At 48.4% G+C, this 71,131-nt stretch overlaps 2 protein-coding genes across 2 annotated transcripts in view; both read right to left on the minus strand.

Moving 5' to 3' along the window:
• Positions 1-20,222: 20,222 nt before the first annotated feature.
• Positions 20,223-37,102, minus strand: LOC123833287 (gasdermin-C-like). The gene is made up of 12 exons (XM_045861411.1): positions 37,001-37,102; positions 35,173-35,390; positions 34,327-34,510; positions 30,626-30,794; positions 26,097-26,208; positions 24,048-24,092; positions 23,692-23,736; positions 23,147-23,173; positions 22,126-22,265; positions 21,676-21,805; positions 21,168-21,241; positions 20,223-20,504 (listed from the first exon to the last, which is right to left on the minus strand). Exons 2-12 carry the CDS (start codon positions 35,384-35,386, stop codon positions 20,265-20,267), a joined length of 1,380 nt encoding a protein of 459 aa, XP_045717367.1. The 5' UTR covers positions 35,387-35,390; positions 37,001-37,102; the 3' UTR covers positions 20,223-20,264.
• Positions 37,103-59,990: 22,888 nt separating this feature from the next.
• Positions 59,991-71,131, minus strand: part of LOC123832877 (gasdermin-C-like) — a 15,438-nt gene continuing 4,297 nt past the window's right edge. Inside the window, exons 5-14 of the mRNA XM_045860711.1 lie at positions 68,651-68,819; positions 65,938-66,049; positions 63,796-63,840; positions 63,439-63,489; positions 63,197-63,226; positions 62,899-62,925; positions 61,958-62,097; positions 61,505-61,637; positions 61,000-61,073; positions 59,991-60,338 (exon numbers count right to left, since the gene is read on the minus strand). Coding sequence (XP_045716667.1) covers positions 60,099-60,338; positions 61,000-61,073; positions 61,505-61,637; positions 61,958-62,097; positions 62,899-62,925; positions 63,197-63,226; positions 63,439-63,489; positions 63,796-63,840; positions 65,938-66,049; positions 68,651-68,819 — 1,021 coding nt within the window. The 3' untranslated portion in view covers positions 59,991-60,098. The remainder of the gene's footprint in view (positions 60,339-60,999; positions 61,074-61,504; positions 61,638-61,957; positions 62,098-62,898; positions 62,926-63,196; positions 63,227-63,438; positions 63,490-63,795; positions 63,841-65,937; positions 66,050-68,650; positions 68,820-71,131) is intronic.

The following is a 71,131-nucleotide window of genomic DNA, read 5'->3' on the forward strand; positions in this document are numbered from 1 at the left end:
GTGGTCAGCTTGCAGGAGACCCCAGAAGAAGATCAAGTCAGTTTTCCTGAGAGAGTCCAGAACAACTGCGTCGAGGAGGCCCTTTAGAATTGACCGTTGACAATGGAGTGCAAGGGCCCAGCATGGAGAGGCTGGGGCGCCCCAGGCAGTGCAACGGAGCTGATGCTCAGAGCCTGGCCAGGACCAGGGAGGAAGAGACTGATGAAGTCTCGTGGGGCCACGGTGAAAGCTCAGGATGCCACCCTGTACCCCTGGGAAGCTGTTAAACCTGGGAGTGAAATGGCATCTTGTTTCCTGGCAGCCGACAGGGGCCATGGGAGGGAGGGACAGGAGAGAAGAGAAACCAGGGACCGAGAGTCCAGGATTGCGAGGGGACCCCAGGCATGATACGGGCCCAGGCGAAGGCAAAAGACCATGCAGATAAGGGAACAGACCCAGGGACGGGCCCACGGGCTTACACAGGAGGCCATGGGGAATACCCACCGGAATGGCTCTGCGGTTCCCAGCTCAGGGGCCAGGGCTCCGCCAGGGCCATCACTCACAGAGATCTGGGACGCAAGGGAGGCACCCCTGGGGAGGAAAATGAGTCTGGTGTGTGGCATGCAGTGTTGGAGTTACCTGTGGGACACCCAGGTCACATCCAGAAGGCATGAGGGCACGTGAACCTGGGTGGACCCGAGACGCCCGGATGGGAGGTACAGTCCGGGGCCATGTGGTTTGAAGGTGATCAACAGACTCTGTGGGCATGGATAAGACCCCCACCAGGATAGAGTCCTTAAAAAAAAAAAGCTAACACACCAGCATTTCAAAGGCACTCAAGAAGGGAAGCCTGGTGAGGGGAGGCGGAGGGGATAGGCAGAAAACTAGAGGAATTAGGAAAGGCTGGGGGGCATCTGGTGAGGGGAAAAGCGAAGAGAAAGCAGCCATCCGGCAGTTACACAAACCTACACATGTGCTAAACTTCACAGAACTGCACAGCAAACTACGTCCGTTTTGCTATATGATAAGTTAAAAAAATAAAACCAATAAAATACAAAAAAAGGAAAAGTCACTTAGACTCCAGCTTCTAACAGAGGAAACCTCTGTTACCATTCAGGCATCAGCAAAAGTAGTTTCCAGCTGTTCATTTGGAAAATAATACAATAATTAATAAATAATAACCCAAGAATGAACGGTTTCCAGTACTCACAACTATAAACCTGCTTTTGCCCCACCCTGTATTCCTTTCTAGTCCTTTTCCCCTCCTAGGCATTTTAAAATAGAATCGCAGATGCAATTAACAAATACAAATGTAATGGTTCCTCAGTTACATCGCATTGTCCTAAAAATCCATGCGTTAAATAAAATGGTGCCGGCAGGAAGGGAAGGAGGAACCCCAGACACTGTTGAATTCAGCAGAAGGAAAAGATAGTACAAGCCTGAGAAGAGGATACGGTTTCATGCAAATTCACTTTAAATCCTAGAAGTATGCATCCTGTTAGAAAGCGCTGCCCCCATTTTTCAAGGAAGGAAAGCACGACGCTTGCCTATTTTTTTCTGGAAAGGGAGGCGGCGGCCAGTCTGCTCCTCCGTAGGGAAGTCCTCTTAGGTGTGGTACTATCGCCATCTGCTGGACGTGGATGGTATCACCCTACAGCGCAAAGGTGGAGCGGGAGCGGGGGCCTAACTCAGGGTTGTCTTCGCCTTGCCCCCTCCCTCGTTGAATATTCTACCACCCCTAAGGCCACAGAGAATTAAGGATCAAACATATCACCAGGGAATATAGGGGTCTGAACCCCACCGAATGCGAGGGAGGGCGGGTGATTTAAGCCTTTTTTGTGGCAAAAAGGCAAGTTGGTATGTGAGGGGCACTGGTTTGGAAAGAAGGACCCCAAGGCCCAGGCCCAGGCCTGCCTCCAGGACAGTGGGGTGAGGGGGGTGCATGCAACAAGATCTCGGGCTCTGCCAGCAAGAGATGAGCCTTGGGGGTTCACATCGCAGCCGTGTTCTTTGTAGTAGCCAAGTTGATGGCTTTGCCTCTCTCTGTCTCTGCTTTTCATGTCTTCGATTCTAGACTTCGTGTAATAAAAGGGATTCATCAGCACCATCAAGCTTTGTGTCTTTCCAGAGGCTCTCACAGAAGACGAGGGCTCCCCTCAGAGCCACCGGGAGAAGTGACTCCCCTCCCGTGATCCCACACGGGCCCCAGGTCTGTGCACAAGCAGGATCAAGCCCTGGAGGGCTGCCACACGGGAGCCTCTGACTGTAGCGCAGAGACGGGATGTGTTATATCTTCTCTCTTCATGGAGATTACCTGCTGAGATCCTGCACCACCCCCCTACCGCCGCCCCGAGATGTGTGAACTCGGGAGATGCACAAACAGAAAAGGAGCTTAGAACCCCAAAGTCCTGGGCTCGGTTTCCTGTTGGCACTGAAACTAAGATGATTCTTGGGCCTGGACCACAGCCAAGTGCACAGACTTGGGCTTTGAAGGACCCTTGCTACCCACCAACTTCAAGGGCCAGGTCCTGAGCCTGGAGCACATCCATGGGTCCTGACCATGACCTCATCCTTAGGGGATCTGCCTCCTGGATACTCCATTAACCACGACACTCAGACAACAGAAACTTTTTGGTAAAAGAGAAAAGGTTTGGTATCTTGCTTGCTGCCTTGGGAAGCGAAATTGCCACCTAGTTTCATTCTTGGATTGACAGTCTCCCCACCATGCCTAATTCTTCTCCTTTTTATTGACGCCCCCCCCCCCCCGCCATCCCACCCCCAGAGAAGCTACCAAGCCATCGGTTTTCAGTGCTCTGTGCTTTCGTGAATACAGCATGTTTATTTGGTGCCCCCTGTGGTCAGACACGGCATGGACACACGGGGCAGACAACAGGAACACAGACTCACTCAGGCTGTGTCCTCTTGCACCTCCCAGCCCAGGAGGCAGGTTCCTGGTGTGCGCGCTGGCTCTGGGACCGGACAGCCGAGTACCCGTCCACCGCTTCCTACCTGCGCGGTCTGGGGCAGGTCGTTCAACTTCTCTGTGCTGTTATTTCCCCCACTGGGAACATGCAGGCAATGACAATGCTGAGCCCATCAAGCTGTTGAGTTTGTAACAAACAGCTTAAAGCTGTGTCAGGCACAGGGTAAGCACTTAATTAATGTTAGCAATTGTTATCACGCGGCCAAGTCCTCCTGCTCTTCGTTCTAATGTGGCAACTGTGCCAAATGGTGCAGATTACAGGTTTGAGGCAAGGAGGAGATCACCCTGAGAGTGCATGGACCACAACACGTCTCGGACAGTGTGGTGGGCAGAATAACGGTCCCAAGGATGTCCCTGTCCTCCACGCTGGGGCCAGGGACTTTATATGGCAAACGAGACTTTGCAGATGTGACTAAGTTAAGGGTCTGGCGAAGGGGAGATTTCCTGGATTAGCCAGATGGGCACAGGGTAATCTCCGGCGTCCTTATGAAAGGGAGGCGGGACTGTCAGAATCAGGGCCAGAAGGGGGCGATGTGATAATGGAGCCAGAGGGAGATAGGGGTACGTGGGGGGATTCCTGGGCCCTGAGCCCAGCAGTGTGGGCGGCCTTAAAGAGCTGGGAAAAAAACAAGGAAGCTTCCAGAAAAGGAGTGGAAGCCAGCCAACACCTCGACTTGAGCCACTTAGGACTCATTTTGGACTTCTGGCCTCCACACAACAGAATAAATTTGCATCATTATCCACCACTGTTTGTGGCAATTTTTCACGGCAACAGTGGAAAATGAATACAGATTTGAATGAGAAGATAAACTCATTTCCTTTTGAAAGACAGCATAATAGAGCAAGGAACAGCACTCAATGGCCTGGGGTTTGAATCCTGCCTCTGTACATTCCTGTGTGACTTTGGATAAGTTGCTTAATCTCTCTGAGCCTCATTGGTCCACCTCCAAAATAAAGACCAACATAGTTATTTCAGGTGGGGGCTACAAAGGCGCAGAGCAGACCCTCAACGGTTGGACCCCTCTTCCATTAGAAAGGCAAGGCCCTCCTCCCTCCCCCCAAAAGAGCCGATTTTTGAATTCAGGCAGCAGCTTTTCTGCGCTTTGATTACGGGGGTTCACTTGAACCCGGGCCACAGCCCATTTCTGAGTACCTGACTTCTCCTTGCTGTGGGAGGCCGGGACTGACAGCCGAGATATCACGTGTTTGCCGCAGATAACACGTTGGTTTCTGTTACCAGGGCCTGCTGATACCCCACCGGGCCATGCTCCCCAGCCCTCCTGGTGACCGTCCCAGACCCCTTGGCTGAGACTCTGTGCCCTGCTCTGGCCCACCGGTCATCAACACACAGATGCACCATCCCCTCCCCTGACCCTGGAATGCCGGTGAAATACGGTCAGAACCTTAGAGCCTTCGCGTGCCCGTTGGCAATGCCGCGGCTGCTACTGTGGCCGCCAACATTAACAATGGCCCACAGACGTTGCTGGCCGGGCCCTGCGCCGATGACTTTGCACAAGACGTGAGGCTCTGGTCCCTCCCCATCTATCCGTCCCCGGGAGGGCGTCTCAGTGAGGAGAAGACACGTGCAGGCCCTGTTGACACCATCCCATGCTGGAACCACGCAGTGGAGGTCGCCAGCGTTAGCAAGCAAGCTGGTCTGGCCGATGTTTTGCTTGTAGACAAGACGAAGTCTCCTCCCCACTGCACCTCCCCCCACCTCATCTCCACCCCACCTGCAGCTACGAAAGGGATTTACCTGAGCTCGGGTGTTCTTTCACCCTAAACACTGTCAGTGAATAAGGAGAGGGGATGGGTGGAACCAGCACATGAACTCTGGGTGGGGACAGACAGAGGCACCGTGGGGTGGGGGGGAGATGCTGGGGAAAGGATGAGGGAGAGGGTCAGAGAGGAGTGGGTCACGGACCTCCATGCCAGACTGAGCAGGAAGCCCCCACTATGGCCCCGTGTGGACCCAGTGTGTGCAGCCACCGAACAGTGTGGTGCTCGCCTGCTCCCGGCGAGCCTCATCGTAGTGCATGGCACTTTACTGAGTAGTCCACAGAGAATTTTTTTTTAATCAGTCTAAGGATAGCAGCAACCCCATCGATGCAACAAACTTCGTTGCTGTCTTATTTCAAGAAACTGCCCCAGCCACCCCAGCCCCCGGCCCCTGCCACCCTGACCGACTGGTTGGTCCACTCCCTCACGGAGGAACACATGTCCCTGAGCACCTACTGTGTGTGGCAGGGGTGCTGAGCCGTTCAGAGAGCCCTTCAGGGTCACAAGCCCCTCAGTTCCCAGTCCAGCAGCCATGCCCACCGAGGCACGACCCTCCACCTGCAAGAAGACTACACCTCGCTGAAGGCTTGGGTGATAGTTAGCATGTTTTCACAATGAAGTATTTTCTAATTAAGGTGTGCACATTTTTAGACCTAATGCCATGGCACACTTAGACAGCCCGAGATTGTAGACTTAACTTTTGTGTGCATTGGGAAGTCAACCATGTGGGCAACTCGCTTGAGTAGGGGAGTCGAGGGATCACGGTGGTCAGGAACTGAACCTTCAGTACCTCCAGAGTGGGCCCGCAGTGCCCTGCACCTTCCCCCCCCCCCCCCCCCGCCGGCCAAGGTCACACCCAGAGCGGAGACGCTGTGTGCACATACCTCACCCCGCCTGACCTCCCGGGAGCCTGTTGAGGTGGTTGTGTCACTCCCACGGCGTAGACAAGAGGTCATCACTGTGATGACAAGCATCAGAGTGTCAAGGTCACCGCCAGTCGGAGCCAGCACACAAGCCACAGTCACCCAGACCCGTGCCCAGGCCCTTGCTTCCCCACAACGGCGCCCAGAGCCCTTTTCCAGGGCCTCTTACGCCCAGGCCCCCGGAGTCCTGGGTGGTCTAGAAACCTTGAAGCAAGATCAAGTTTTATCCCAGAACAACGAAGACCGGGCGTGCAGGGTCCTTCCCAAGCTGGGAGCAGCTGGGCCCAGCTGAGAGGCAGGAGAAAATCCCCTCTGCACAGCACCAGCCTCCGGTGCAGACAGCTCGCCACAGGGTCCTGGGAGGGGGCCAGTGCCTCAGCGGAGCACAGCCCTCTGGTCCGCTCGAGTGCGTAAAGGATGGCAGAGGGCGAGGGACAGCTGCTGAGGGGGGCAGCCCAGAGCCGGGGGTGTGGTGGGGGTGGTCTGCAGAAATGCCCCAGTGTTCTGGGCATAGCCGGGAACCAGGCCGACACGCAAACAGCCAGCACCCTCCAATCACTCACGGAGGAACAAGTGTCCCTGAACACCTACTGTGTGTGGCAGGGGTGCGCTGGGGCCTGGCAGGGGTGCTGAGCCATTCAGAGAGCCCTGCAGGGTCGCAAGCCCCTCAGTTCCCAGCCTGAAACCCCCTCCATGCGGAGCTCTGCTTGCATTCAAGCTCAGTCCTCTCCTGGGCCGTGTTCTTTGAACTGGAGCACACGGCCCCGAAAAAAGGCCTATTTGGGGCTGCTCCTCCCAGGTTCACATCTGGTTCCAAGTCTTCCATGGACGGAACTGGCGCTGACACCATAGATCCGTTACAAGGCGTGTTTCCCAGGCATCCGCAGGTGACTCTCCAGGGAGGTCTTCCCCAGGCCGCACTTTGAAGGCACGGCTCCTTTTCGAGGCCCCAGGCCGAGGCCTCCCATTCTCAGACCAATGCTGGCACGTGGTACCCAGGCCCCTGCTCTCCGAATGCCCATCTCCTGCCCGGCCATCCAGCCGGCTTCCAGTGTCTTCATTTCAACAGCCCAGTGTTCTGGCCAGCATGCGCTGGTTCGGGTGTTGACCTCAGCAGGCACCTGACTGACCGCTGCCCTGCGTTCCACTGGCCCAGCTGTGCCCCCAGGCCATCTGCCTGCGGCAAGGCCCTTCCCTCTAATTGGTCTTGTCTGGTGGGTTCTCCTTTTCCTCTTTCTGGACTCCATCTTTTCCTCGTTCACGTGACTCAAGTCTCTCTTCTCCAGACTGGCACCTTTTCCTGACGGCACCCAGCCCCTCCTGAGCCAGCCGGGACCCCAGGGAGCTTCACCCTCTGAGCTCAGCCCTTGCCCACCGAGGAGCCGTGGCTGGGGAGAGCCCGGGAGGCCTCCGGGAGTGCTCCGGTGTCCCGACACTGTGTGTTTGGGCAGGGAGGGGAAATAGAGCAAACAAGCGTGCGGCAGAGTCTGCAAAGGAGGTCAACCTCGCAGCTGGAGAAGATGAACAGGTAATTGTGGAAGTCTAACAAGGAGCCCAAGTCAGCCCCCTGCCCCCCTCCCCAGAAGGAGGACACTTGTTTGACGTTTCAGGTCTTGCGTTAAGGTGTGCAGAGCGATGCATTCAACTCCACCATCGGGCCGGGTGGGTTCGAGCACAGAATTAACGCTGACGTCGGGTACGACAAACAGGGAAATGAAGAAACCCCTCCCGTGACGGATCTGTATCTCTGTCTACATCAGAACTCAGTTTCAGAAAGCAGGTCCTCACACCCCAAGGCTGTATAGAGACCCTCTCCTACATTTCTCAGAGACGCTCGGAAAAAATGGGGCGAGACGGTTTGGTGGTAGGGAGGAGACAGGCCAAAACTGAGAGCATGAACTAGCCTCAGCGGCTCCGCCACAGACTTGGGATTTAAGGAGAAAGGAAGTCAAAGGAAGCAAGGAGGTGACGTCGACAACATGACCTTCTGTGGCGGGTCCCTCTGAGGCACCTGGATGAGGTAGGACAGGAAGGCGTTGTTGCTATTCACTGTTGAGGAGCCCAGAGTAAGACGAACACAGTAAGAGGACATTGCTGACCCCCTTCCACGCAAAGGAAAGCATCTTGCTCAGCCCCCTTCTGTTACATGTGGGAAGCCGAGGTCCAGAGAGAAGCCGCCTGCCTAGAGATGTTGGCCGTCAGCCTAGAATCGAAAAGAGCCCAACCTCGCCCTGCGCCCAAGGCCTGTGCTCTGCCCACTGAGCCTCGCTGCTCCCCGGCCCCGAGCGTCTCCCCTTACGGTACCTGGTTCCTCATTCATCATGAGGCTTCAAGGGCTTCTGTGATCAGCACAAAAGTGCAGCACTTTGACCCGCAATAAATCACTGCCGCTAATGGCCCTGCTGCCCATGACCAACTGCAGACGGCCCGGCTCTCACTCGGTCATGCAGCCAGGCAGCTGGGGCCCCGGCTGGCCCCGAGGGAGTCTGGGGCCGGGAGACTGGGGAGCCCAGGGGACGCTGGAGTTGTCTTCCTTTGGCCTCTTCCTTGCTCTCTTTTCCCCTTTTCTACATTCCTTCCTTCTCTCCTTCCTTCCTTCCTTCTATCATTCCTTCCCTCCTTCCTTCCCTCCTTCCTTCCCCCCTTCCTTCCTTCCCTCCCTCCCTTCTTCCCTCCCTCCCTTCTTCCTTCCTTCCTTCCCTCCCTCCCTTCCTTCTTCCCTCCCTTCCTTCTTTCTCTCCTTCCTTCCTTCCCTCCTTCCTTCCTTCTCTCCTTCCTTCCTTCCTTCCCTCCCTCCTTCCTTCCTTCCTTCCCCCTTCCTTCCCTCCCTCCCTTCCTTCCTTCCTTCTCTCCTTCCCTCCTTCCTTCCCTCTCTCCCTTCTTCCCTTCCTTCCTTCCTTCCTTCCTCCCTAATTTCCATCTTTTATATTCAAAGCACATTTGCTGTAATTTGATCCTGGCAACAGCCTCGGGAGAGAGACACAGTGGTTGACCTTATCCTCACTTCATAGGAGCAGAAAATGAGACACAGAGTTGAGTGGTTTGCCCCAGATCCCAGAAAGCAACCGTGGGTTGCTGAGTTGCAACAAGGATATAAATCTCTGACCCCCAGTCCAGGGACCTGCCCAGGAATCACACTATTCCTTGGACACTACAGTTTACCGGCGGTAGATTCCAAAGTGAGTGCTCGCTGGGGAAATCCCGTATCTTCAAAAGACCTGGATCCTGGAGGCTGCATTTAAGGGTGTGCTGTATCGCTGGACCCCAGGATCACTTTCAGAGGGGTCTGACACCTTCCCCCCAGGGGACAAGCTGGGCTGAGCAAGGCTCAGGGAGGGAACTGGGTTCCCATAGGCCACCCCATCCTTATTGGAGGGAACATGTTCTTGGGGCAGAGTGGCGAGAGGGCTGCAGCACCCCCACGGTGGTGGCAAACACTCAGAAGCACTTGCTGAATTCTAAAACCTGCTCCCAACTCTCTCCAGGCGGGAGCTCACTGAACCTTCACAGCGACTGTAAAACACATGCACTTCACTCTGCCTGCTGTTCAGATGTGAGAATTAAGGCAGAGGAGGTCGAATGATTTGTCCTGTGTCACACAATTAGCTCTGGATGGGGCTGGGGTCTGCACCCAGAAAATCTGGGTCAGGCTTAACAAGCATAACCTCTTTGAACCTAGAAAGGGAAAAACGGCCAAGACAGCACTCCCACACTCTCCGGGGCTCAGAGCCCAGGCAATGCCAGCGTCACCCACAGAAGGGCCTCTCACAGATGCATCCACAAGACCCGCCTAGGACGGAAGTGGGGGGCGGGGCACTGGAGTTCGATGGGACCAGCCACTCCGCACTAGTGGGTTTCCCCTTCTGACATGACCCACTCCTGACCCCTATTCAAGCGTTGCCAGATGGAAATTTGGAATACCTCCCCCAGCCCAGTGCAGACAAAATGCCTGCAATTCCTCTCCCTGCACAGGGTCCCCTCCAGCTGTCGGGTAACTGGGCTTCGTCTCTGGTGCACCACCTGGATGAGGAACCCTTTGCACTCCGAGCAAGTGTCCCTCCGCCAACTGGCTGAGTGTGTCCTTGGCTTTGTGGGCCTCCGTCTCCTCATTTGAAAATTGGAGTAGTAACAGCCGCCCTGTAAGACGTTGTGGAGATTAAATAAGAGGACACGAGTGAAGAGAAAAGGAAGCAGGATACTGGGAGGAAGGAGTCCCTAGTCTCCTCCTCCTCCCCCTCATTATGCACACTCCCCTCTCTTTTCCGGGCCCCGCCCCCCCATTCTCTGAGTCCAGGGAGACCTTGTACCAGTCTCACCCCATCTGCCAGGCTCCTATCTCCAGCTCTCCCTGAACCCTGCCACCTAACCCTCAAGAGAAATGCTCACTCATTGGAGCAATGGGTTCCATTCCGCGCGCTGGATGCACCTGCGAATAGGGGATAACTAGCGCGGGAGGAAAACCTAAATTCACAGTGATGTGCTTTTGCTTTAACAGGAAAGTCCTCAGCACAAAGCCTGACGCATCAGAGGCACGCAGTTGATGGAATTATGGCAGTGGCCAGCTTCAAACTCTTCAATAGTTTCCTTTTGTCCTCAAAAAAATCATCATCATCATCATTATCATCATTATTATTATTATTATTCCAAACTCGTGTCCCGGCCTGCCGAGGCTCTGCACTGTCTAGCCCCCCTAATTCTCCAGCATCACCTCTTGTCATCCTCCCCTTCCATGGGCACCCCCCAATCCCGCCAGCCTGCTTTCTCAATGACTCCTTAAACCTTTCCACCTTTCTTCCCCACCAGGGCTTTGTATATGCTGTTCCCTCTGTCTGGAATGTTCTTTCCCCACTTGTAGCATAACCGACTTTTTCTCATAACAGAGATCCCAGGTTACCTGTGGTGTTCTTTCAGCACCTGGCCTAAGGCGGTCCCCAGGTTCCCAGGATGAGAGAGATTCTGTTTTTGTTGCTCCTCTCTGGGTACCAGCACCCAGCACATTAATGACCCACAGTCGGTGATTAATAAGAAATGTGTTGAATGAATGAATTCAGGAATGATCAATGTAGTAAATACTTTTCTTCTTCTCCCCTCTGCACGTAATTCTTTTCTGGGCGTTTTGCAAATGCAGATGGCATCTCCCATTAGAATGCAGGCAGGGCAGGCATTATAGATTTCCTTTGTTCCCAGCCCAGGATGCAGTACAGTACTGCGTTTGTACACAACACTCAAAAAATGTTGGATGGATGAAGGCGCGAATCCCTGAGTGAATGAGCAACTGGGCGCTTACCCAGAGCGCGCTGGGCTGAGCTGAATCAGGCAGACCTGCGTGCGTGAAGGAAGGGCCACATCCTGGTGACAGCGGACGTGTGTTCTGCGTTTGTCAGTGGGGCTTTCTTGTGCTGGGGCCCCCTCCTGTGGTCGTCACCCATCAGCCTGCTAATGGGATCGTAAAGGAAAAGGGATCAGGGTCCTGGGCTTTCTCAGAGTCATCAGCTCAAAGCCCTTGTAATGTGAGTTCCTGGCTCGCTTGGGTGCGGAGAGAAGAGAGAAGGTGATGAATGGCCCCGGTACGAGGCAACTCAGATACCTGACTTTGTTCTTATCTCGGGAGCTCAGAAGGCGTCGGCAGCAGGCACACTGAGTCATCGTGAATGAAGAAACTCAAGAATGTCCCTTGATAAATGTTTGCTGGATAAATGAATGAATGCTTCTGTTGCTTATTACCTTTTAAGTGAATAGGGTCAAAGGTTGGTGTTAACCCAAGGCTCACAGGGGAAGGTATTTTTTTGTGACCTGGCAGGAATGATTGCCAAGGGCAGCCGGGGCCAGCCAGTTCACACGGCTAATGAGGGCAGGGTCACAGGTTGGAGGCCCTCTGGAGACTAGTTATCTGCTGGGCCGAAGAGAAACGTGCTTCGCAGGCCCGGTCTGTGCGCTAGCTAGCGCTGGGCAGCCCTCTTGCAAATTCGCACACTTTCCAAGAGGGGTGGGCATCGTGCAGAAAGCTTAGCTGAAACCCTTCGTCAGGGGACAGCGACCCAATTCCTGTTCACGTTCGCACAGGACGTCCTAAGCCCCATGACGATGGCCGGAACGGGCATGCAGGGAGGAGCCGCTGTGTGCTGGGCACGGCACTCAGTTCCTCTGCGGGTCTTCTCACTCCGTCCTTCCAGGCGGGTCCAACCGGCCCGCTTCCCACATCAGAAAGTCAAAGTGTGGCGAGAGGCTAGCGAGCTGCTGCCACACCCACTCCATGCAGGCCATCGCCATCGACTGGGGCCCAGTGCAGCCCCGCCAGGTGAATGTCATTCCCCTTCTGTACTGGTGAGAACACAGGCAGGGAACAGATTCCCTGACTGGTCGGCCCAAGGTCACCGGCCGGAAATTGGCAGAGCCTGGTCGCAGATACAAGTGTTCCCAATTCCAGTGCCTCTCTTTTTTGTTTTAAAATTTATGTTAATTGTTGTTCAAGTACAGTTTTCTGTCTTTTATTCCCATCCCAGCCCACGCCCCCCCCAGCCCTCCCCACCTCCTTCCCATTTCCACCCCCCTCCCTCCCAGTTTTTGGCCATGTGCCCTTTATACTTGTTCCTGCAAACCCTTCCCCTTTTCCCCTGAAATTCCCTCTCCTCTCCCCTCTGGTCACTGTCAGCCTGTTCTCTATTTCAGTGTCTTTGCTTACGTTTTGCTTGTTTGTTTTGTTGTTTAGGTTCCTGTTAAAGGTGAGATCATATGGTATTTGTGTTCCAGTGCCTCTCTCTTAACCAAGACACCAGACACACTGTTTTTTTTTTTTTTCTTGACAAGCAGGTAAATAAGATGGTCTTTCCAGAGGAAAGGTGACAAGTTCAAAATCCATGAAAGCAAGGCCCGACTGTTGCACAGAATGGAAGAATTGCCACCCAAGGCATCACCCAGGCTGCTCTCCCGGGTTCGAGGCTGAGCAAGGGGGCAGTGACATGCAGGGGAAGAGAGGGCTTTTGGTCCAGGGGGCCTTTTTGCAAATCTCAACTTCACCATTTACTGCGTACTGCCAGGCAAGTGGCTCGACATCTCCGGGCCCGGTGAGGCCCTGTTCCAAGTGCTCTATGCGCGTGACAACTTTGAAGTGGGCAGCAGTAGCCCCATGCCATGAATGAGAAAACTGAGTCACAAAGAGGGGACGCACTTTATCCACGGCACCCAGCTGGGAAGTGGCAGAGTAGGGATCTCAATCCAGGGACTCCAGCTGTGGGGCCTGTGCCCGGAACACAGGGATGATGACGATGATGATGATGATGATGATGATGATAATGATGATATCGTCTACCTCGGGATTTTGCAGGCAGAACACAGCAGAGTGTCTGGAGCATAGCGCGTACTGAACACATGGCAAATTTTATCACCACGTTTCCCACCTCGGTGGTTCGTTCTCACTTTTCAGCAGGTGCTCTGAGCTCTCCTGATTAGCTGCAGCTGGAGGACACAGACAGGGCCCAGGACAGTCCGGGGTTTGAAACTAAGTGTTTTGTGCCCGGACTGAGCGATACGGCCCAGGACAGCCTCTAGCCCGCAGGCTGACCCAGTGCAGGGCAGGCTTACGGCTGCTGGGCGGCGCTCCGGGCCGCCACCAGCCTGGAAGACAGAGCAGAGAGCCCCACGGTCCGGTCGGGAACGGTGTGTTCCCCGAAGCACAGGTCTGCTTGGGAGCTGGCATCCACCAGCGAGACCTGCGTCACTGGGCTGGGGCTCGGGGACCAGGCTGCAGCCCCTGGGGAGAAGATCGCCACACGCACTAGGCAGGCTGGGAAAGGCCCGCATGATGAGAACGAGGACTTGGGCACCGACCAGAAGGGAGTGGGGGGAGGTGGCTGGGGCCGGGATAGCCTCGTCCCAGCTACCAGATGGCCGGTCAGAAGACAGGGAAGAGAGGAGTAACCCAAGGGGGCCCTGAAGCTTATTTCATTCAACTCTTCTAGAGTTTCTTAAAACTGTCTGGGCTCGGGGCAGCCGGGGTCCTGAGAACTTGGCGTCTGGAGGGATATAGATGGAGCTTTAAGGTGTTTACCAAGACTGCACCTGGAAGAGCACCTGTCAGGAACGACAGGTGGGATTCTTACATTTGGTAAATCACTGGACCAGACGACCCCCACCCCACTGCCCCACCTGCCATCCCGAGATTGCAACAGGCCCTTGCAACCCCCACCCCCGCCTGGGCCATCACTAGACGTCCGAGGACTGCTTGGACACGATGACACTTCAGTTCCCAGTACCGAGGCAGCGCCAAGCTCCGAAATCTGAACGGGGCCGAGATGTCTCCCAGAGCAGCCTCCCCAGAGCACTCCTCCTGAGATCGGCAGCTCCACAGGCGCGCGTCTGTTCTCGGGGGTGATGTGCCGGCCGTGGGGAGGCGGGAGCCCCGAGAACTGGCGCCGAGTCTGTCGAGGAGCAGGGATGGGACGGTCCCCACCGTCAATGCAGCTTTGTGGCCTCGGAGGAAAGACAGGCACGCCCTGCCTCAGGAATGCAGCCTCCGGAGCACTGAAGACAGCCCCTCTTTGCCATGATGAAACCCCAATTGCTCTGGGTGTGGTGGTGGAGGCGGGGGGTGAGTTTTAAAGCATACTCTGCTACCACTGAGGAGCCTTGGAAATGTGAAGAGCGCACCGGCCAAGCCATTAAAGGCCCAGACAGCTCGGGACAGACACGAGAACAAGGAGCCAATGAGCTCGGGGCAGAGCATCGCAAACAAATAAACATGCGGTGGAGGTATTTCCACAGCCAGTAAATACTGTCTTTCAGGGGGTTCCGAAGGAGACCAGACAGCCTCCCCCCACCACCCCCATCCCCCCTGATAAAAGAGTGACCCTGTGTATCTCGGGAGCCAGCAGCCAGACGCAGAAGCCAGATTTACCAGCCACCCCTTAATTTATAGGTCGTAAACGATGGAGCCCATGATCTATTGGCCCTCAATGCAGGGCGGGTGGGGCGGGCAGGTTTATGCTGGCCAAGGGCACACACAGGAGCCACTGATAGAAGCAATGGCCTTGGGTGGAAAAAGGCCGGGCTCCCACGAAATGCTAAGTAAAGATGTTTGGAACAGATGATTCCATTACAAAGAAAAGGTTGCAAACGCCTCACGGGGAGCAGCTCACTCTCCGCCTCGGGCTGAGGTCACGTGAGCCGGGAGGAAGCCAACGCTGGGATGCTTCCGCGGGAGAGAGCCTGCGACAGCGGGCCCTGACCTTGGTCTCCAGTGACCTTCCCACTGCACAGCCTTTCAGGGCGTCCTCTTGCCCCAGCTTTTGCCCCATCCACACCTGCCCTCGGGTGAAGGTCGGTTCCAGCCCTTCACAGGGGCTGCAGGAGGAAAGTGACGTGAACACCTCGACCTCGTCTGTCCCGTGACCACTGTGACACCTCACCGTCACCAAACAACACCCACCATACCTCTGCTCTGATTCCTGGAGTTGACCTCAGTCTAAATCACGCTGTCTCCATGGGACAGCAAACCAGGCTGGGGGGCTGACATCCCACCAACTGCAACCCCACTGCTAAGAGGGTGCCTCACTCATGGTTCCAACAAGCATCCCATGAGTGATTATTGTGGTTTCAGAACCACGTGCTGAGCGCACTTTTGTTAGCCAGACCCGGTGCACTGAGGCCAGCCCAGGGTCAGGGTTAGATAAGCCCCACCCAAATCAGAATGACTAAGGGTGGGAGGGATACTTCCCCAAAGCAAAACTGAGGAGTCGCCACCCCAAGATAAGGAAGCACTGCCAATCAGTAAGACAGATGATGCATAGATAGATGATAAATGGATAGAGATAGATAGATAGATAGATAATCTGTCCATCATGACTCTGAATTAAATTCCTGAATTCCAGTCTCACTCGACTCCCTGTAAGTGAATTTCTGTTGGAGACACCTCTGATCCTCCCTTTCCCCCATTCACAAGCCTTTGGGGACTCCCCACTGGGGCCTTCGGCATCAGGGAACGACAATTTGCAAGCACAGTGAGACACTGCAGAGCCCTCCTGGAGTGAGAGGGAGGGACTTGGCAAGAGGTAAAGCTGTCACAGCAACGATCATTGCAGGGATGAGGGCGGAGGGAGGGAGTCGTGCTTTTATTTTCTCTCCCGCAGTCCAGTGGGACCCCTCGGGCTGGGGAGGCTTGTAAACCAGTCCCTTGGGTAGGAAAGCATGCGTGAGGGATGGCTTTCGCAGCCAGCGTCCAGGAATGCAGGTGTGAGCAGTTGTGGGTTCCCTGCGTGGCTGTCAGAATCCTCACCCACCTGTCAGAGTCTGTTCTCCCTCCTCCCTCCCCAGGAGAGCACGTGAGTTTTCCTCTCTTCCTCGTGATCACAAGCACCCCTGAAGGTAACACGGTGAGAACTGGGAATATACCAATTCTATGTATGTCTATATCCCCGTGTCTAGCAGAGTATCGTACCCTTACTAAACATTGATTGATTGAATGGGGAGGAGCCCAACATTATTTTTTGCACGTCGATAGCACCTACTCCAGAGCCTCGTGCACGGCATGTGCCCAGTAGGAGTTTCCTGGGTTAATTTACTTCAGAACGTACCACAAAGGATTCTGATCAGATGTTCTTGTTTTGGGCTAGGATGAATTTTGGGAAGCAGCTGGATTTGAATTATCTATGTGCCAACACCCCCAAAACGTACAGCTCCTGACCATACAACTGTAGAATGTTCCCAGATGTGAGGGACTTCCTTGGACACAAGCCATGTTCTATGATCGATGTCATTCTGTTGCGATCACGGGCTGCTGAAGCGCGGGTCAAGGGCGTGGGGAACACAAACGCTATCCTTTCCTGGCTGTGAGTTCTGTCAGTGTGGGTGGTCTCTGAGGAGAACTGGGAGCCTTGTGTGTGCAACCCTCCCTCCACGCCCCCCTCCCGCTGCCAAGTCGGCCCCTCCCAGGGTCTTCCCACCTGGATGCCCACCCTCCCTCTGCAGCGCCAGGTGCCCTCCAGGGCTGGGCAGCCAGCAGTTTCTCTGCTGCTAAGGAAACCCCGTGGATGTTAATGGTACTGAGCAGCTCTGCTCCGACACTCCCAGACACTCCCAGCACGAACTGAGCGGAGCTCTGGTTGCTAGGCAACCGTTGCAAAAGCAGAAGAATTTCCAAAACAAAAAGGGACCCAGCAGACACTGGAAGCAAGTACAATTGCTCCCTGCGTCTGCGATTGGGTGGAGTGCACCTTTACCTCCGTGAGGTGATCTAATTCTTGGTTACTCTAGAAAATAGCCTTTCAAATGTTTAAGGAAGCGGAAGGTATTTTTTGCTCTCTCCAGAGTCCCAGTGAAGGAACAAGGAGGAATGTTTCAATGCTGGGATTCCTGACAAGTAGTGGGCACTCAATCCACATTGTTGTGTGTGACAGTGAGCGAATGAATGAACAAGCGAATGAACACACGGATATGTGGGCAAAACGATTGCTTTGCATCCTGAGGGAACTGGGAAGATGTATGAACACAAAGATGCAGCCCTGGCGGGTGTGGCTCAGTTGGTTGGAGTGTCATCCCACACACCAAAAGGTTGTGGGTTCAATTCCCAGTCATGGCACATACGTAGAGTGTAGGTTCAATCCCCACTGGGGGCGCATACGGGAGGTACCTGATGGCTGTTTCTCTCTCTCTCTCTCTCTCTCTCTCTCTCTCTCTCTCTTCTCCTCCCTCCCTCTCTCTTTCTCTCAATAAAAAATAAAAGGAAAAGGAAATACAGAGGTAGGTTCCTGCCAGCCTCCGGTCAATGGAATGGAAAACAAAACGAAGACATGCATTTACAGAGTGCTTCCAGCATCAGTCCTCAGGCTCTCTCCAGAGCTCCTCCTCTCAGGAGCTTCTGGTCTTGGTGACTGACTTCTAGCAAATACAAATGGGCAAAACTCCCTGCGTGTCTAGGTCATAGAAGACACGGAACTTTCCCTTCCCTCGCCCTCTGTCTAGGTCTCTCTCTCTCCTCAGTCACCCTGGGGCAAGCCACCTGCCCTGTCACGGGGACAGTCGGGATAAGGAGCCCGGGCCTCCTGCCAACAGCCATGGGAAAGAACCAACCACAGAGGACAGGTCCTCCGGCGGCAGGGCAGCCTGGAGTCCACTGGGGCCTCTGCCCCGCTCGGACGGCCTTCACGTCGGGGAGCCCCCAGGCTGCACGACCCAGGAGAGGCCACTCCCAAATTCCTAACCCCCAGCAACAGGGAAACACAAATCAAATGTCTGCTGTCCTAAGCCATGGTTTGGGTGGATTGTTATATAATAGACAACGATCGTCTCTCACCTCTTTTGAGAAGACAGAGTTTTACAGTGCTCACTCCGCATCCCCAAAACCTAGTGTCCTGTGCACTCGGTGGGAAAATGGGCTTCAGTTCACGGCAGTCTGTCCCGTCTTTCATGCACACCGAGAAACAGCAGCTTCACTCGACAATAAAAGAGAGATTTTTAACAAAGAACCACTAGACAGCAACTATTTAAAATTATTTAAAAGGGAGATACTAGAAATTATCTCCAAAAAACTGCTGCTGGAATTTGCACACTTGGTTTCTCTCGCTGAGACGGAGGGAAGGAACACAGGCCCTGATGCGCCCAGGGTACCGACCATCCACACAGGGCCCGGCCTCAGAAGTCCCAGCAGAGGGGGACGAGCTCTCAGATCCCACTCGAGGCTTGTCCTGATGTCCTCCTGCAGCCAGGTCACACGTCAGACGAGGACTTCACCCAGACTGAGCTGGGAGACAGCCTCCTGCCTCTGCGCCCAGCACACCTGGGGGCAGGTGGGGAGCACTCACTCCCACTCTCTGCCAGTCTGGAGAAAGCACCGGCACTCCCAAACCCAGGGTCCCCGCTGCCTTCCTCCCCGTCCTGTCCTGTGAGACCCTCAGTCCTGGGGAAGCTGCAGGCTCCCCAGGAATGAGAGCAGGTGAACAGTGACAGCGAATCCCCGTCTTGTTCCCCCTGTGACAACCAGGGCCAGGCGGATGCAAAGCCAGCCCCAGAACTGAGGGTAACTGGACACGATGCAAAGACCCAGGCTAAATGCCTCCCTCAAAAAAACGAAAACCCTACGAGTGTTTTCTCCACTACAGGCTGTGAAGCATGCAAGAAAACCAGTATGTAGCCTCAGCGTCCTAGTGATGAGAGTGAGATGGGCCATTTTTAAATATGCCCAATTGCCTAAGAATATCTAAATATTGAAAACACTGATTTCAGTGTCCTAGAGAAGGAATTCCCCACCCTCACCCTGCTTTTGAAGCTTCCTGTGGGCACCATAGCAGGTACTCGGCCGCTTCTAAAGCTGAGGGTCACTGTTGCCTCAGTCCAGTTCATTCAAGCATGGCTTACCGAGTATCAGCTGTGCAGAGTGGTCTGTCAAACTGCACACCCAGACCCCTGCAGCTGCCTCTGTCTCCCTCCTCGAACACCAGCTCCCTTTCTGCCAAGACAGAGAATCCCAACATTCGCACCGCCCTGCTTTCCCCTGCATTGACCAAGGCCCCGAAATTTTGGCGCATTTCAATGGCTTGACTGAATTTATTTAGAAACAATATACCTTGCTTACTGAAAGACATTCAAATGCTTCCTCTGCTTTTGCCTTTGCTCAGCATGAGACAATCAGGTTTATCACAGAATCCATAACAATCCCAGCAGAAGAGGTTCACATTTCACCAACTTACAACTTTTCTGAAACATTGGAAATGGCTCTAAGTTCCCCATAATTCAGGTCTTATTTCCCAGGGCTCTTTTAGGGGGTCATTTTTAATGCAATCAAGGTAGTGTTGAAAAGGAAGGTTCTAGAGGGTATTAAAAGAAGCCAGTGTCAACCCCCTCCGCCATGACCCCATATTCAAAGTTAATGCATCAGGAAGAAAGCTAATGTCGGGGGAGGAGGGGGAGACACGAGGGAGGGGAGGCCAGAGAACAGAGATGGGAGACAGGAGACTGACTTCAATGACCAAGTCCCAAAGCAAGTGAAGCACCAGGTCTGGCAGCACCCCCAAGCTTCCTGCTGTGTGACAATGCTGCCACCTTCTGGCAGTAGCTGGAGATGCATGGGAAAGTACCGCCAATCACTGTCATTTATGCATGAACCACAAAGATGAGATCCTATGGATTGATACCTACCAATAATGTGTGTGTGTGTGTGTGTGTGTGTGTGTGTGTGTGTGTGTGTGTGTAAAATCTCCACAAGGTATTTCTGGAATCTAGTGAAAACTAGAATTAAATAATATATCCACTATCCAAGCTCCCACCTTTTAAAAAAGACCCCTGAGTGCCTGGACAATTAGAGAAACCCCTTCAATGCCCTCCCTACATTATGCATGCCCCCCCCCAAACCCATCCCTCACCCAGCAGCCAGAGCCCCCTGCCACCTGTGATGACATGGGGAAACCTTGAAGGGCGATGCTCAGTGAAAGGAGTCACACAGACAAAGACCAAGCTGGACAGCATTTATGTGTGGAGCCTGAAACTCCCCGCACAACCACACATGCAGAGAATGGCCTGGCAGCATCTGCAGCAGAAGACAGCACCAGGGCCAATGGCAGCCTCCATGGGCTGACCCAGTGCACTGGCCCTGGGCCTGCCCACCAGGGGGCTCAGGCCTCGGCCAGCCGCTGCAGCACACACAGGGCCCCATACAGGGCAGACAGGGGCTGCTTGGCTTCCAGGTCCCAGGTTGACCTGGGGCTCTGCAGCTCCATCTCCAGGCCACACTCTTCCAGCAGGCCATAGGTTATGGCCAAAACCTCCCCCTGCAGGGGGGCGAGGAGCTCGGGCTTGAGGGTGAAGGGAGTGCTCTCCGAGCATTCAAAGTTGGGCTCCAGGATGCTCCTCACCTTAAAGAAACAGGATCAGCTGTTACAGGTCAGCCTTGAGGTCAGGAAGGGGGAAACTTCAGTCCCAGGAGCCAGGGGTCATGCAGGACAACTACAAGGGCAGGAGCTCTGGAGTCACGTCCTGGCCCTGTCTTGTGATCGGTGTGACCAAGGACATGTTATTGCAACTCCTTGAGCCCCGGTTCCTCAGCTGCTGCATAGTGACACTAACATCTGCCCTGCAGAATGGTGGTGTTTGGGATAGCATATGTGAGTGCTTCTGTGTGCCATGTGTGTATGGGTATGCATGTGTCATGCATGCATATGTCCCTGTATAACATACATGGGGACAGAGAGCATGCAATGTGCAAATGGTAACCATGTGTGTAAAGCAGGGTGTAAGCCAGACACCCTGAGCTCCCCAGCCCTGTATCCTATACAGCTCTTTGAGAACTGGTGGGGGCTCTGCAGGGGTTGTCATGAAAACAGAGACCTTGCCCAGGCAGTCTCATGACCACAGGGCCTGCTCCCGGAGGGAGATGCACCCCAGGTTTCCTGGTGGCCACACTGGGACTTCGTCTCCTTCCCAGCAGAAACCCGATTCTTCTCTCTCTCCTCAGAATCATTCTTATCTCCGGTTCCCTCACCCTCTTCCCAGGACACTGGCCCCTGGGGATTTCTCACCAGATCCCGCTGCTGGGAGAGGATCTTCTTCTCCATGGATTGGGCCAGCAGACCGTGTTGGATATCATTCAGCGCTGGGGACAGGGGACATTTGGGGAAAGACAGTCAGATATTCCTTTTCCCCTAGTGAGGCGAACTCTAAGGCAGAGGAATAAGACTCCTTAGCCTTGGAGGTCAAGGTCCCTGCCCTGGGAAGGCCTCCTTCGGCTCTTGGGATGGTCTCCAGGGTGCTCCCTGACATGGGCCAGAGGGCGGATTCTGTGGCTGCAGCTTGGGACCATCCACCCTCAGTGATACATGGGATGAACCTGGACTGCTCTTTCTAGCTCTTTCTGTGTCATGTGGCAAGTTTCTCACACTAGGCCCTGCTGACCTTGGAGAGAAATGTGAGGTGAGGATGAAAAATCATAACATTTCAAGGGTTTTGAAGAAATGGCAGCTCTTCTGGGGTCTCTGGGAGACCAACCTTGTGACCCCCACCCACAATGTCCTTCCAAATCACTCTTACCCATGATGGCTTCAAGCAGGTAAAGGATGAGGTGCTGTGAGCCATTATATGCATAGCTCGAGTCCTTTTGCAGTTCATTTAGGATGGTGCCACCAGGGCCATCCAAATGACCCAAGGGTTCCTGTTCAAGCTATAGGAGACAGGAATTATTAATGAGTGTGACAGTACCATGTAATTTTGCCTGCAAATGCTGTGTTTATAAGTGAGCAACCAAGGAGCAGGGTAGTGGCTCCATATAGCCCCTGGGGACACTGGGCACCATCACTCAGTGGGGGCTGCACTCCCCGGCCCTGCTCACTGGGGACAGAGCCATGGTCCCCAGTCTCAGACATCCCCTCAGCCCCCTGAGATGACCCCATTCTTGTTTCCCCATATATCTCAGCAGTCAGATCTCTGAAACATCCCCCATTTACAAGTCTGATCAGCTTCAGTAGCAGTGGGACCCCTCACCGTGTCCATGAGGTCCTGGAGGGCCTTTCGGTCCCCCAGCATGGCCAGGATGTTGGAGAACACAGCGTCCTTGAAGTCCTTTGAGAACTGGTCCACTGTGCTTACTTCCAGGGAAACCTCCTCATGTAGGCAATTAAAATCTGTCCTCCGACAAGAAAACAAGACAAGCCTTAGATGAGAACAGTCCTTTCCCATCACCATAAGCAAAATTCTTCTCCCCTTTAAGCAGCTGGCCCCCAGCATCTCTGAGGGTGGCATGTGTGAGCTCCGTGATGGAGCTGCCATAACAGGCCAGAGGGATGGAAAATCTCAGCTGAAATGAGGGGGCGGGGGGGGGGGGGCGGTAAATGCAGGGAGGGGAGAAGAGGGTTCTGGAAAGGGGTCAGGGGAAGAGGAAGAAACTGAGCAGGTGCTCATTTCTGGGGCACGTCTGACATAATGAGGATTCTGGATTACACTCCACAGAAGAGGATGCTGGATGTCCCAGCATCGGACTCCAAAATGAGGCTATCATGACAACCACATGAATCTATGGATATAAAGTGCTCGGTACTGCATGCAATTCTGCTGTACCTCTAGGTCTATAAAGAATTAACCAAGGAGTGGATGTCAGGGACACCTGAGGCTGCCTCCATGTGGGCTTCTGGGAGTGAGAAGTCACTAGAATGAAAGCGTCAGGGAGGCAGGATTCCTGTTTGGTTCACTGCCCAAGCCCCAGGGCTCAGAATAACAACACCCAAGAAGTCCTCCATAAAAGTTTCCTGCAGGAAACAAAAGAAAAAAAAGGAAAGGAGAGAGGCATAGAGATAGAGATAGCGATAGGGATAGCAAGAGAGCGAGAGCAAGAGAGAGAGAGAGAGAGAGAGGAAGAAAGAGAGAGAGAGAATAGTAGGACTGACCAAAATGTAACTATAGAAGGAAAGCTCAGTTTTCTGAGTTGCTTGGACACCACTGATTTGGCTTCTGAGCTTTGCAGTTTCCTACCCAGCAGGCCTTGTATTCCCTCTTAGTAAACACTCACCTAGCAAGGGAGGCTCCTGAATTCTTTCTAGAAAGAGAAAAGCAAGTGGTCATCTCCCTTCCTCATCCCCCAAATGTGCTTTAGAGACACTTCTGAGGATTCTTCCCTCTACTGCCCCCTCCCTCTTGCTTACCCTCTCCCTGCCCCATCCCTCGGCCCTCCCCACCCTCCCTGACCCTCCCCACCCCACAGAAACCACAGCCAGGCTCCAGGGCCATGGTGGAAAAGGCAGGGACTCATGGTCCTGCTCCCCAGAGGAGTACAAATAGGACCCTCCCCAACCCCAGCAAACACACACTCATGTATTTGTTCAATGAAACATACTGTGTTGCCTAGAAGAGAAATTAAATTCCCCATCCAGGAGTTAGTTCCTGCCAACTCTCCCTTTCTCTACTTTCTACCACCTACTCCCCAACACCCTTTTCTATCCTCCCTGCCCTCTCCCCAGACAGGTTGCCCAGGTGAAGAAGGCAAAGGCAATCGCGTGGGGTTTCAGATGGGAAAAATGGGGTCTCGTGGAGGGACCACATTATATTTTCCTGTACCTGAAGCCTTGCTCCTATTTGAGTGGGGTTTGCAAAGGGCTTTTTCTGGAAAGAGAAAAAGAAGTGATCACTCACAATAGCTGAGTCCCCTCTCCCATCACACACACACACACACACACACGCACACACACTCCTACTTCGATCCCAAAGCAGATAGGTGGCTGTCCCTGTGACCTGGGAGGGGCCTGTGTCTAAGTCACAGCAGCAGGGACCAGGACATAGGAGAGGAGCCTGGCTGGGGAAGGTTTGCCTGTTGGCGTGTCGAGGCTGAGCCCCAGCAGGGTTTTTATAGGGTCCAAAGGGGGTCACGGGCTCAGCGGGGCCTGAGGTCTAAGCAGAGAACCTGCTCAACTCACCTACTGGAAAGGTGTCCTCTTCAGCATCTGCGACGTGAAGAATCTCTGGGTGGGAAGAAGCCAGGTCAGCACAGCCGGGGTTCCCTGCTGGAGCCTCTCACATCCCCACCCCTGCGGCCCCCACACCTCGTCCCCCAGGACAGGTGTGACAGCTTTTCTCACGGTCGGGGCCCCTTGCACCAGAATCACCTGGGATGCTTATGGAAACTCAGGGGCCCTGCCCTTTCAATATCTTCAGAATCCATCTCTCTAAAGAGGAAGCTACAACCTGCCTTGTCAATAAGCACCTGGGTGGGTGGTGGGTGTCAGCTCCGGTCTCCCATTCCACTGGGAACAGAAACCGACTTCCTTCCTGCTGCCCTTCATCTTACTCTCCCGAAGGGCCCCTCTCACAAGTCTACATCCCCAGTCAGGCCTGCTTCCTGGCTGATTTCACAGAGAAACGTTCAAAGTTCTGAAACCTGCCCAACAATCAGGTTGATGTGCCTGACAGGGAGCAGGAGCCCATGAAGGAAGAAGGAGCAGAAACAGCCCCGTTAAAGGACACCCCGTAGATCACGGTGGGGCGGCCTCCAGGGAGAGAGGAGCTCCAAGGAGGGGTGATGGAGGGTGTGCTCCCTGGTGACAGCGTGGAGTGAGTTCACCGGAGGGCAGGCTGCAGCGGGTGGAGGGGTGGATGCCAGGGAGGGAGGGGGCAGAGTGTAGAAGATTCTTTAGGGACGTTGGCTGTGAGGACACACTTGGGTGAGGAGGTTTCTGAGATGGCAGGGACCCATCTTGCCGCCAGGTCACGGGAAGGTCCAGGCGAGTGGAGAGAGGGGAGATACATTTGGGTCGCCACTCTCTCAGACATTGATCTCTACCAGCCCTGGAGAGAAGGTCTCACTTTCATTCAGAGGTAAGATGGGTGACAGAGGCATTGTGATTTTCTCCAAAGCTATACAGCAAGCGCCATGGAAAATTATTGAACAGTGCTGCACATTATTTTCCTCTCTGATTTGCTATGAGGATGAAATCAATACACAGAATTCCAATGGTTACTACCCTCGGCCATTCCTTGGAAAGGTTTCCGCTTAGGCCTGAGACTTAGAAAAAGGGCAAGGGCCAACCGCCCCCTAGTGGGCAGGGCAGGGCTTGCAGACACTACTGTGAAATCAGCCTTTGAGTCCAACCCCATTTATGTCACACTTGTCAGCACTCACACAGCATGGATTTGAAGACTGAGCTGAGCCACTGACCACAAAGATTGGAGAGTTTTTCCTCATTCTGTCTATGGCCACTGACAGGAGGTCCATGACAGACGGACTCTCCCTTAGCCAGATGTTACATTGAAGCTCCTACAGGGAACAGCATGTGTGTGTGTGCATGCGTGAGAGAGAGAGAGAGAGAGAGAGAGATGGAACGTGTTTGTTATGTGTGGTGAGGGCACCCCTTGACCTCTGAGGAGCTGGACCCCAGCTGTATCAGGCTGACCTCTATCTGGGACTCAGCATTAGGGCGGGGAGGGGCCAAGGACACTGAGCTGGGTGTGTTTGTAGCGCCCACATTCCATCCTTGTTTGCAGTTACTTGTTCATGAAAGTTTTTCTCCTGGACATTACATGCTCAGGGCACTACGTCCACAGATTTGTTCCTGATTGGGCCACTCTCTCTGGGCTTCCCCGTGGGGGCAGAGGTAACCTGGGAGGGCTCTGTGGCTCCCCCAGGTGAGCTGCTGAGAGTGGTGGGACCTTCAGTGGAGTTGGTTGGGGTTAGAATCACGCTCTGCCCAGTGCCAAACACACCCTGGCGCTGGGCACCCCATTACACCACCCCCCCCACGTAGGATACTGTCTCTCTACATGCGCACAGCAACATTTCAGTGGGGCCCTGCTTGCAGGTGCTGTGCGTGGCGAGAATGTGTGTGCCCTGGACAGCTAAGGGATGCTGCTGCTCTCTCTGAACAGGTGGGGAAGCAACGGTTGCCTGACGATGGTTTGTCCCTCCTCATTTCTGTCCCCAGGAGAAGCAGACTCCCACTCCCCTCCTGCCTCCCTCAGCCCCTGCTTACCCCAGCTGTTCCCCTTGAACACCAGCTGCTTCCTCTTATAGGCCATCACCGAGCCCTTTGGCACAGTATGCTTCCTCTCGCTCACCTGGTGAGCCCCGCCCCCTCCTCCAACCTGGGGGCAGAAACCAGGCATAATAACATCATCACACATGCATGTGGCCTTAAAAGTCAAACACATCTAGACAGCTCATGAGAAAAGGAATCAGCAGCCCCCTGCTCTTACCTTCTCTACTCCTGATTTCTCGTTCCTGCCCATTTTTCCTTGCTTCTCCCTATATTTACCTTCAGGTCTCTCAATTTCATGTTCATATTGCAATGGTTTGATTTGTTTCATATTCAAGTATATCTAATCACTTTCTCTTTTTCATGATGAGGGTTCTGTTTTCTACTCCTTATAAGAGCTGAAGCAATTGATAAAAGGGAAACACCCCCTCCAGTGTCTTGTGGGCTTCCATGCAGGGCAAGGGAAATATCCAACCCTCCCTCCCTCTAACCGTCCTGTCACATCTAAAGGGGAGAAAGTGCTGAAAAGTTCTTGTGAGTTCCCAGCCCGGGGCCAGGCTCACTAAAACAAAACTGGGACCTCTTCAGGGGACTATAAAATACTTCCCTCCTAACATATCCTATCACAGTATCAGTAAGGCTGATTAACCAGAGTTCCTTTCATCATGCATATCGTGTCCAACTTTCAACAAGAAAATTACAAGGCATATTCAAAGGCAACAAACAACTCTTTGAAGAGACAGAGCAGGCTGAGAATCAGACTCGGTTATAGCATGGATCTTGGAATTATGAGACAGGGAATTTTAAACCTCTGGGATTAATTTGCTAAAAGATCCAATGGGAAATATAGACAAAATGCAAGTGCAGATGAGTAATGTAAGCAGAGAGATGGAATCCTAAGGAAAAAAATAAATAAATGCTAAGAGATCAAAAATACCGTAATAGTAATAAATGTCTTTGATTGTCTAATTAGTAGACTGGAAACAAGTAACAGGAAAATTTCTACACTTGAAGATGCATTGATAGAAACCTCAAAACTATAAAGTAAAGGGAAAAGTGATTGAAAAAAATGGAGCATAATACCCAAGAACTGTGAGATAACTACAAAATTTGTAATATATGTGTACTGGAATATAAGGAGAGCAAAGAGAGAAAGGAACAGAAAAAACATTAGAAGCGATAATAACTGAGGATTTCCCCCAGATTAATACCATAGATCCCATCAATTCAGAGAACTCCAACCAAGATAAATAAAAATAAAAATAAATTTTAAAATCTTATACCTATAAATTCAAACTGCAGAAAATCACTGATAAAGAAAACATATTAGGGACTTCTGGCAAGATGGAGGCACAGATGGATGCACCGTACCTCCACGCACAACCAAGATGAGAACAACAACAATTTAGAGGCAGAATAACACCCAGAACTGATAGAGAATTTATCTGAATGGAAGTCGGACAGCCAAGAAGTTGAAGTAGACCCATTCATCCAGACTGGTAGGAGGGGCGGAGATGAGCAGCTGGGCACGGGTTGCAGCGCGGGTTGCGGCGCAGAAAGCAGAGAGCAGTGGGCGCATGAGGCAACCGGGAGCGCGTAGGGCATCCAGGGTGTGCAGGATCACAGCGGGTGGGCCGTGAGTACTCAAGCAGCAGCTGGCATACCCAGTGAGGCGGCGATTGTGGACCAGGGCAGAGCGCACAACCAGGATCCCAGGGAAGGGACTGAGGTCCGAGGAGAGCGGAGCCATGCCATTATTCCCCCCCGCCCCCGCCCCCGCCCCCGCCCCCGCCCCCACATACAACGTCACAATATAGCGACTGGGGTGCCCAGCCCAGGTGAACACCTAAGGCTCCGCCCCTCACTGTAACAGGAGCGACCAGACCAAAAAAAAAAAAGAGAGAGAGAGAGAGAGAGAGAGATGTGTCTCAAACAGAAAAACAGATCAATGCCCCAGGGTTCATCCTTTTGAGTGACCAAGAGATAGCCAGTCTATCAGATGCACAGTTCAAAACACTGGTGATCAGGAATCTCACAGAATTGGTTGATTTTGGGTGCAAATTACATGAAAAAAATGCAGGTTACCATAAAAGAGATCAAGGAAAATGCACGGAGAACCAATAGTGTTGGGAAGGAAACTGGGACTCAAAAAAATAGAGTGGAACAGAAGGAAGAAAAAAAAGAACCAAACAGGAAAGAATGAAGAAATAAGAATTCAAAAAATCGAGGAGAAGCTTAGGAACCTCCAGGATATCTTTAAACATTCCACCATCCGAATTATAGGGGTACCAGAGGGGGAATAGGAAAAGCAACAGATTGAACACGTATTTGAACAAATAATAAAGGAGAACTTCCCCATTCTGGCAAAGGAAATAGATGTCCAGGAAATCCAGGAAGCTCAGAGAGCCCCAAAGAAGTTGGACCCAAGAAGAAACACACCAAGGCACATCATAATTACATTAGCCAAGGTTAAAATGAAGGACAGAATCCTAGAAGCAGAAAAAGATAAGGCAACAGTAACCTACAAAGGAGTTCCCATCAAACTGTTAGCTGATTTCTCAAGAGACTTTACAGACAAGAAGGGGCTGGAAAGAAATATTCCAAGTCATGAAAGACAAGGACCTATATCCCAGAATACTTTATCCAGCAAAGCTTTCATTTAGAATGGAAGGGCAGATAAAGTGCTTCTCAGATAAGGTCAAGTTAAAGGAGTTCATCATCACCAAGCCCTTATTTTATGAAATGTTAAAGGGACTTATCTAAGAAAAGGAGATAAAGAAAAAACATGTATAGTAAAAGGACAGCAAACTCACAATTATTAACAACCACACTTAAAACAAAGAAACTAAGCAAACGCTAGAACAGAAACAGAATCACAGAAATGGAGGTTACATGGAGGGTTAGCAACAGGGGAGTGGGAGGAAGAGAGAGGGGGAAAAGGTACAGAGAATAAGTAGCATAGATTGTAGGTTGAAAATAGAAAGGGGGAGGGTAAGAATAGTATGGGAAATGTAGAAGCTAAAGAACTTATAAGTATTACACATGGACATGACTAAAGGGGAGGATATGGGTGGGAGAGGGTGTACAGGGTGGAGGGGAGTAAAGGGGGGAAAATGGGACAAATGTAATAGCATAATCAATAAAATATATTAAAAAAAGAAAACATATTAAAAGTCAAAAGATATTGAAAGAAGTCAGATACTTCTTGTCTACTGTTGTTTCCACTATTTTTTTATGAATCTGTACCTTGTTCGATGGGACATGACAATAACTTATTTGATGATACAAGTAAGATTCCATATCGTTCTATAAAAGCAACATGGATTTTAGCTCTATCAGAAAAAAAAACTTAATTGAATTTTGTAAACTTTTTTATTATTATGTAGCTCTTCCATTTAATTTATTGTGGTAAAAAAAAAGTAATATCTTCCCATTTTTAAGTGGACAGTACAGTATGGTGTTTTCATGTTTATTTGTCTTGGGTATTTTCTGACCTCCCTTGTATCTTCTTTGATGCACTGGGGGTTTGAGAGTGTGTATTTTCATGTCCATATGTTTGTGAATTTGCTCTGTTTCCTTCTGTTACTAATCTCTAGTTTCACTCCATTGTGGCCAGAAAGGATACCTGGTATATCGTCAGTCAAGACTGATGGGGAGGCCTCACACGTGAGCGATGCTGCAGAATGTTCCGTGTGTACTCGAGTAGAGTGTGCGTGATACTCTGCTGTGTGTTCTTATGTGTCTGTTACAGAATATACCTCAATTGGTCTGCATGGTGCTCTGCAGGTCCTCCGTTTCCTTGTGGATCTTTTGTCTGATCGACCAAAACAAAGTGGCTGCAGCCACGAACCAGGAGTGATGTGCGAACTGTTTAACGACATCACAGCCCATGGCCAACCTTTAGAGCTGCGCTGGCTCTGAACAGGTGTGACCGTGGCGCTGGACACCAATAAGCAGCTGCCCTCTGTGAAATGGCTCAGGGTTTTCCCCTGTTCTCAGAAAGCCAAGTTTACCAACCCAAGCAGATGGAAACCCAAAGCTGAATGTCAGTATATCCTTTAAACTGGAGTAAGGTTTTACTTGGTCCAAACATTCCTCCTCCAGGACAAAATCATCAGCTTTGGGGAAATTAGTTCACAATTAGGTGTTTTTCCCTGAGTTTCTAAATCTTCTAAGTGAGGACCAACTACACATAAAATATATAATGTGTAAAAGCACATTATAACACACACAAACTACTTAATAAATGAATTTTTATATAATTAAAAGTATTATTGTTGGCTATTGTGAGTGAGTTATGTGAATTCTACGTGCTTGAAGGTATTTAAGTCTCACTCCGCCTATCAATTCTTCTCAGGATGTCATGGCATTTAATATTAGCATAAAACTTGACGTGTATATAGTACGGCAACCATCCCTTTAGATGTACTGTAATCCACTGCTTACCCAAAACAAATACATAATTATGTAATACCACATAATTAAACCTATATCCTATGTTATTGATAGGTGACCCCATCTCATACCGTGACAAAAGGCTTCACTAAGACAGAGAGAGCTCCCGAAACATTCACGCTGCTGTGATCCTCCATCACACAACTGTCACACAGCTCTACGACGTCAGTCACCACATAGACATTGTTCTCTCTTCTCCGGCATTCCTTGAGAAATGATGGCTCTGGGTCCATCACTTTCCTGGGGTGGGGGGGTGAGGCAGGGGAGAGGGTCAGTTGGAAAGAGATGCCTTCCTGGGTTACCCTGGGTTACCGCCCTCCTCAGGACCTGGAAGGGGTGCAGAGACTTTCGACTTTGACAGGTGTTCCCTCCCTGGGAAGAAAGATATTGACATACGGGTTAAGTTACCAAGAAAAGAAAAACATCTTCTTTGCTATGCAGGGTAGAAGGAACCTCATTTCCTGATGGGGGTGTTGGAAGGAGGTATCCATGCCATTTTGTGAAAGGCATCTGCATTTTCCACAACTATTGTGCCCCGTTAGGGGATAATTTGCACATGTCCAGCGTACCAGGGCCTCTCACCTGAGGGGCTGGAAGTAGACAGGTGCACATGGCTGACCAGAGCCCTACTGTCAAAGCTGGGAACCCACAGTCACCATCGTCCAGAAGCACACAATCAGGGTGGGAGGGGGAGCAAACTGATAAATATGATGAAGCACAGAAGATTCTGGGTGATTAATCATGACCAGCACGTGGGGGTGTTTATAGATTAACTGTCCTTGGTCAGTGGCTGGTAGGACGGACTTGAAGACATAGGTGTGGGCAGGGGACAGACAGGTTTGAAGTCCTGAACACAGATTCCATCTCCATTGCAGCTCCGAGACTCAGCTCTGGTTCTTCTTAAGGCCCCACCAGGGTAGGGCCCCTGGATGACAGCCAAGAGCAACTCGAGGGACCCTTAAATTGCTTCTCAGTGGAGGAGGTCATGAGCCCCCAGTGTGGATTTTCCCATGGCCCTGTGGGGGGAATTCAGGCCCCTTTTGGGGGTATGCAAACCCCTCACTGTGTCTCTCAGAGATATGTCATCTGACATTTACTTACCTCCAAACCTATTTTTGTCACCTTCATCCTCATTGGCTAAGCCCCCACCTCACTGACTTCCTGCTGCTCCTGAAAATACAAGCTCTGTCCTGTCCTGTCCTGCGGCTTCAAACCCTCATCTGGACCACTTTCCTCCTGCTCTTTGCTTCTTTCCTTCTTCAGGTCTGAGTTCAGCTGTTAGTTCCACAGAGAGACCTATACAGACTCCCTTCCACCAGTCCTTCTTTCACAAAATGCCATGGCCCTCAGAAGTCCCATCACAACCTGTAACTACCTCTAGGTGAAAGACATTACATGCCCCACATACACGTATTAAAAGCATCTAATTGCTTTCCTTTTCATATTTCAAATTTTGACATCAGGCTTATTTCTTATTCTTGGTGCTAGGTAATAAAATGTACCCTTAAAATTTGAGCCTCTTTAACTGCTGAGAGAAATTTCTGCAACAAATTTTCTTTTCTTTTCTTGAAGCCAAAGAAACTCAAATACTCTTTTACACCATAAACTGTCTTTGTGAATGTGAGTTCTAATAAGAGTGTTATGGCTGCGGCACAGTGCTTGCACAGGGCCGCCACCTGGACCACCTAGCTGGCCAAGGGCAGATTAAGAGACTGTCAGCCAAGGTGGAGGCATACATAAACCCACTTCACCTCCACACACAACTCTAGCAAAAATTACAACTAAACCACAAAACAAACATCACCCAGATATGTTAGATAATCCACTGTATGGAAGTCCAACAAGCAAGGATTTAAAGAAGCCACATTCACCCAGACAGATGCCTTTTCTACAATAGGCCACGCTACTAGGACAGGGAGTCAAAGCAGCTCTACCTAATACACAGAAACAAACACAGGGAGGTTGTCAAATTGAGGAGACAAAGAAATATGGCCCAGGTGAAAGAACAGAACAAAACTCCAGGAAAAGAATGAAATAAAGAAAAATCCACAGGGAACCAACAGTGGAGAGGATGAGGTTGAGATTCAAATCAACAGTCTGAAACATAAGAAAAAAAAGCATTCAGTCAGAATAGCAAGAAGAAAAATGAATTAAAAAAAAACACAAGAATAAAATAAGGAGCCTCTTGGACATCTCCTAATATACCAACATCCAAATCACAGAGGTGCCAGAAGGAGAAAAGAGCAAGACATTGAACACTTATTTGAAAAAAAAAATGAAAGAAAACTTTCCTAATTTGGTGAAGGAAATAGACATACAAGTTCAGGAAGCACACAGAGTCCCAGACAGTTGGACCCAAGGAGGAGCACACCAAGACACATCATAATTAAAATGTCAAAGGTTAAAGATAAAGACAGAATCTTAAAAGCAACAAGAGAAAAGCAGAGAGTAACCTACAAAGCAGTTCCCATAAGACTGTCAGCTAATTTCTCAAAAGAAACTTTGTAGGCAAGAAAGGACTGGCAAGAAGTACTCAAAGCGATGAAAAGCAAGGACCTACAACCCAGGTTACTCTGTCCAGAAAACTATCATTTAGAATGGAAGGGCAGATAAAGTGCTTTTCAGACAAGGGAAAACCAAAGGGTTTCATCATCACCAAGCCATTATTACATGAAATGTTAAAAGGAACTATATAAGAAAAAGAAGATCAAAATTATGAACATTAAAATGGCAACAAATGCACAACTATTAACAACTGAATCTAAAAAAAAAAACTAAGCAAACAAGGAGAACAGGAACAGAATCACAGATATGGACATCATACGGAGGGTTATCAGCTGGGAGGAAAAGGGAGAGAACAAGGGGAAAGGTGCAGTGATTATGAAGTACAAATCGGCAGGTACAGAATAGACAGGGGGAGGTTAAGAACAGTGTAGGAAATGGAGAAGCCAAAGAACTCACACGCGTGACCCATGGACATGAACTAAGAGGGGGATTGCTGCAGGGAATGGGGATAGTGGGCAGAGAGGGGCAAAGGAGGAAAAATTAGGACAACTGTAGTAGCAAATTCAATAAAATATATTCAATTTTTTTTTAATTTGAAAGAGTCTTACAAGACACCAGAAATACAGAAATTGTGTCATGGCCTATCAATGTAATTTTTGTTCTCTATGTAGCCTGTGATGTTTAACCACTTGCGTATGTTAGTAATTTTTCACATCGATAGAAGTACAATTTAAATTGAAATCTCTCTTTCTAAGAGGCATAAATCCTTAAGGTTCTTATTAAGCCTTACAGGATTATTGAAGGTGGGTCTTCCACCTGCCCACCGCCCCCATCTGTGACCACGTTAAATCACACCCTAGGACACTGAGGCATATGGACTCTGTTGAAACTAAGCATTTCAGAGCCTTTGTCTTGCTTAAATTAAAACTTTGATAATTTATTTTTTTAATTGCTTGTTTTCTTACTGCATGTCCCTGCCGCACTAAATACATTTCATTTTAGGACAGGATTTTTATCTGTCTTGTCATTAGTCTATTCTCACCACAAAATAGCATCAAGATAGACAATTGCAGGTTTAATAAATACGTATCAGAGAACTGACACCCGTTAGACAAATGGATGAATGTACGCACACCCAAGAAGACCAGCAGAGCCTGGGATGTCAGTTTCTTCATTCTGAGCCTCGGGGACAAAATCTATTGACACCTCTGGAGGAGGGCACCTTTTGGGGACTATTGACCAATCCCTTCCCCTCCCATGGCCTCACCACTTCTGAAGGTCTGTCCAGGTTTTGTATGGGGTTCTAACAATCTTATAATCAATGGAGGATCCTTGGCAGCTAGAGGTGTCCTCTGAGATGCTCGCTTTTGCCCCAGCATTCACACTCACACCTGCATCCTGTTTCCACAACTCATTGTAGCCACAGAGGTGTCGAGTTTCCACAGCAGCGTCTGCAAACAGACAAGGAGGCCTGAGGGTTAGCCAGCAGTTCACTCGGGAACAGCTGAGAAACAGAATGGAAATGGAATGACTGAGTCCTAGCTTGCCCCAACTCGCCTACCCAATTAAGTCTCTCAACCAGGAAGACCTCACTTATCAATAATGAACAATTGAATTTAAATTACTCCTGAGGACAAACGTTTGAATGCACTCAGGGGCTGGATAACAGGAATGATGTCCTAACCCGAAGGAATGATGGCATCCCTTGCACCTGGCGCCAGGAGACCCACAGCATCATCTTTCCCAGCAGAGTGTCAGCCGCAGGAGGCAACTCACAACACAGAACATGTTTGGGATTTGGACCAAGACAGACTGGGTTTGAGTCCCAGGTCTACCAGTTCCCAGCTCTGTAACCTGGAACAGATTTATTTCCTAAGCTTTCATTTACTGCTGTGTAAAATGGGGATCATGTTCCTGACTCAAGAGGCTGCTCTCAATATTAAATGAACCTGGGTCATAATTAGAAAGTTCTGAGACACTCTCCTTTCCTTGCTTCTTGCTCATAGGTGAGGCCAATCCTGTGTGGGTGTCTCAGCAGGACTTGCATGTTGCACCCTGTACTCTGCACCCTTGTTTCACAGTCCTCCCCTTCTAGGCCCCTGGCGGACAATACCTGGGACCACAACACTTGGTTCGAGGATGTCCTTGAGGGTGATGTCAACTGGAACATCAGATACTGTCCAAAACAGGGGGCGAGCCTTCTTCCTCCGTATTAGAGAAAACCGACGTATTGTGTCGGCATTCGTGACGCCTGTGACAGGCCTGAGTTCTTTGTCTCCAATCTCTTTGACCAGTTTCTTGACGGTGCTCTCAAACACGGAGGGCATGTTGCTAGGAGCAGACAGAAGGGAAGCAGAAGGATCAGGTGGGTCTCACAGATGAATTAAATGAGTCTCCATGTGTCATGCAGAGGGAGAGGACAGTGACTGACTATCTCATAGGCCTTTGCCATATTTACACAGAGACGTAGCATGTGTATGCAAGGGGACCCATGCAGCCCGAACAGGCCATGGGTCTTCCCTGGACAAGTCTCCAGCAGGACGATCTTCAGTGACCAGAGATGAGACACCGAGCCAGGAGTCCCTGCCAGGTCAGGGACCAACCAGCCCTTCCTTAGTGTACTGTAAGTGACAAAGGGGAGGTAAATTTCCTTCTGAAATTAAATGCACCCACTTTGCTAGGCCACTACAGTCCAGAACAAGCCAGCCAGATTGTGTGATTGTTAGTCACCCCCCAAGGACTGATTTATACAATGTGTGAATTTCTTATGTTTGGTGCTGCTAAGCCCATGCTTTTTAAGATGTCATAGCATCTTGCTGTGACTGAAATAAGCAAGAGTAGCCTTCATGAAGATGGGCGTGAGATAGTTGAATAAATAACCATAAGCCTGCATTGCTGTGCCAAGTGGACCATGATTCAGCACATTATGAACTGCCTCATTTCTCCTAAGCGTCAGGAGCCTGGTGGAGATAGTCATCCCAACCCAGATGGCACTCCCATTCCACTTTTAAACACTTTCAGGGTCAGGCAGATGGCAGAACTGGACTTTTCAACCTTCCATCCTCCACAGAAACACCGGTTCTGAAAACCACCAATGGCCAAGGGCACCTCTGCAGGAGCCCGGAGTCCAGCGGGAGGTCCTGGCACCCCCTCGGAGCACATCCCGGAGGGATGCACTGAAGAGGGGAGCAGAGCCGCGTCCTTCCCCCCCCCCCACCCCTCCTCTCAGGCAGCACAGTGCAGGCCAAGTCTAACCCCTTGGCCCACGAAGTCTCCCATGGGGAAAGTGAGAGCCCAGTGAGCACCTGGCTCCCCCAGCTGTGCAGGGCACCTCAAAGAGGCCTGCACCTCCTCCGTCCCACCCAAACACGGAGGCAGGTTGGCATGGCTGAAGATGCTGAGGACAGGTAGATGTCTATCAATAGATGAGCAGATAAAGAAACGTGGTATGTGTGTACACCGTCATACATGATTCATATGTGTCATGAGAATATGACTCAGCCATGAAAGAATAAAATTTGTCACTTGTGATAATGTTCATGGACCCAGAGGTAATTGTGCTCAGTGAAATAAGGCAGACAGAGAAAGGGAAATACCATATGCATTCACTTATGTGCCATCTAAAAAAAGAAGAAGAAATAAAACAAAACAGAAAGAGACACACAGATACGGAGAATGGGCTGACAGTTGCCAACCAGGAGGGGATGAGGGTGGGTGAAAACAGTCACAGATACATCCCTTAGTCTTGCATGTTGTTGCCCAGAATTCTTCTTTACTAGGGAGAACTTCAGGAAGAGTGCCCACTTTGGGGGCGGGGAGGTGTCCAAGTGAAACAAACCCCAAACTCCTCTATCACGTCACAAACCTATCCTGAACACATCCGTCTCTGACCTCAGTATCTTCCCTTCTTCCTCACCCCCTGGTTCCCAGTCAGGACTTACCAGATTGTGAATTGCTTTGTCTTGTAGACAAAGGTTCCAATGAGTAGAGCTCCTCCCAGTCTGCAGACCACCTGATTCAGACAAAATCCAGAAAACAGAGAAATGCTGCACTCCTCGGCACATCTCCTTTGCACCAGCAGGACCCTGACTTAATCTCCAGTACAGTGTCCTGGGAAGTAAGCACATGAGGGTCTCCCCCAGAAGACCAGGTCTGGAGCTGAGCTCTGGATCATGCAACCTTACCTCTCAGGTCCTCAGCCAAAGTGTCTGCACTGGAGTCAGGCAGCACTTCTGTCTGCCAGGAGGTCCCACAGCAGAGTGAGAGAGGTATCAGGAAGCAAAGGTGCCTGGTCCTGATCCAAACAGAACAAGTCTGATCTGTGGATTCCCTCACAAATGAGTGATTGCAGGAACAACTGGTTAGGCTTCTTTTAAAGCTGGGCCCCCTAGGGGTCAAGTGTTTCCTCACCTCTCCTGGTATCTCAGAGGCTGTAATCTCTCCTGTTATCTCAGTGTTTGTTCTCCCTCCTGTTATCTCTGCTTTACCCACTGTGCCTTATGGCCAGGGAAAGAAGTTAAACAAATTTGCTCTCAAATGCTCTTGGTCAGGACATAAGGCCTGGTGTGCAGTTTACCAGCCGGTTGTAAATTGCTCAAATTGTTTGGCCTGGTTGAATTTTCCTCTCAGTTTTTCTTGTCTCAGTTTCCCCTTCCACTTGCCCAAGAACTTTACTAGCTTCTTACTGTCCTGTCTCAATACGCCATCTAACAAGCACTGTATGTACAATGTAACCATGGATCAACAAGCAAGAGACCCACGTGGGGATGGCCATTGCACAGTCACATCACTTCCTTGAAAACTCTCCACTAGTTACCTTTCTAGCTTAGCCTTGTTCACAGGTTTTCATGGAGGCCCCTTCTCTCGGGCCCGTCCCTGCCCCTCCTTGCCTCACTCCTGCTTCTCTGTCTCCCCTTCCTCCTGACACATACATAGCAATGTCCTGATTCGTTCTGAGAGTCAGAGACTTAAGAATTCATGACACAGTGCTCTTTCATGCCTGTTGGCCCTACCGGCAGCACAGACCAGGATCTGATCCCAGTTCATCACCTCCAGCTCCAACACCCTGCCCCATCCACCCTCAACTCCTTCTTGGGTTATTGCAGTCCCCTGACCACACTCCCTCCTCCTGCCCTTACTGCCTTACTGTGTCTGTGGTCCACACAGCAAACACAACATCTTTTCAAAACATGCAGCATGTTTCACGGGAGATTCCAGACCTTGGCAGTTGCTGCGAAGCCCACCTCAAATGCAAACAAAGTCATGACAATGATCGACAACGGGCTGCACACACTTGCCCTTGATTTACAATGAACTCACTCACTCCACCTGTTTGTGTGCCAGGAGTTTCTGCCTCTATAGCCTTAGCACTTCCTAATTCCTCCACCTGGAATCTTTTCCCCAAAATAACTACAGAGTTCATTTGCCCTCGTTTTAGTTTAAGTCTTAGTTCAAAAGTCACTTCTCAGTGAGGCCTTCACTGTCTAAATGCAACCAATCTCCAGAACTTGTTCATCTTGCAAAACTGAAACTCTCTAGCCATTCAATAACAACTCCTCATTCTCCCTCCACCTCGCCATCCCTGGCCCAACAACCACCATTCCACTCTCTGTTTCTCAGAGTATGACTCCTCAAGATGTTTCATACATGGTATTTTCTCTTTGTGACATGCTTATTCCACCGAACATCATGGCCTCAACATTTATCCACGTTGTAGCATATCTCAGAATTTCTTTCTTTTTAAGGCTGAATAAAATTCCATTGTATGGACAGAACACATTTCATGTACCCATTCTTTTGCTGAAAAACATTGGTACTGCTTCCATCTTTTGGCTCTTGTGAATAATGCGGCTATAACATGAGTGTACAAATATATCTCTAAGACCCAAGTTTCAGTTCCTTGAGATAGATACCCAAAGGTGGGATTGCTGGGTCTTATGGTAATTCTGTTTGTGTTTGAGGAACTGCCCATACTGATTTCCGTAGTTGCTGTATCATTTTATGTTACCACCACCACCGAGTGCAAAGGGTTCCAATTTCTCCACATTCTCACCAACACTTATTATTTTCTGCATTTTACTTCTTTTCTTTGTAGCAACCAGTTGAGTTCAAGGGGTTCCAATTTCTCCACATCCTCATCCACACTGGTTATCTTCCTGATCTTTTTTTCTAGCAACCATCTGAATGTGTGAGATGACATCTCATTGTCATTTGGATATGTATTTCCCTAATGATTAGTGATGCCGAGCAATTTTTCAGGTGCTTGTAGTCCATTTGATTATCTTTTTTTGCAGAAATGTCTATTCAAGTCCTTTTCCCATTTTTCATGGAATCATTTGTTTATTATTGAACTTCAAGGGTTTTTTTCTTTTGTGTTTAATTCATTGATTGAAGTATTTTAAGTACAGATATCATGACATTTTATCCCCAAATACTTCAGTAGACATCCCCATAAAAATAAAACATTTCCTGCATAATCATTGTATATATTATCCTATCTACCAAACTAGTAATTCTAACTCCCAGTTGATAATCATTTCACCCATTAATTTTCAACATATCCTAACCTTCCTTCCTGCCCTCTCATTGGTGATGGCTTTGAGGCCTTCCTGAGCCTTTTGAGCAGCCTTGGTTTGGGGCTGGGGAGACACACAGGCTTTCTATTTACTCCTTAGATGGGGGTCAGGTTTCAGTGGGGCCCAAAATCAAGGCAAGAATCTGCCGAGATCTGGAACTCAACTTCTAGAAAGGTTCTCTCCTATTTATCCTGTGTGATGTGAAGAATGTCTAGGTGGAAAGAAGCCAGATCAGCAGAGCCAGTTTTATGCCCACACCTGTGGTGCCCACCCTTCCTCCTCCAGGCCAGGTGTGGCAGCTTTTCTCAGGGTGCCCTGGGGACCCCTTGCATCTGAATCACCTGGGATGCTTGAGGAAACTCAGGATCCCTGCCCTCACTCCGTGTTGTCAAGTGCTGGAAACTGCCTAAGTGTCCATCAGTAAATGAATGGTTCAAAAATCTGTGATACATTTACACAATGGAATACTACACACCAGAAAGAAAGAAGGAATTCCTACCCTTCCAGACAGCATGGATGGAACTGGAGAGTATTATGCTAAGTGAAATAAGCCAGGCAGTGAAAGACAAATACCATATGACCTCACCTCTAAGTAGGACCTAATCCATAAAACAAACAAGTGAGAAAATTAGAACCAGAGACATGCAAATAAGGAACACACTGACAGTGGCCAGAGAGACGGGGTAGGGAGATAAGGGGGGAAATAAGAGGAACTGTCAAGTCAGGAAACTTGTATAAAGGACCCATGAACAAGGACAACAGGGACAGGGGGAGGACTGAATGTGGGACAGGGGGTTGGCAGGGCAGGAGAAAATAATGGGTGAAAATGGGGACAAGTGTAGTTGAGCAACAATACAAACATTTAAAAAGAAAATGAATCTCCTGTTCCAAGAACTCTTCTCCTTATATTCAAACCAATAAGTAAATCATAGATATTTAGATTCAAAGTGTCTTCAACTGAAAATTGAATTCTCGTTGATTTTCTATTTCTGATCATTAAAATCAAAAGACACTTCCATTGCATTAGCCAGAATCTATCTAGAAGTGCAAATACTTGCTGAGCATCTGTTAGGTCTCAGGCACTGTGTCCAAGGGGTGCACTTCAAATTTACATGAAATTAAAGGAATACAGGCCTTCTGTGTGCATTGTATCATGCTGCGTGCTGTGAGGTATTAGAGAAGAGTAGGAAAAATACTCCTTAATCTTAAGGAAATGTTCAACTAGCTACTTGGGTGGGGGGGGGGGAGGAGATTTAATATAGACTATGAAGTGATCATGATCATCACCCATTAAAATTGGTCCTGGAAAACTCTTTGGAAAGGGAACCTTAAATTCTATCTCCATGGACAGAAGTTTGGGCAGGAGACAAAAGACAAGATGAATGTTGGCCACATACAAGAGAATGACCAATGAATGGTAACCAAAGATCTTTGGGAAGTGTTCATAGTTGGGCTTATAATGAATTTGTGATACCAGGATCTCTTTAGACCAGGATGAGGAAGATAAAATAGTACAGTCTTTGGAAACAAACCAGTTTAAATCCTGGCTCAGCTATCAGGAAATTACTTGAGTGCTTTAAATCTCAAATGCCTAATATGGAAAATGGAGATGATATTATCTACAACGTGGAATTACTCCCAAAGATCAAGTGAGACAATCTGTTACAAATTCACATCATTTTAGCTGCTCACAACCGTCAGATTACTTTGGTGAAGAATGGCCTAGGACAATTGTAGGTAGGTGGGGGGCCAAAAACCTATTCCCCAACAATCTTACTTCTTTTTGTGCATTTTTATTTTTTAATGTAAATAACATTGAATTTTACTTATTTTTTATATATTTTATTGACTATGAGATTACAGTTGTCCCATGTTTTCCTCCCCTTTATTCCCCTCTGCCCTGCTCTGCACCTTCCCACCAGCATTCTCCCCTTTAGTTTATGTCCCTGGGCCATATGCCCTTATAAGTTCTTTGGCTTCTCCATTTCCCATACTATTCTTAACCTCACCCTGTCTATTTTGTGCCTACAGTTTAGGTTTCTTGTTCCCTGAACCTTTCCCCCATTCCCACCTTCCCCTTCCCTGCTCATAACCCTCCATGTGCTCTCCATTTCTGTGACTCTCTTCCTGTTCTAGTTGTTTGCTTAGTTTGTTTTTGTTTTTGTTTCTGTTTTTATGTTCAGTTGTTGATAACTGTGAGTTTGTTGTCATTTTACTCTTCATCTTTTTGGTCATCTTTTTTTTCTTAGATAAGTCCCTTTAACATTTCCTATAGTAAGGGCTTGGTGATGATGAACTCCTATAACTTGGCCTTATCTGGGAAGCACTTTATCTGCCCTTCCAATCTAAATGATAGCTTTGCTGGATAGAGTAACCTTGGATGTAGGTCCTTGCCTTTCATGACTTTGAATATTTCTTTCCAGCCCCTTCTTGCCTGCAAGGTTTCTTTTCAGAAATCAGCTCATAGTGTAATGGGAACTCCTTTGTAGGTAACTGTTTCCTTTTCTCATGCTGCTTTTAAGATTCTCTCCTTATGAAAAGGGGACCCTGGTGCACTGTTGGTGGGACTGCAGACTGGCACAACCACTGTGGAAAGCAGTATGGAACTTCCTCAGAAAACTAAAAATGGATCTGCCTTTTGACCCAGCAATTCCACTGCTGGGACTATATCCTAGGAACCCTAAAGCACCAATACAAAAGAACCTTTGCACCCCAATGTTCATAGCAGCACAATTTACAATAGTTAGGTGCTGGAAGCAACCTAGATGCCCATCAGTAAATGAATGGATCAAAAAACTATGGTACATTTACACAATGGAATTCTATGCAGCAGAGATAAAGAAGGAGCTCCTACCCTTTGCTACAGCTTGGGTGGAGCTGGAAAGCATTATGCTAAGCAAAATAAGCCAGGCAGTGAAAGACAAATACCATATGATCTCACCTTTAACAGGAACCTAAACAACGAAACAAAGAAACAAGCAAAATATAACCAAAGACACTGAAATAGGGGACAGACTGACAGTGACCAGAGGGGAGAGAAGAGGGAATTTCAGGGGAGAATGGGAAGGGTTTACAGGAACAAATTTAAAGGACACATGGACAAAAATTAGGGGGGGTAGTAATGGGAGAGAAGTGGGGAGGGTTGGGTGGGCGGTCTGGGATGGGAGTCAAAGGGAGAAAACTATACTTGAACAATTAATAAAATAAAATAAATTTTTTAATGATTCTCTCCTTATCTTTAATCTTGGGTAATGTAAGGATGACGTTCCTTCGTGTTTGCTTCCTTGGGTCCCCTTCCACAGGAACCTCTGAGCTTCCTGGACATGCTGGAAGTCTATTTCCTTTGCTACCTTAGGGAAGTTCTTCTTCATTATTTTTTCAAATAAGGTTTCAATGTCTTGCTTTTCCTCTTCTCCTTTTGGCATCCCTATGATTTGGATATTGGAATGTTTAAAGTTTTCCCACAGGTTCTTAAGCATCTCCTCATTTTTTTGAATTTTTCTTTCTTCATCTTGTTCTGGTTGAATGTTTATATCTTCCTTCTGCTCCAAATTGTTGATTTCAGTCCCTGTTTCCTTCCTGTCACTGTTGGTTCCCTATACATTTTCCTTTGTTTCTTTTTACATAGCCTTCACTTCTTCTTCTATTTTGCAACCATACTCAATCATTTCTGTGAGCATCCTCATTACCAGTGTTTTGAACTCTGCATCTGATAAGTTGGCTATCTCTTTGTCACATTGTTCTATGTTTGGAGTTTTGATCCGTTCTTTCATTTGGGTCATATTTTTCCCCCGGTACACCTATTAAGTAGTAAGGGGTGGAGGCTTAGGTATTCACCAAGGTGGGACAACTCAGGTCACTGCACTGTGGTCCTGTATTTCAGGGAGGTGTCTGAGAGGAAACAATGCCCCTTGTTCAGCTCTTGGCTGGCTTTTGGTCACTTCCCCTGCCACCTATGAGCAAACTGGGTCCTTTGGGGGCTGATTCCCAGGTGGGTGGGTTTCTGCACATGCTAGGACCCTGTGCATCTCTCCAACAAACTCCCCTGTGACTCTCTCCTGCAGCTGCAACCCTCACAAGATTTTACAGTGAGCGGTTTGAGGCTTTATTTCCCCATGCTGGAACCCCGGGGTGCACAGGCTGCCTCACTCCCCAGTTGTTCCTTCCGGTATATACACACACAAATGTGGAACCGCCTGCTCTGCCAGCCACCACAATACCACGAGTTCTTTCTGCCTCAGCCACCCATCTCTGCCCCTTCTGCTGGTCTGGATGAATATTTCCTCTTTAACTCCTTGGCTGTCAGACTTCTATACAGTTTAATTCTCTGACACTTCTGGTTATTTTTTGTTTTTAAATTTGTTGTTGTCCTTCTTGTGTTTGTGCCAGGAGGTGAAGTGTATCTACCTATGCCTCCCTCTCTGTTCCCCAACAATCTTACTTCTGAAAGGAATGTTTTGATGAAAGCAAGCCTCAGGCAGAATTGTGCCACTTCCAATTGTGTACAAATAGTTATTTTCAATTAGTCCCCAAGCAAGCTTACAGCCTGTTCCTGGATAGGTCCCTTCAAATACAAATGAGTTTCATCACTCTGTGGTTTCTTAATCTTTGTTTCCACTACTACACTGTCAATGTCAGGCACATAACAAATGCTCAATACATAATAGGTGAGAGAATGAGCAAGTTAGTGAATGAATGAATTTATTAGCCTTGGGGTACAGTATGAAGTTAACATAATACATGTATATGCATGTATATATACTGATATATATTAAATTACAGATACTATAGCATATAAAGCACCTGGCTTATTTGGGTACTTATCTTCTCCATCCTACTCATGAAAATTCATTGAGCATCTCATTCTTCTCAACAACTTCTAACACAGAGCTTGAACAAATTAGATACCAGTTACAGTCCCTTAGGTTAAACAGACAATTTATGTACTCATTCCCCTCATTGGTAAACTGGGAGTAATTCCCATTCTGTCTACTATGTTGGCTTGTTGTGACATTCAGAATATAACAAATAGCACAAAAACATGTAAACCGTAATAACATAAGACCATATTTTCCAAATAAGAGCCATGAAATGTCTACACCAGAATCCTTGGATAGTTTTGGAAATGTGGAGTCCTGAGGCCCATCTCAAGAACGGCTAATTCACAGCATGCCAAGTGTGCCTGGAAATGTGCATTGTAATGAAGTCCCCAGGTGATTATTTTTCCCTTTTTTTAGTTTTTAAACACTTTATCTTTATATATATTTTTATCCCTAGGTGTTTCCTAACACACTAGTTTTCAACATTGACCAAGGACAAGAGAGAGAAGAGAAGAGAAGAGAAGAGAAGAGAAGAGAAGAGAAGAGAAGAGAAGAGAAGAGAAGAGAAGAGAAGAGAAAGTGAGAGAAGAGGAGAGAAAGAGGGAGAGAAGAAGAGGAAAGACCCTTGGCTGGTGTGGCTCAGTGGATTGAGTGCCCACCTATGAACCAAAGGGTCATCAGTTCTATTCCCAGTGAGAGCACAAGCCTGGATTGTGGGCCATTTCTTGAGTGGGGGGGGCATGTGACAGGCAACCACACATTGATGTTTCTCTCTCTTTCTCCCTCCTTTTCCCTCTCTCTAAAAATAAAAATAAAATAAATCAATAAAAAATTGTTTGAAAAAGAGAAAAGAGAGATGGTAGTCATGGAGGTGATGATGATCATGACAAGTAGAACCCAAATAATAGCTGGACCAGGAATCCCAGGAGGGAAAGGAAGAGTACTGACATTTTGCTCGCTGCTGTAACCCTGGCACCTGGTATGGCAAATGTCCTATAACTGGTGCTCAGTAAATGGCTTCAAATGAATGATGTTGATGGTGGAGATGCTGTCTTTTGAACCCTCTGTGACACCCAACACAGCACAGGAGACACCTGCTCCGCAGGACAAAAGATGCAGGACCTGCATGTGAAGTTCTCTGTGTGTCTTGCTAAAAGCAAGAGAATTTCTTTCTTGCACTTTCTTCCGCTCCCATTAAAACAATGTTCACGGGCTGGGAGGAAGTGTAAGAACAGGTAGATCGTGTTTCTACACCCCACTCTGGGTTAATAATGGCCATATTTCCTGCCTTATGAAAACTGTCAGACTCACTGTAGTCAAAGTTCTCTTTGTCTCCAGAGTCTGAGCCAAGGAGGGTGCCTAGGGGCCTCTTCACCTATCTCCTTCTTATCTTCTTCTACAGAAAAGGCAATGAGGAGTTCCTTGGAAAATGTGCATAAAGTTCATTGCTTGAAGAGGTATGTGATTGCCTAAAGGAGTCTTGCTCTTTTTTTTCACTGCCTCAGAAAGAAAGCAAGGGAACCAGGTTACAGTTTAGAAGAAGAAAGGACAAACAGAAAGAAAGGAAACCATTGTGAATGTGCTAATTACTACAAAGACAGTTCAGCCTCCCTCCCCGGGCACCCAAGCATAGACATATAAGTTGCTGTCTGACAACTTCCAGTCTGTAGCAGCTGAAAGGGTCCTTGGGCTTGGCTCTAGGTAAAAGTTCATAACTCACTACCAAGGTGAGAAGCCTGTGAAGCCACCTGCTCTTTTGTGTTAAGTCATCCTCAGCAGACAGTACTGGACTAGAGGGCAGAGAGGTGACTGGGAACAAAGGGGATCAATTCTGGGCCCTGGAGGTAGAACGGACCACTTCATTGCTATTACCACCTGCCAACCTCTCTGGTTTCCTCTTAGTTCGGATGTCAGCTGCTTCCCACGTCTCTATCTAAACAACCTGGGAAGTCAATATACTTCGGGTGGGAGGAGAAAGTGTACAGAACGTCACTGAACTTGAAGCCCTTACTGTCTGTGTGTCTACAGCTCCCCAGGCATTCCCGTGTGGTTTGTTAGCCCTTAGAGAGCTGGGTAAGCTTGGCTCCGCTCTCAATCTCATGACCTGTGGAGACTCACAGTCCTTCCTTGAGGAAGGGACTAACACTTACATGGTCACCTGCCACCTGAAACTTCTTTTGTTTTGCCTTAACTCACAGTGGTTCCAGGAGACAGCATTTATACGTTTCTATAAAAATACACTCACACTAAGAATATATAAATTCAGAGCTCTTTCCTGAAGATTTGGACATCACATTGCTAAACTAACTGCTGACTTCCTCTTCTCTGTCCCCATCAGCCTTTGCTGCCCCTTCCTCTTTCCGAGACGGGGCCTGATGGCACAATGTTCTCCTTCTATACTGGGATGAAGGAGCTTAGCTATACACAGATACAGACCCTGGTGATTGGATAGCATGATGTGAGAAATGCTGTGAGAGAGGCAAGAGCAGGGGCCAGAGAAAGAGACTCTAGCTCTCCATCTTCAGGGTTGCAATTCACCTGTGGTTCCTCTGGAACATGGGATGCCTAGAGAGTCTTTAAGGAAAGTAGGTGACATGCTGGAGAGACTCAGCCTGGTGGGTGGGAGTATTATCTGCAGGTTTATTCACATGCAAAGGGACAGAAAGTTTGCCTAAAGGAGGGGTGCAGTGTTGGGGAGCTAGGGAAGGACAGCTGGCTGGGTGCAGAAGGCTATGGGGCATGAGCACATAGGATGGGGTGGCCGCAGGGACACTCTGTGACCAGAGTCAATCGGCTCTGGCCATGGGAGAGAGCCTGTTGTAAGGTCATACATGATGGGCAGGCTGCAGCTGTTCACACGCTCCATCATCTCCTGGGAGCGGGTCCGAACCCGTAGGCTGGCTGAGCTTCAGAGAGAAAGACCATTCGGTCTGGTTTTCGGGAAGGCTGGGGAAGGGAGGTGAGTACTGAAAGGAGGTGAGCACTTGTAAAAGCTTTAGGAGTTAGGAAAAATGTGAAGAATTGTTATATTTCCTAGAATAAAGAATTATGCTTAGTTTAATCAATATCTATATATGTATATGTCTATATCTATATGTATCTGTATCTTCGTGGTCATATAAGGATAATTTGATTTTTATAGCTTAATTATGAATTCTAAATTCCATTACATTTCACAAACATTTATTGAACATTTATCATTCCTTGAACACTGTATTCAGCACTTGGATGCAAAAATAAAAGCATATGGTCTCTGTCCTTCAAGATCTTAGAGTGTCAAAGAGGTTAGAACAAGGATATGGACAAAGTGCTATGAAAACTGTTTAATGGAGTTGCCTATGAATGCCTGGCATATGACTACAAAACAGTGCTGAGTGTTTGGTCTGGTGGCACTGCTTGCATTTCCCTATAACACTTTCACGTGCCAAACGTTCCTCAGGTACCAGCCATTTGCATGGGCTTTGGAGACAGAAGCGCGAGCAGGACAGAGAAGGTCCTGGTCTCAGGCACTTCGTTACTTTGGAATCAGAGAGCATGACCGCAGCCCAGCGAGTGAGCAAACAAGATCACCACAGACCTGTGCTCTGAAGACAGTAAACAGTGATGTCAGGGGCATCTCTAGGAGGTGGCCGAAGTCAGATTGAGTGGTTAGGGGACGTTTCCTTGCATTTATATTACGTAGAAACCTAAAAAATCACAATGTTCTAGAGGAAGTATTTTTGGGGGACTGTCCTGAGCTTGTTGGTAGCAATTGATAGCAGTCTGCCTGCAGAAGGCAGGTTCACAAGAAAAAACAGAGCCACCCTCTGGTGCCACAGTATTTCCTGAACTATGCTTGGATTGCAGGGGCAGACGAGAAGCAACATGGTGACTATACACTTTTACTGTCCAGCCTCCAAGCCTCTTACAAGCCAAGTAGATGAGGCAGAGTGTTAGGTCATGAACAGAGCATCACTTTTCTATTGCTGGGTATCAGATTACCATGAATGCAGTGGCTCAAAATGACATCAATTTATAGTGTCACACTTCTGTCAGATAAGAGTCCAGAGAGACCTCACCTGGATTCTCTGCTCAGTGTGTTGCCAGCTGCCAGCTGGGGCTCTGATCTCCTCTGGGGCAATGGGTCCCATTCACACTCACCCAGTTGTCCGCAGGATTTAGTTCCTTGTGATGTAGGATCGAGGTCCCCATTGTGTTGCTGACTCTGGCCCAAGGACCACTCCTTCTTCCTAGAGACTGAGGCAGGAGATAGCACAGCAAGAGCTCTGAGGGTGTGCTGCTGTTGCTGACCAGCATCTTGAATCCTGGTTACCAGGCAGCGCCATTTAGCACTTAGGTAGAATAGATAGTAAACCAAGGCAGGGAGGAGGAGGAAGACATGTCTCACCCACTAACTCAGCAGTCCTGAGCCTGTCCCATAATATTGCCAGGTGTTCCAACATCACAGGGAAACTCTGTTAGCATGAGAGCAGGGAAGCCTTTGAAATTCTATGCTTCACTTGCACTATCTGGTAAAGAAAGCCTTTGGAACTGTGCTTTCACTCCAAAGGCTAACAGGGGAAGAGGAGGTCACCCACAGCACCCAAAGTACAAGCCCATGAAACAACTTTGGTCAATTGCCTAACTTCAGGTCACTATCTGTTCTATGAGGAGTCCCTAAAGCTTACAGAAAGAGGTCATAAATAACTTTGAGTAACTGCCCCAACTTTAATTAACTGCCTCCTTCGTGTTTCTGTTCTACAACAAGATGAACAAATGGACTCTGGAGCAAGATAAAGATTCAAGCTAAAAGACCCCCACAGATACCTAAGTTTGTGTGGTCATGTCCCCCGAGGGAAGCAGGCACCACATTTATCCATCAATAAATATGTAGCTCCTTTACCCCCCATCCCACCAACTGTACAAGCCCTCAGAACAAAAGACCAGGGGTGGGGGTGTGCCACCCCAGCCTTGGTCTGCTCTGACTTTTGCTGGCCTTACCCTACTTTGCCTGTGCCTTTCACCCCCCACTTTCCCAAGGCCAGTTCCCTTCCATGAGAATGTAGCCCCAGTAAACCCTGCTTCCATGATAATAGACTTGCTGGTCTGGAATTCTCTACTGTGTTGGCAAGAGGAACCGGGTTTCCCAGACCACTTGAGGTCTCTGCCATGCAGCTCCTTTCACAGGCCCTCTCACACTTTAACCCTACCTCACCTCAGAAAGGACCCCGCCCCCTCCTTTTAAGGGCCCACCTGATCAGGCCAGGCCCACCTGGGTAAACTTCCTTTTGGTTTACTCAAATCGCCTGGTTCCTAACTAAAGCGTGGTACCCTATTTTATACAATGCCCTGCCTGCACTCAGGGGAGAAGGTTATAAAAAGCCTGCACATGGCGCGGTGGAAATCTTGGGAGAATCTTAGAATTCTGCCTCCCACAACTGGTGAGCACGCAGGCTGACCTGAAAGACTAGCCTCACATACACCTGGCTGGTGAGGTCAAGTTTCTCTAGCAGTTTTTCTCAAGGGGAAGCCATTCCTCGGTCCAACTGCTTACTTACGTCAGTTCCACTAGACACATATGCTACTCAAGAGTAACACTGAGTGTCTGCCTGCCAGGAATCATCTTCACTGCCTTAAATATGCATAAACTCATCTAATCTTTACAACAACACTATTAAATAAGTGCCATTCATATCTCCGTTTTACAGGTGAGAAAGCCATCTGAAGGAAGGTGAGTAACTGACCCAAGTTCACACATAATTGGTCAATGGCAGAAGCAGGTTAGAAGTCAGGCAATGAACCCTGCAGCACAGTGTTGTGGGGTATGAGATCCCATGGTGTCTCTCTCCCCGCTCTTAGGGTACTTTACCATTTCAAATTTTGCTGAAACCCACCCAAACTGGCATTTCCAATAACCCTATGAGTCAAGTAACTAGTTATCAATCACTTTCACTGAGCTAAGAGAGCCCAAATAAGATGGAAAAGGTTTGAGCAGCAAAATTACTCTCTCTGTGTATAGAAAAAAAGATATTTCCTTACATTTTCATGGATAAATCATATTTTCATATACCAACTCCCAGCCTCTTGAGTGTTTCTCAAACAATCTAGCAACTCTGCCACTAATAGCACACGAGGTTTTGAAAACTCTCCTTGGGTTGTCAGGAACGTGTATAAAGAGCACACGGAGAAACCCAAAGGGAGGTAGGATTAAGGGTGGGAAGTGGGGATGGCTTGGCGGGGGTTGGGGAGTGTTGGGGTAAAATGGAGACAACTACACTTGAACAACAATAAAAAATGTAAAAAAAACATTAGATAAGAGAACAAGGAACAATGATATAAAAAAGGCACCAAGAATAAACTTTTAACCAGAATGCATGACTATTGCTAGTACTACTTCCATTCCACTGAGCAGAAGGATAAGAAGGTTTTCCTGATGAGCTGAATTCCATGGCTCTTAATCACACCCGTCTCAATAAAACGTCCTTAATCATCAGAAAGGGGCCAGATGATGATTCCTCTTTTGCGAAGAGACACAGGAAATAATGTTCTTTCACATTTTGGTTTAGAATCCATTTATCTAGATTCTTTTCCCACTCACTACACAGAGAAATGAGGCAGTGTGGCTGGTGAAATTAGCCCCTCTAAGCAGATAACTTTATATAAACCAAGGAGCAGTGACTCGCTTATTTATTGCATATTCATGGCCAGGTTCTGCTTTCTTTTTGCTTAGACTTGTGAACTTTGAGAGTCTTACCTTTGTAAAGCATGATGCTTCTGTGCCTTTCAGGGTTTGATCGGCATGTTGAATTTCTTTTATTTGGCCACAAGGGTATATCCTGCCCCAGGGATACTCTTCAGAGGGACAGCTGACCTCACCAGGTGAGGCAACATAGAGTGAAGCTGTGGACAACTTGCTGACGTAAAGGGGTAGCATGAATGGCATAACATAAAGTCAGCTCCCAAGGAAAACTGCATTTTTACCAGAACATACTGGAAACTACTCCAGCAAGTTTATGAAGGCCATGGTCATGGTAGCAGGACCACACAGACCATGATGCAATTTTGAAGGATGACCAACACTCCATAGGGCAATAACTGTGAATGTTACTTATGGGCTTTGTAACATATGCTGGTATTACCTGGGTCATTGAGTTTTAATTATTGGTGGCTTATTCAGTGCAGTTCTGTATCCTGTATTATGATTCCTATAATATAAAAATCTTTTCTAATGTTTAATTAGGAAATTCTCTTCCTAATTTTAGAAAACTATCTTTAAAAAAACACAAATGCCTATTTAAGTTTAAATTCCTTCAAGTGTGATGTCAATATTTTTAGTATCCTCCTTTGAACCATGGTTGGTCCATCCATACAATGAAAGAATTAAATTTCATGGGAGAGCCCATCTGCAGAGCTTCTGGAAGCGGAGGGAGTGCCCTGTGAGTGGGGCTGTGAGTTTCCCTCTCCCGTGAACCAGAGGCTTCTAAATTCGTTGTTTTTATGTTGCTGGGCTTGGACTCTTTTACAATGCTTTCATTTGTAAGCAACAGGAAATCCCTGTGAAACTAATTTAAGCATAAAAGATAACATATTTATTCATGTAACTAAGAAGTTCGGGGGCAGCCAAATTCAGGTACAGCTTAACCCATCAGGTTAGGGACAGTTACCTCAGGTGCTCATGTCCTTGTCCTTCACAGAGATCTGTGTCCTTGACAGCTTTGACCTCAGGCTAGGATTTTAATGGTAGCTACAGGGGGTGTGGGTTGGGGTCCATCCCACACAACACCCATAAAGGAAGTATATTTTCTGAAAGAAAATTTAGGTGTACTTTATCAAGAATGAGTCAAGTTAGGAGTATTAGATGCCTACCTTGGTGTTCATTTAAGATGCTGTCTGAAGAAGAATTTCCATTATTAAGAACAAGTCTGAAAGTTCTAGAGAAGACCATTCTACCTTTCTCTCATTTGACTCAGTGTCAATCTCCCCAGACTGTTCTAGACCCACGACTGATCTCCAGGCTCAGAATGGGTTAATATCTTAAAGTAAAAAGCATTGAGTATAACAAATAACGTCTCATATGTCCTCAGACAAAGTCCTGGTTGAGCATCCCATGATTTGCATTAACTCGGAGGCCAGTGCACCATGATTTCAATGAACATTTTCTTTTGAAGGAGGAATGATTCCCTGAGGGTTGACACTCACAGTTGTTTGTCACTTGGTGACTGGAGCCAGTGCTTGCGTTAAGGAAAACTTTACTACAGGTGTCACTGAGGGAAATGAAAACATTCTACTTGTTATGAAGGGGTCTGGAAGGCAGGAGCTTTCTGTCTATCCAAGTCTGCCTCTTCGAATAAACTCCCTCCCTGCCTGCCCAGCGATTAGCTGATGCCACTCCTAGGACCATGACACCAAGTGGGGTTTAACAGCTAATCCCACACTTGAAGGTTTGGAGACCCCTCTCCAGGGGTAAGCGCTGTGAGGTCAAACATCTGAGTCAAAGAGAAGCCAACCAATAAATGCACACCAGGCACCTGCTTTGCATCAGGGTGTAGTGAAGACAGCCAGGGTGGGTGGTCAAGGGAGCCACTTTATATATAGATTATTACTCAGTTATAAAAAAAGAATGCAATTTTGCCATTTGCAACAATGTGGATGACCTAGAGGGTATTATGCTAAGTGAAATAAGTCAGACAGAGAAAGACAAACACCGTATTATTTCACTTATATGTGGATTCTAACACACAAAAAAACAAACAGTACAGAAACAAACCCACAGATACAGACAACAGACTGATGAATGCCAGGTGGGAGGAGGGTTGGGGGATGTGTGAAACAGGTGACGGCAGTAGGAGTACAAATTGCCAGTTATCATTACAGCCACGGGGATGTGAAGCACAGCACAGAAAATACAGTCAGTAACATCGCACCGAGTGTGACATCAGACGGGCACTAGACTCACGGGGGGATCACTTTGGAAATTACATAAACGTCTAATCACCGTGTGGTGGACATGAAACTAATGTATTTTGTATGTCAACTGTCATTGAAAAAAAAGAAGCGATGCAAAATCACTGTCTCTTTCAAGGCCCTCTGCCTTCCTCCATGCTTTCCCTTTGTAATGCCTCCTCCCCTTCACTTATTCTCCAGGCCCCCCTCAGAGGTCATCCTCTCCAACAGGTCGCCCTCCATCACCTGGAATCGCTGGCTCTAAATATCCCGAAAGTAATTCCTAAGTGTAGCACTTGCCACTAATGGCCTCTTCGGTCAGCTTCCTTCACTAGGGCAAATAACCCTCAGTTTTCTCATCTATAAAGTGGGCAGAACAGCCCTTCCTCAGTGTGGCTGTAAGGATAAACCTGGGAGTTCTACATCTGTGTTTGGCATTCAGTAAATATTCAATCGTTTTAGGCTGTAAATATAAGCCCGTGCAAAGCTTAAAACTGAAGATAAAGCGTCTGCAACATGAGCAAGGGTGAAGTCATGACTCACTTTTGCAGCAGCCACATACCTGACTGCTGCTGAAGAAAGAAATCCTTTCGTACTTCAACAAACCGTCAGCTCAACCACGGCGCTGGTCGGCAACCACTTGGGATTAGCGCTGCCCTGCAGACAGATTCCAGCACACACACACCTGGGCTTGCTGGGTGCCTGCCGAGTGTCTGCATTGCTCACGGGGGATGTTCTCTTTGAAATCTGGGATCCCACTGAGAGGAAAAATGGCATGTCTTCTTTGCATGTGTTAAAGCAAACACATGCTTTATGGAAGATGCGAGAGAGGGTCCCTGTGTTGGTTGGCAATATTATGGCAACGTTACAGGTGACGTCCAATAAGGTCTCTCTGAGGTTTATAATACTAGGCCACTGGATGCTACTTTTTCTTTTTTAACCTAGTGCACTGTTAGTGGAACTGCAGACTGGTACAACCACTATGGAAAGCAGTATGAAACTTCCTCAGAAAACTAAAAATGGATCTGCCTTTTGACCCAGCAATTCCACTGCTGGGACTATATCCTAAGAACACTAAAACACCAATACCAAAGAACCTTTGCACCCCAATGTTCATAGCAGCACAATTTACAATAGCTAGGTGCTGGAAGCAACCTAGATGCCCATCAGTAAATGAATGGATCAAAAAACTATGATACATTTACACAATGGAATTCTATGCAGCAGAGAGAAAGAAGGAGCTCCTACCCTTTGCTACAGCTTGGATGGAGCTGGAAAGCATTATGCTAAGTGAAGTAAGCCAGGCGGTGAAAGACAAATACCATATGATCTCACCTTTAACAGGAACCTAAACAACAAAACAAAGAAAGAAGCAAAATATAACCAAAGACACTGAAATAGGGGACAGACTGACAGTGACCAGAGGGGAGAGAAGAGGGACTTTCAGGGCAGAATGGGAAGAGTTTACAGGAACAAGTTTAAAGGACACATGGACAAAAACTAGGAGGAGGGTGGTAATGGGAGAGAAGTGGGGAGGGTTGGTTGGGTGGGCTGGAATGGGAGTAAAAGGGAGAAAACTGTACTTGAGCAATGATTAAAATAAAATTTAAAAAATGCCTGTTATTTTCTATACGTAGATTAATTACTTAATCCTAGTTTCTTTGGTTTGCCATCCATGTAGGTGGGAAAATAGTGTCTATTCTGTTTTCCCACTAAGAGATGATAACACAGGAGGTAATAAGAGAACATTTGTGTTATGAGATCCTCGGAAGAAACATTGAAAATAAATCTAAGATCTTACATTAGGATATGAATGATTCATATGCCTAAGCCATACTTATATACGAAATATATTTCCATTTTTCTCCAGAAAATACCAAACTCTCATAGACATAACAGTGAATCATGTCAGACTTTTTTTTTTTTTTGACTGGGACCACAATTTGACATAGTCAAAAAAGAAAGACTAAGAACAAAAGTCTATTACTCTTCCCTTTTCCTCCCTTTTCAACCAAGGTTGACAGGCTGGTGATTGAAAAGAAATCTATGTAATCAATGTAAACTTGGAACACTGTCTCTGATAGTCACCTGTGCTGGATTCTCTCCAGCTATGACACACTGAACAGTATGTCTGGAAGTTCCCACTCATAGACAGGGCAGGCTTATTTTCACCTGTTTCCACACCTGTATTCCTTCCCACCTTCAACCATGGCACCTGAACAGACACAAACGCCAATCACTGTGCTTGCTTCATGACAGATTTATGGAGAGGATGTCAGGTTATTGTACTCTCTCCTCTCCTGCCTGAGGTAGGAAGCCAGAATGCTAACTTGCAATGCTTTGCTCCTTGGGGATGAGCTCCCCTTGGACTCTGCTTAAACAAGGAAGAAAGGGTCCGAATGGGGAGGTAAATAGGTGGGAGTTCAGATCACTGCTCTGTGTTTCCTAGTAGTGATCCATTTGGTTCACAGAACCTATGCTGTATCCCACAACACAAAACACGAATTCATGTTGGGAAGGAAAACCCTGTAGAACCATCCACATGTGGAGCAGGTGTTCATATGGCCTCAACGACAGGTGTCAAGCATAAGGCAGAACTCAGACTGGAGCCCAGATCTAGCCAACCCCAGAGTCTGTGTTCTTAGCCGTATCATCCTATACAGCCCTCTAATGCCCTTGTCCCAGATGCCCCCGGGCTCCCCTGTGTTAGGGGCCTCGGATCTGTGACCCCTCACATGCTCTGTTTAGGGTCCTGGCAGAAATACCTGCTGCCTGGCCCACATTCACTATCCAGAAGAGCTTGTCCGTCTCCAATTCCGGGTGTCATTTCACCCTGAAAATGGGAGTGAATATGGGAGGTGATGACTTTACTGCTCTGTGGCATCTAGATGGACTCAAGACTCAAGGACTTGCCCTTCCTGTGCTCTAGTCTATTTGCTGTGAGACTCAGAGCATCCCGAGGGAAGAACCTGGAGCTTCTTCATGCTGGTTTTCCTGTTCCTATGGCTGGGCCAGGCACATTGTGGGTGCTCAAATAATATTGGCTGGATAGGGAAAAGGACAGAGGGGTGCATGGGTGGTGAAAGCTCTCTTAATTCTCAGTTTTCCCCCAAGGAGGGACAGTTCTAATCAGGCTGGGAGAGTTTGTGGAGAGACAGAGAGCAAAAGAACACGCCAAAAATAACATAGAGGGCCATATCATACTCCAAAGGAAGCCATGATCCTCCCACTGACACAATCACTTCACACCCCACTGCAGCCTGATTCTCTCCCTAGCACCCACTTCACACTCCACAGTAATTAACCGATCTCCCTGTACAACCCTTTCCCACGTCATGTAAACCCCAGCCCTCCCTCCCCATAAACCCTGGCATTCCAGAGCAAACCCCAGGCTCCCACCCACGCAACCACTGCCCACTCCACACCAGGCACCACTCCTCCGCTCCACACGTATTTGACATGAAGGGTGAGCCCTGGGGTTTCCCCTCTGAAGCACTTCCCCACCTCTGCTGCCACCTCACACTCCCTGGGAAGTGTGACTTCTCACTGCACGTCTGCCCACCTCAGTCCCATGACAAGTCCAGTCCTCTCTCCACGAAACCAGTTACCCTCCACTTCAAGCACCGTCACCCTCACTACAAGGGCTCCTCACTGAAGAGTGAACCCCAGTCTTCTCTCTCGCACCCCTCACCTTCCAAACCACACCCATCCTTCTCACCCACAGCCCCTTCACGCTCCACATGATCCCAAGTCCTCCCTCCTCGAAATATGTCACGGTCACCTCCACTCAACCCTCTCACAAGTGCTGGACTCCTCCCAGGGAACCGCAAAGCTCCCGCACTGCGATCCCTTCACACTCCACAGTAAAAGCCAGTCCACCCAGGCTGAACCCCTTCAGGGCCAAACTCTTACCTCCGCCATCCCCTGACATCCACAGTCATATCCACTTTTCCCTCTCCACGAATACCACACACTCTACAGGAAACCCCAACCCTGCTCACCCCCAACCCCCTCACGTTCCCCAACAGACTGCAGCCCATCCATCCTCATAACATGTGCATACTTCATGATTAGCACACCTCTGCCACCATCCCTGGGCACAGCAGAGAAACCCAGTGCTCCATCCCTACAACCACTTCTCCCTGACAGTCGGTCCCTCTCAATCCTTTCTCCCCATGGTTATTTCACACTCCACCTAAGTTCAAAACCTCACACCCCACCCTAAACACCAGTCCTCCTGCCCCTGCAGTCGTGTTACCATCCACAATGAAGACTGACCCGTTCACCCCACAACAACTTCACGTCCCACAGAACCACAGACAGCCCTATTACTTCATCCTCCTGCCAACCATGTCCCACTTCCCAGAGAACCTTCCCCTCCCCCTCCCTCTCTCTGGGTCCCTCTTTCTCATCATTCATCCTGGGGGAAGCAACCTGCCTGTCATAGGTACACTTGGGCCACCTATGGATAGGGAGCCAAGGCCCCCTTCCAGCAGCTGTGGGAGAGAGCCATCCTCAGAACAGGTTCTCCAGCCCAGGCTGGCATGGCTCAGTTGATTGAGCACCGCCTGAAAACCACTGGTTTATTTCCTGGTCGGGGCACAGTCTGGGTTGCAGGCGGGGTCTCCTGTCCGGGGGCATGCGAGAGGCAACCAATAGAGGTTTCTCTCTCACATCAGTGTTTCTTTTTTGTTATGTTTAATTTTTTTTATTATTGTTATTCAACATACCTTTGTCTTGTTCCTGATCTTAGTGGGAAAAGTTTTAGATGTTGCCAATTGAGTATGATGTTGGCTGTAGGTCTCACATCTACAGCCTTTATTATGTTGAGGAATGCTCCCTCTATTCCCACTTTGCTCAGTGTTTTTATCATAAATCAGTGTTGCACTTTATCAAATGCTTTTTCCACATCTATTGATAGGATCAGGTGATTTTTGCCCTTCCTTTTGTTTATGTGGTGTAATGCATTCATTGATTTCCAAATATTGTACCATCCTTGCATCCCTGGGATGAATCCCACTTGATCATGGTGTATGATCTTTTAATGTATTGCTGCATGTGGTTTGCCAATATTTTGTTGAGGATTTTAGCGTCTATGTTCATCAGTCATATTGGCATGTACTTTTCTTTCTTTGTTGTGTCTTTATCCGATTATAGGGTTAGGATGAGTCTGGCCTCATAAAAAGAGTTTGAGAGTCTTCCCCCTTCTTGGGTTCTGAGAGTCTGAGAAGAGTAGAGCTTAGCTCTTCCTTAAATGTTTTGTAAAATCCTCCTGTGAAACTGCCCAATCCAGGGCTTTTATGTGCCAGGAGTTTTTGGAATAAGCTTCAATTTCACCAGCTCCTACACTCTGTTCAGGCTTTCTTCTTCTTCTTCATTCAGTTTTGGGAGATTACATGTTTCTAGAAATCTGTCCATTTCACCCAGGTTTTCAAATTTCTTGGCATATAGTTGTTCATAGTAATTTCTTACAATCCTTTGCATTTATGTGCTATCAGTTGTCATTTCTCCTCTTTCATTTCTGATTTTATTCATTTGGGTACTCACACTTTTTTCTTGTTGAGTCTGTTTAAAAGTTTGTCCTTTGTTTATGTTTTCAAAGAACCAGCTCTTGGGTTTATTGATCCTTTGCATTGTTCTTTTAGTCTCTGTGTCATTTAATTCTGCTCTGATTTTGATTATTTCCTTCCTTGTACTCGTTCTCGGCTTTGTTTGTTGTTGTTCCTCCAGTTCTTGTAGATGTAGGGTTAGGTTGTTTAGTTGAAATGTTTCTATCTTTTTTACATAGGCCTCTAGTGCTATGAACTTCCCTCTCAGACCTGCCTTCTCTGTGTCCCATAAGTTTTGGACTATTCTCTGTTCATTTTTATTCATTTCCAGAAACTTTCTGATTTATCTCTTGATCGCATTATTAACTAATTCATTGTTTAATAAAATGCCATTCAGTCTCCATGAGTTTGAGTGTTTTTCAGTTTTTTCCTTGAGGTTGGTTTTTTGTTTCAAGCCCTTGTGGTCCAAAAAAGTGCTTGATATGATTTCAAATTTTCTTGAATTTGTTAAGGCTTGCTTTGTGTCCTATCATGTGGTCTATCCTTGAAAATGTTCCATGTGCATTTGAAAAGAATGTGTATTTGCTTCTCTGGAGTGAAAAGATCTTTATATAGCAGTTCAATCCATTTGATCTAATACGTCATTCAGTTCCACAATCTTCTTGTTGATGTTTGGTTTGGAAGATCTGTCCATTCCTGACAGTGGGGTGTTCAAACCCCCTACTATAAATGTGCTACTGTCTATATCTTTCTTGAAGTCCTCTGAGATTTTTCTTCTATATTTGGGTGCTCCTGTGTGGGTACATGTATCACATTGATGTTTCTCTCCCTCTTTCTCTCCCTCATATCCCCGCTCTATAAAAATAAATAAATTTTCAAAACAAAACAAAAATAACTAAAACAGGTTCTCCAGCTGCAGGGCAACCTTGGGTCCACTGGGGCCTCTGCCTCGGTCAGGCGGCCTTCACGGGGGGAACCCATGCTCAATGAAAGGAGTCAAACAGACAAAGACCAAGCTGGACAGCATTTATGTGTGGAACCTGAAACTCCCCGCACAACCACACATGCAGAAAACGGCCTGGCGGCGTCTGCAGCAGAAGACAGCACCAGGGCCAATGGCAGCCTCCGTGGGCTGACCCAGTGGACTGGCCCCGGGCCTGCCCACCAGGGGGCTCAGGCCTCAGCCAGCCGCTGCAGCACAGACAGGGCCCCATACAGGGCAGACAGGGGCTTCTTGGCTCCCAGATCCCAGGTTGACCTGGGGCTCTGCAGCTCCATCTTCAGGCCACACTCTTCCAGCAGACCGTAGGTTATGGCCAAACCCTCCCCCTGCAGGGGGGCGAGCAGCTCGGGTTTAAGGGTGAAGGGAATGCTCCAAGGGTATTTGAAGTTGGGCTCCAGGATGCTCCTCACCTTAAAGAAACAGGATCAGCTGTTACAGGTCAGCCTTGAGGTCAGGAAGGGGGAACCTTCAGTCCCAGGAGCCAGGGGTCATGCAGGACAACTACAAGGGCAGGAGGTCTGGAGTCACGTCCTGGCCCTGTCTTGTGATCGGTGTGACCAAGGACATGTTATTGCAACTCCTTGAGCCCCGGTTCCTCAGCTGTTACATAGTGACCCTAACATCTACCCTACAGAATGGTGGTGTTTGGAATAGTATATGTGAGTGCTTCTGTGTACCATGTGTGTATGAATATGCATGTGTCATGCATGCATGTCCCTGTATAACATACATGGGGACAGAGAGCATGCAATGTGCAAAGGGTAACCATGTGTGTAAAGCAGGGGTGTAACCCAGACACCCTGAGCTCCCCAGCCCTGTATCCTATACGGTTATTTGAGAACTGGTGGGGGCTCTGCAGGGGTTGTCATGGAAACAGAGACCTTCCCCAGGCAGACTCATGACCACAGGGCCTGCTCCCGGAGGCAGATGCAGCCCAGGTTTCCTGGTGGCCACACTGGGACTTTGTCTCCTTCCCAGCAGAAACCAGATTCTTCTCTCTCTCCTCAGAATCATTCTTATCTCTGGTTCCCTCAGCCTCTCCCAGGATGCTGGCCCCTGGGGATTTCTCACCAGATCCCGCTGCTGGGAGAGGATCTTCTTCTCCATGGATTGGGCCAGCAGACAGTGCTGGATGTCACTCAGCGCTGCGGACAGGGGACATTTGGGGAAAGACAGTCAGATATTCCTTTCCCCCTAGTGAGGCGAACTCTAAGGCAGAGGAATAAGACTCCTTAGCCTTGGAGGTCAAGTTCCCTGCCCTGGGAAGGCCTCCTTCAGCTCTTGGGACAGTCTCCAGGATGCTCCCTGACATGGTCCAGAGGGTGGATTCTGTGGCTGCAGCCTGGGACCATCCACCCTCAGTGATACATGGGATGAACCTGGGCTGCTCTTTCTAGCTCTTTCTGTGTCATGTGGCAAGTTTCTCACACTAGGCCCTGCTGACCTTGGAGAGAAGTGTGAGGTGGGGGTGAAAAATCATAACATTTCAAGGGTTTTGAAGAAATGGCAGCCCTTCTGGGGTCTCTGGGACACCAACCTTGTGACCCCCCACAATGTCCTTCCAAATCACTCTTACCCATGATGGCTTCAAGCAGGTAAAGGATGAGGTGCTGTGAGCCATTATATGCATAGCTGGAGTCCTTTTGCAGTTCATTTAGGATGGTGCCACCAGGGCCATCCAAATGACCCTGCAAGGGTTCTTGTTCAAGCTATAGGAGACAGGTACTATTAATGAGGATGACAATACCATGTAATTTTGCCTGCAGATGCTGTGTTTATAAGTGAGTAACCAAGGAGCAGGGTGAGGGCTCCATACAGCCCCTGGGGACACTGAGCACCGTCACTCAGTGTGGGCTGCACTCCCTGGCCCTGCTCACTGGTGACAGAGCCATGGTCCCCAGTCTCAGACATCCCCTCAGCCCCCTGAGATGACCCCATTCTTGTTTCCCCATATATCTCGGCAGTCGGATCTCTGAAACATCCCCCATTTACAAGTCTGATCAGCTTCCGTAGCAGTGGGACCCCTCACCGTGTCCATGAGGTCCTGGAGGGCCTCGCGGTTCCCCAGCATGGCCAGGATGTTGGAGAACACAACGTCCTCGATGTCCTTTGAGAACTGGTCCACTGCGCTTACTTCCCGGGAAACCTCCTGTTGTAGGCGCTTGAAATCTGTCCTCGGACAAGAAAATGAAGACAACTCTTAGATGAGAACAGTCCTTTCCCATCACCATAAGCAAAATTCTTCTCCCCTTTAAGCAGCTGGCCCCCAGCATCTCTGAGGGTGGCATGTTTGAGCTCCACGATGGAGCTGCCATAACAGGCCAGAGGGATGGAAAATCTCAGCTGAAATGAGGTGGGCGATAAATGCTGGGAGGGGAGAAGAGGGTTCTGGAAAGGGGTCATGGGAAGAGGAAGAAACTGAGCAGGTGCTCATTTCTGGGACACGTCTGACATAATGAGGACTCTAGATTACACTCCACAGAAGAGAATGCTGGATGTTCTAGCATCGGACTCCAAAATGAGGCTATCATGACAACCACATGAATCTATGGATATAAAGTGCTCAGTACTGCATGCAATTGTGCCTGTGCCTCTAGGTCTGTAAAGAATTAACCAAGGAATGGAGGACACCTGAGGCTGCCTCCAGGTGTGCTCCTGGGAGTGAGAAGTCACTAGAATGAAAGTGTCAGGGAGGCAGGATTCCTGTTTGGTTCACTGCCCAAGCCCCACAGCTCAGAATAACAACACCCAAGAGGTCCTCCATAAAAGTTTCCTGCTTGCATTCAGGAAGGGAGGAAGGGAGGGAGGAAGTGAGGGATGAAGGAAGGAGTTAATTAGTGGGGCTGACCAAACTGTAAATTCAGAAGTAAAGCTCAGTTTTCTGAGTTGCTTGGAAACCTCCGATTTGGGTTCTGAGCTTTGCAGTTTCCTACCCAGCACGCCTTACAATCCCTCTTAATAAACACTCACCAGTCAAGGGAGGCTCCTGTATTCTTTCTACAAAGAGAAAGACAAGTGGTTATCTCCCTTCCTCATCCCCCAAATGTGCTCTAGAGACACTTCCGAGGGTTCTTCTCTCCACTGCCCCCTCCCTCTTGCTTAACCTCTTCCTGCCCCATCTCTCAGCCCTCCCCACCCTCCCTGGCCCTTCCCACCCCACAGAAACATGGCCAGGGTCCAGGCCATGGTGGAAAAGGCAGGGACACATGGCCCTGCTCCCCAGAGTACAAATAGGACCCCTCCACAACCCCAGCAAACACACACTCACGTATTGGTTCGATGAAACACACTGTGTTGCCTAGAAGAGAAATTAAATTCCCCAGGCAAGAGTTAGTCTCTGCCAACTCTCCCTTTCTCTTTCTACCACCTACTCCCCAACACCCTTTTTCCATCCTCCCTGCCCTTTCCTGGGAGAGCCCGAGCCAGGTGGCTCAGGTGAGGATGGCAAAGGCAATCGAGGGTTTTAGTTGGGCATAATGGGGCCTCGTGGAGGGACAACATTATACTTTCCTGGTACTAAAGGGATGCTTATTGTCAATGAGCGGGTTTGGTACTGCATTTCTGGAAAGTAAAAAAGAAGTCATCACTTATAACACCTTAGTCTCTGCTCCCCGCAACACACACACTCATTCACACACATTCCAACCCAGGTCCTCAAAGCAGATAGGTGGCAGTCCCTGTGACCAGGGAGAGGCCTGTGTCTAAGTCACAGCAGCGGAGACCGGGACATGGTAGGGGAGCCTGGCTGGGGAAGGTTTGCCTGTGGGCGTGATGGGGCTGAGCCCCCAGCAGGGTTTTTATAGGGTCCAAAGTGGGTCACAGGCTCAGCGGGGCCTGAGGTCTAAGCAGAGAACCTGCTCAACTCACCTACTGGAAAGGTCTCCTCTTCAACATCTGAGACCTCAACAATCTCTGGGTGGGAAGAAGCCAGGTCAGCACAGCCGGGGTTTCCCCTGCTGGAGCCTCTCACATCCCCACCCCTGCAGCCCCCACACCTCCTCCCCCAGGACAGGTGTGACAGCTTTTCTCAGGGTTGGGGACCCTCACATCAGAATCACCTGGGGAAACTCAGGGTCCCTGACCTTTCCATATCTTCAGAATCCATCTCTCTAAAGAGGAAGCTACAACCTGCCTTGTCAATAAGCACCTGGGTGGTGGGTGTCAGCTCCGGTCTCCCATTTCACCGGGAACAGAAACCGTCTTCCTTCCTGCTGCCCTTCATCTTACTCTCCCGAAGGGCCCCCCTCACAAGTCTACACCCCCAGTCAGGCCTGCTTCCTGGCTGATTTCACAGAGAAACATTCAAAGTTCTGAAACCTGCCTAACAATCAGATTTAAGTGCCTGACAGGGGACAGGAGCCCATTGATGCGTTTGACAGGGAGCAGGAGCCCATGAAGGAAGAAGGAGCAGAAACAGTCCCGTTAAAGGACACCCCGTAGATCACGGTGGGGTGGCCTCCAGGGAGAGAGGATCTCCAAGGAGGGGTGATGGAGGGTGTGCTCCCTGGTGACAACGTGGAGTGAGTTCGCCGGAGGGCAGGCTGCAGCGGGTGGAGGGGTGGACGCCAGGGAGGGAGGGGGCAGAGTGTGGAAGATTCTGTAGGGACGTTGGCTGTGAGGACACACTTGGGTGAGGAGGCTTCTGAGATGGCAGGGACCCATCTTGCCGCCAGGTCATGGGAGGGTCCAGGCGAGTGGAGAGAGGGGAGATACATTTGGGTCGCCACTCTCTCAGACATTGATCTCTACCAGCCCTGGAGAGAAGGTCTCACTTTCATTCAGAGGTAAGATGGGAGACAGAGGAATTGTGATTTCCCCCAAAGCTACACAGCAAGCAAACAATGGCAAATCATTGGACAGTGCTGCACATTATTTTCCTCTCCGATTTGTCATGAGGATGAAATTACTTCACGGAAGTGCAACGCTTACTGCACTGAGCCCTTAAGCAGTAATTGTAGAAACGGGCAAGTGCCACGCGCCCCCTAGTGGGCAGGACATGGCTTGCAGGCACTGCTGTGAGGTCAGCCATCTGGTCCCACTCCATTTAAGTCACACTTGTCAGCACTCACACAGCATGGATTTGAAGACGGAGCTGAGCCACTGACCCCAAAGATTGGAGACTTTTCCCTCATTCTGTCTGTGGCCACTGACAGTTGGTCCGTGACAGAAGGACCCTCCCTTAACCAGATGTTCTATTGAAGCTTCTACAGGGAAGTGTGTGTGTATGTGTGTATGTGTGTGTGTGAGAGAGTGTGTGTGAGAGAGAGAGAGAGAGAGAGAGAGATGGAACGTGTTTGTTATGTGTGGTGAGGGCACCCTTCAACCTCTGAGGAACTGGATCCCAGCTGTATCAGGCTGACCTCCACCTGGGACTCAGCATTAGGGCTGGGAGGGGCCAAGGACCCTGAGCTGGTTGTGTTTGTAGCGCCCTCACTCCTCTCTGCTTTGTAGGTACTTCTTCATGAAAGTTTTCTCCTGCATGGAGTCAGAACCCTAAGTGTGTGTGTTGGGGAACTGTGCATTTTGAGGCTCCTGAGGAGGGAGAAATGTCGATACAACTCTTCATTACACAGTCTGGGCACGACATCCACAGATTTGTTCCTGAATGGGCCACTCTCTATGGGCTTCCCCGTGGGGGCAGAGGTAACCTGGGAGGGCTCTGTGGCTCCCCAAGGTGAGCTGCTGAGAGTGGTGGGACCTTCACTGGTTGGGATTAGAATCATGCTCTGCCCAGTGCCAAACACACCCTGGAGATTCACACCCCATTACACCCTCTCCACGTAGGATACTGTCTCTCTACATGCGCACAGCAACATTTCAGTGGGGCCCTGCTTGCAGGTGCTGTGCGTGGTGAGAATGTGTGTGCCCTGGACAGCTGAGGAATGCTGCTGCTCTCTCTGAACAGGCGGGGAAGCAACGGTTCCCTGACGATGGTCCGTCCCTCCTCATTTCTGTCCCCAGGAGAAGCAGACTCCCACTCCCCTCCTGCCTCCCTCAGCCCCTGCTTACCCCAGCTGTTCCCCTTGAACACCAGCTGCTTCCTCTTATAGGCCATCACCAAGCCCTTTGGCACAGTATGCTTCCTCTTGCTCACCTGGTGAACCCTGCCCCCTCCTCCAACCTGGGGGCAGAAACCAGGCATAATAACATCATCACACATGCATGTGGCCTTAAAAGTCAAACACATCTAGACAGCTCATGAGAAAAGGAATCAGCAGCCCCCTGCACTTACCCTCTCTACTCCTGATTTCTCATTCCTGCCCGTTTTTCCTTGCTTCTTCCTATATTTACCTTCAGATCTCTCAATTTCATGTTGATGTTGAGATGAATTCATTGATTTCTGATTCAGTATATCTAGTCACTTCCTCTTTTTCATGATGAGGGTTCTGTTTTCTACTCTTTATAAAAGCTGAAGCAATTGATAAAAGGGAAACACCAATTCCAGCCTCTCGTGGGCTTCTATGCAGGGCAAGGGAGATATCCAACCCTACCTCCCTCTAGCCGTCCTGACACATTAAAGGGGAGAAAGTGCTGAAAAGTTCTTGTGAGTTCCCAGCCTGGGACACAGGCTCACTAAAACAAAACTGGGACCTCTTCAGGGAACTATAAAGTACTTCCCTCCTAACATATCCTATCACAATATCAGTAAAGGCTGATTGACCAGAGTTCCTTTCATCATGTGTATCATATCCAACTTTCAACAAGAAAATTACAAGGCATGTTCAAAGGCAACAAACAACTGTTTGAAGAGACAGAGCAGGCTGAGAATCAGACTCAGTTATAGCATGGATCTTGGAATTTTAGACAGGGAATTTTAAACCACTGTGATGATTTTGGTAAAAGATTCAGTGGAAATCATAGACAAAATGCAAGTGCCGATGAGTAAGGTAAGAAGAGAGATGGAATCCTAAGGAAAAAAAAATAAATAAATGCTAAGAGATCAAAAGATACCATAACAGTAATAAGAATGTCTTTGATTGGCCCATTAGTAGACTGGACACAAGTAAGAGGAAAATTTCAGCACTTGAAGATGCATTGATAGAAACCTCAAAACTATAAAGTAAAGGGAAAAGTGACTGAAAAAAATGGAGCATAATACCCAAGAACTGCGAACTCAGTACAAAAGTTGTAATATATGTGTAATGAGAATATAAGGAAAAGAAAGAGAGAAAGGAATAGAAGAAATATTAGAAGCAATAAAAATTAAGGATTTCCCCCAAATTAACACCATAGATCCCATAAACTCAGAGAACTCCAACCAAGATAAATAAAAATTAAAATTTAAAAATCTTATACCTATAAATTCAAATTGCAGAAAATCACAGATAAAGAAAACACATTAAAAGTCACAGGATATTGAAAAAAGTCAGATACTACTTATCTACTGTTGTTTGCACTATTTATTTTTATGAATCTATACCTTGTTCAACAGGAACATGACAATAAGTTATTTGATGATACAAGTAAGATTCCATATCTTGCTATAAAAGCAACATGGATTTTAGCTCTACCAAAAAAGAATAAACTTATTTGAATTTTGTAAACTTTTTTATTATTATATAGCTCTTCCATTTAATTTATTGTGGTAAAAAAAAGTAATATCTTCCCCATTTTTAAGTGGACAATACAGTATGGCGTTTTCATTTTATTTGTCTTGGATATTTTCTGACCTCCCTTGTGGTATCTTCTTTGACGCACTGGGGGTTCAAGACTATGTATCTTCATGCCCATATGTGTGTGAATGTGCTCTATTTCCTCCTGTTATTAATCTCTAGTTTCACTCCATTGTGGCCAGAAAGGATACTTGGTGTATCGTCAGTCTTCTTAAACCCAGTAAGACTGATAGGGAGGCCTCACATGTGAGCGATGCTGCAGAATGTTCCGTGTGTACTCGGGTAGAGTGTGCGTGATACTCTGCTGTGTGTTCTTATGTGTCTGTTACAGAATATACCTCAATTGGTGTGCATGGTGCTCTGCAGGTCCTCCGTTTCCTTGTGGATCTTTTGTCTGATCGACCAAAACAAAGTGGCTGCAGCCACGAACCAGGAGTGATGTGCGAACTGTTTAACGACATCACAGCCCATGGCCAACCTTTAGAGCTGCGCTGGCTCTGAACAGGTGTGACCGTGGCGCTGGACACCAATAAGCAGCTGCCCTCTGTGAAATGGCTCAGGGTTTTCCCCTGTTCTCAGAAAGCCAAGTTTACCAACCCAAGCAGATGGAAACCCAAAGCTGAATGTCAGTATATCCTTTAAACTGGAGTAAGATTTTACTTGGTCCAAACATTCCTCCTCCAGGACAAAATCACCAGCCTTGGAGAAATTAGTTCACAATTAGATGTTTTTCCTTGAGTTTCTAAATCTTCTAAGTGAGGACCAACTACACATAAAATATGTAATGTGTAAAAGCACATTATAACACCTACAAACTAATAAATGAATTTTTGTATGATTAAAAGTATTATTGTTGGTTACTGTGAGTGAGTTATATAAATTCTACGTGCTTGAAGGTATTTAAGTCTTGCTCCATCAACTCTTCTCAGGATGTCATGGCATTTAGGGAGGTTTGGTATTAGCATAAAACTTGACATGTATATAGTACAGCATCCATCTCTTTAGATGAACTATAATTCACCACTTACCCAAAACAAATATGTAATTGTGTAATACCACATAATTAAACCTATATCCTATTTTATTGTATCTTGATGCCCATCTCATACCTTAGCAAAAGCGTTCACAAGTAACGAGAGAGTTCCTGAGATATTCACAGTGCTGCAATCCTCCATCACACAACTGTCACGCAGTTCTATGACCTCAGTCACAACATAGAGATTTGTTCCTGTTCTCCGGCATTGCTTCAGAAATGGGGGTTCTGAGTCCACCACTTTCCTGGGGCAGGGGGAGGAGGAGAGGGTCAGAGTGGGAAATGATGCCTTCCTGGGTTACCCTGGGTTACTGTCCTCATCAGGACCTGGAAGGGGTGCAGAGACTTTGGCCTTTGACAGGTGATCCCTCTCTGGGAAGAAAGATATTGACATATGTGTTAAGTTACCAAGGAAAGAAGAACATCTTCTTTGCCTGCAGGGTGGATATGCCACCACTTCCTGATGGGGGTATGGGAAGGAGAGTATCCAGGATATTTTGTGAAAAGTATCTGCATTTTCCAAAATCATATGGGTCTTGTTGGAGGGTAGATTACACATATCCAGTGTGCCAGGACCTCTCACCTGAGGAGACTGGAAGTAGACAGGTGCACATGGCTGACCAGAGCTCTACTATCAAAGCCGGGAACCCACAGTCACCATCGTCCAGAAGCACACAATCAGGGTGGGAGGGGGATAAAACTGATAAATACGATGAAGCATGGAAGAATCTGGATGATTACTCACAACCAGCACATGGGGGTGTTTATAGATTAACTGTCCTTGGTAAGTGGCTGGTAGGGCGGACTTGAAGACATAGGTGTGTGCAGGGGACATGACAGCTTTGAAGTCTTGAACACAGATTTCATCTCCATTGCAGCTCTGAGACTCAGCTCTGGTTCTTCTTAAGGCCCCACCAGGGTAGGCCCCGTGGATGACAGCCTAGTGCAACTCGAGGGACCCTTAAATTGCTTCTCAGTGGAGGAGGTCATGAGCCCCCAGTGTGGATTTTCCCACTGCCCTGGTTGTGGGCGGGGGGGGTGGGGAATTCCCACCCTTTTGGGGGTATGCAAACCCCTTACTATCTCTCTGAGGTTATGTCATCTCACACATTTACTTACCTCCAAACCTATTTTTTTCACCTTCATCCTCATTGGCTAAGCCCCCACCTCACTGACTTCCTGCTGCTCCTGAAAATGTCAAGCTCTGTCCTGTCCCGCAGCTTCAAACCCTCATCTGGACCACTTTCCTCCTGCTCTTTGCTTCTTTCCTTCTCCACGTCTGAGTTCAGCTTTAGTTCCACAGAGACCTATACAGACTCCCTTCCACCAGCCCTTCTTTCCCAAAATCCCATGGCCCTCAGAACTTTCACACAATCTGTAACTACCTCTAAATCAAACACTTTACATGCCCCACATCCATGTACTAAAAGTATCCAATTGCCTTCCTTTTCATATTTCAAGTTTTGACAGCAGGCTTATTTCTTTCTCTTGCTGCTAGATAATACAATGTATCCTTAAAATTGGACCCTCTTTAACTGCTGAGAGAAATTTCTACAACAAATTTTCCTCTCTTTTCTTGCAGTGGAAGGAACTCAAATACTCTTTTACACCATAAACTGTCTTTGTGAATGTGAGTTCTAATAAGAGTGCTATGGCTGCGGCACAGTGCTTGCACAGGGCCGCCACCTGGAGCACCTAGCTGGCCAAGGGCAGATTAAGAGACTCTCAGCCAAGGTGGAGGCATACATAAACCCACTTCACCTCCACACACAACTCTAGCAAAAATTACAACTAAACCACAAAACAAACATCACCCAGATATGTTAGATAATCCACTGTATGGAAGTCCAACAAGCAAGGATTTAAAGAAGCCACATTCACCCAGACAGATGCCTTTTCTACAATAGGCCACACTACTACGACAGGGAGTCAAAGCAGCTCTACCTCATACACAGAAACAAACACAGGGAGGTTGTCACTTTGAGGAGACAAAGAAATATGGCCCAGGTGAAAGAACAGAACAACTACAGGAAAAGAGCGAAATAAAGAAAAATCCACAGGGAACCAACAGTGGAGAGGATGAGTTTGAGATTCAAATCAACAGTCTGAAACATAAGGAAGAAAACAGCATTCAATCAGAATAGCAAGAAGAAAAATGAATTTTAAAAAAAAAACACAAGAATAAAATAAGGAGCCCCTTGGACATCTCCTAACATACCAACATCCAAATCACAGGGGTGCCAGAAGGAATAGAGTAAGAGCAAGACATTGAACACTTATTTGAGAAAAAAATGAAAGAAAACTTACCTAATTTGGTGAAGGAAATAGACATACAAGTCCAGGAAGCACAGAGAGTCCCAAACAAGTTGGACCCAAGGAGGAGCACACCAAGACACATCATAATTAAAATGTCAAAGGTTAAAGATAAAGAGAGAATCTTAAAAGCAACAAGAGAAAAGCAGAGAGCAGCCTACAAAGCAGTTCCCATAAGACTGTCAGCTAATTTCTCAAAAGAAACTTTGTAGGCAAGAAAGGACTGGCAAGAAGTATTCAAAGT

This window comes from Phyllostomus hastatus, unplaced genomic scaffold (assembly GCF_019186645.2).
Source record: "Phyllostomus hastatus isolate PE091 unplaced genomic scaffold, TTU_PhHast_1.1 phas_scaffold_21, whole genome shotgun sequence".
NCBI lineage: Eukaryota > Metazoa > Chordata > Mammalia > Chiroptera > Phyllostomidae > Phyllostomus > Phyllostomus hastatus.

Excerpts from the sequence above, each read along its gene's own strand:
- LOC123833287 (XM_045861411.1), bottom strand. The coding sequence starts at position 35,386 with ATGCCCTCCGTGTTTGAGAGCACCGTCAAGAAACTGGTCAAAGAGATT. Across the intron at positions 23,737-24,047 it reads AGAGGACACCTTTCCAGTAG|AAAAAGCCCTTTGCAAACCC; the intron begins GTGAGTTGAGCA and ends TTCTCTTTCCAG. Across the intron at positions 20,505-21,167 it reads TCTCCCAGCAGCGGGATCTG|GTGAGGAGCATCCTGGAGCC; the intron begins GTGAGAAATCCC and ends TGTTTCTTTAAG.